This window comes from Melospiza melodia, chromosome 1 (assembly GCF_035770615.1).
Source record: "Melospiza melodia melodia isolate bMelMel2 chromosome 1, bMelMel2.pri, whole genome shotgun sequence".
In the NCBI taxonomy this organism is placed as follows: domain Eukaryota; kingdom Metazoa; phylum Chordata; class Aves; order Passeriformes; family Passerellidae; genus Melospiza; species Melospiza melodia.
The window spans coordinates 123,756,639-123,828,301 of record NC_086194.1 but is presented as its reverse complement, the minus strand read 5'-3'; the positions used below and the strand labels follow the sequence as shown (position 1 = coordinate 123,828,301).

The window sequence follows — 71,663 nt, the reverse complement described above, 5'->3', positions numbered from 1 at the left end:
TTCTTCTAAGGCTTCTTTCATTAGTTCCTGGGACTCAAAGACTAAGCAAAGACTTTTTTTAGTAGCAAATAAAACAATTTAGAAGTTTAATGGACTGTCACTTGGAAGGAAAATTATCTACATACAGGCAGTAGGTTTCCCTGTAACCATTCCACTCTCAGCTCTTCCCATTACCCTAACCTTCTGTGCTGCAGTTAAAATAAATTAGCAAGAATGTGAACACGGCTAAAGTGAGAATTTAACCTGGCAAGATTCGTGGCTGTGTAAAGTAGATTTTATTAAAAAGTCCTGTTAAGACAGACAGAAGTAATTTAGTTCCATCCTTCCCTGTTGTATTCATCTGGGTCTGAACACCAGCCATTCAATTTGCATAGGAGCTTACATTACCAATAAATAGAACAAAACATGGCATTAACTGCAATTGGAAACTTGACTTCCTTGCCTGTAAAGGGAATGGGCATTTCTTCTCCACTTAAAATACACAGGAGTAATATAGGAAATATTCCTCTTATATTGTTGCAAGCAGTGCATGAGAACTAGTGAAGAAAATTTCTGTGTTTACCTTTTCAGAAATCAAATCAGATGTGTGAAATTTAGCAAGAGAATGTTAAAGCTTCATTGTAAATTCAGTATATTTTTAGAAATGTGCTATCTGCTTTAAATACTTTCTAATTTGGATCTGAGCAAACAAAATCTGCTGGCTGAGATAAATACCTATGTAGGATGGAGAAGATTTTGGCTGGGATATATGCAATCAAGCATATTAAAAACCTTTAATAATGCATTGAAAATCTTTGCAATGCTTTATCAACACATAATAAAATACAGGTTTGGGATTCAATTTTCACTTAGGTTTCACAGATCAGAATTAAAAAAAAAAAATATTCCTCCCTTGAAAAATGGTGAATTTGGACATGGATACTACCCACAGTAATGGTCTTCCCCCACAAAATGCAGTGGGGTGTGGAACCCCCCAGCAAGGGCTGAGCAGATGGAGCCCACATGGGCACCTCTGGGCCTGGGCAGCAAACACTGCCCTAAAAATGGAGAAAATGGTTCAAGTGCCTTGTCCTGGATGTCTGGAGTTCACTGGATTTCCCCATGGGTGTCATCCTGAGGCCTTTCCAGCAGAGGATGGGATTCCTGCATGTCAGGACCACATCATGTCTGCCTGCTCGATGCAGACTGTTTGGGCAGCATCAGGCACCTGAAAGGCCTCTGTCCATCTGAGCTTGGGCAGCTGACTCTCATCCTAAGCCCTCTCTACATTCACAGGACCGAGTACCTGAATTTCTTCAAATATCTATCTAGGCCTCAATATTTGGTGGTGGCACCAAATTAGTTATCACCAAACCACAAAACATAAGGACATTCTGACAGCTGTTTCTAAGCCCACTGCAAAAAACTCACCAAATTTGCATATTTTAAGACTGGTTTTGTTAAACTCCAAAGCTCTCTCCCTGACTTTATTGTAATCATTGTAGCTCATATTAAAAGCTGTATGTTTGGCTACAGGAGCACAGCTTCTCTAAGGCTTAAATGCTGGTGCTACAGGTAGGGGAGAGAAAGAGTGGCAGCATTATGTACTTCCATCCATTCAGTCAAATCAATCTGCTGTGTCAAGGGGTAATAAGTGACCCTCCTTTTTCCTTCTTCTCCCAACAGAACCCACTCTCCTGGGCAGCACCTCATTTTCTAAATCACAGCCCTATTGGGTGGGGACCCCCACTTATCTGGTCTCAGGATCATTCCAACTCTTCTGTGATTGCCTAGGGCAAAACAGCCTGTTTTGCCTAGAGCAAACCTTGCCTGTTCTCAGCTACATACCACAGAGCTAAGAAAAGTGGAGTCAGCTTCCTTAAGACCTCCCTTCTGGTTCAATGAATCTTGCCCTGCTGTGAATCACCTCGAATGCTTCCCTCAGGCACCTAGCCTCGAAAGAGGTCAGAGTCCAGCCTTCACTCCTGTATTAATCCTTTCCTTGGCTGGCTGGAAGCAGCTCTTTTTCAGTGAGTGGCCCTAAATCATCTCCCTCGGTCCTTGGATTTCATTGTGGTCAGCATGTGTCTGGAATGAAGAATTGCAGCATCCCAGTTATAAGCACCCCAGGCTTTTATTAGCTATAGTTCTCACAGCCTAATTCCATGGTTTAATCATTAGATAGGCCTTCCTGCTAGAGATCAAACTTCAGTCTTAGGTCAAGTTAATGTTGTTTGTTTAATAAATGTTCCCCCATACCAAACCATGTACTGTCAGACCATTAGAAATCACCCACCACACCGCTTGCCTTCTGCACCTCTTGAGTACATTGGCTTCAGAAAACATCACAGTCAAGAAATGTTTTTTCCATTAGCTAAGATAAAAACTCACATACTAGAAGTGACAAGCCATCAGCAGGATGTAACAAATACCTGAATGAAATTTGTCTCTCTTGTGAATGAAACTCATCTCATTCATGTCAGAAGCAGTGTTGTGGTAGTAACACTATGAGCCTTGTAAAAAGTTTTACATAATTATGATAGTCTTCCACTGTGGGGAGGAATACCAGAGCTCAGTGGTGACAACATTTAATGCACTCCTCTTCTTCTATGTGAGTTTGGGGCATATGGAGGCTCTGTTTTGGGCACAAGAGCCACAGAGAAATCAAGCATTCTTCTAATTTTCTTGAAATGTCAAAATGACAAAAATAAATGTCAACATTTATCCCAATGCTAGGGATAAAGGAATGTTACTATAGGAAAATACGGTCACCTGATATACAAAGATCAGATTTTCAAAAGATATGTGAAGTGACCCAGGAGTGTTGGGAAAACTCTGTCCTTACAGAGTTCAGTCTTGGACTCTTGGCATCCAATATTCCTCACAATAGGAGGGAGATTTGCCAAGGAATTTTGGATCAAGTCTCTTCACTTAGTCGAGACTTTGAAATGTGTTTTGCAACCCATGTAGGAAAAAATAGGGAGAAATTAAGACTGTGACTCAGAACCATCCCTAGAAGGTGTAAATTAAAGGGTTAGAAGACATCTCACTTTTAAATGGTGTTCACATTCAATAGAGAAAAGCACCCCTTGATGTTGCACTGACTTTTTGATTTAGAGCTCAGTAATTAAAAGCAGCTATTTTAAAAATGGCTGTTTGTTAATCCAAGATGCTGTTACTTTGCATTTCATTTCAGGCAGCACTTTTATAAGTTTGCTCATAAAAAAAAAGCCCAACAGGACTAGTTTTAAACCAAAAATCCTGTGAATATTTATCTTCTGGATTTAAGACATGATGAATTTAAGAAGCTTAGGAAAATGCCAGCAAAAGTCCACCAGTGCTTCCTAGCATTGCAACTGATGCAATATAAATTGGAAATTAATTTCTTTCAGAAGAGAGGGCTTGCATTGGAAATAGTACTCCTTCACTGCAGGTCCAAAGGAAGAGAGGGAAAAAGTGGTTCTACTGTGTTGGATCCCTCATGGCTGATCATCCCAGGGGAGGGAACTGGGCATTCTGCATCCCCTGGAGGAAGAACATCCCTAGGACTTAATCTTTTTATCCAACTGGATCAATATGTATGATCATTAAGGTTAGGTTTTAGACTCAATGGTGTTTTTTTCTTACCCAAAGAATACAGTTACAGCTTGGTATTTCAGATCATCTGTGGAAAAGCATCAAGAGGAGAACTATTATAGATTAGCTGCCTTTAACTTTTATCACTAGGGTCTATTCTGTGCAGCTAAAGTTGAGTATGAAAGATTAAGAGTGTCTGATTATAGGATTTTAAAAGATGACTTGATCCTTGTCTTTTGAGAATACTTTGTCTGTTAAGTCTTCATGCCACCTTTTTTTTCTTACTTTACTCCACTTATTTGTAAGTTTAATTTTCTTCTATTCTCACTCCTATTGAATTGAGCTCTAATATTTTGAAGCCTTTCTATTCTATAAAGAAGCTTGAAAATGAGAGTATGTCTTTATTTCTAGTAAAATCCAAGTTGCCAGGCACCTAGATAATGCATCTTGCTCAAAAGTTTGTGGTTACACCTACCTGTAGATCTGGAGTCTGAAGAAAATTTCCACCTTCTCCGAAGCCACCACCAAAGGGGCGTTAGAGATCCATTTTCACAGTATGTGGAGCACAGAATAATTTCTGACCAAAGATGTTCAGAGAGTAAGAAGTTTTCTTTCCTGGACAGGTCTGGAAACACACATGACCCTAGATTTTCTTGGTCTCATAGCAGGTTATTTTGCTGAGTTTGTTACAGACTGCTGAGGAGTTACAGAATGTGAGACATCAAGGGCTGCACTGTCCTCTCTGTCTGAACCTAAAGACTGTACTAAAGATGGCACAGGACAGTGCCCCAGGGCAGGTCCTTCCGTCCTTTTTGATTTGCCAGTGAAGAATCCAAACTTGCTGGTCTTGCAAATTCAAAGTGTTCCAGGGAGAAACCTCTGTGACCAGAGTACGTCAGGCTGGAACTTAAGTGATATTCCTCTGTTTGCCAAAGGCAACAGGAGTGTAGAGGCATCATTACATTTGGCCTGAGATTTTGAGTAAACAAGTATTACTTCATCCAGAAAAATACTTACAGTTTTAATATATCCCTTCTTGTGAGTCTATATCTTGTCAATCTTTGACAAATACCTTATTTTTCAATAAAAATGAGGAAAACGTAAGTTCAGAAGCATGTCAACACCTTCTGTTTTGTCATCAACTGTGATAAGGTTAACCTTGAATATTTTTGAATTTATTTGGTAAAGAAGAAAAATGACATCTGTTTTGTAACCTCACATCATCCTACACTTTCTGACAGTATGCAGCATTTTCTCTGAACTGTAAGGTTTGCTCATGAAAGCTGAGCTAATCAGAGGTGGCTATCCAAAGTTCAGTCAATAAATAGCTTGACTTTCTAGCTTGTAATAATATAAAGGGATCAATAAGAACCATGAAGATTATTTCTCCATTTCCTTCTGCTTCATGTTAAGCTAGCCATGAATGACAGACTACTTCCCTTTCCCTTCTGCCAGTTTTTTGTCTTTAGCTGTTATGCACTATCTGTTCAGGGGATAGAACAAAGTGTATTGTAAATCCTAGCATCTGAACATTTGCATTTAAGTAATACATTCCCAAACAATACCTGTTTATAACCTTTGCATAATTACTATCAAATCAGAATGTGTGATTTTAAAAAGTGTAATTTCAGTCTTTAGGATGCACGTGATTTTTGTTTTTGGTCACTCTTCTTGCAGAACTGGCTCAGCTATAAATATTTAGACCAAATCTCTGTCCTGAAAAATTAGGATCACTACTAAGAGCAAGCTTTTGTTTTGGAAACAAGTACATAATTTCTACCATAACAGCATATAGCACAGCTTCAGTAATGTCAGCCCACATGAAGCTTGTGGAACATCCATTATGTCAGATCACTTTCTGGAAAAGGCTTTAGTAAATGACAATACTGGAACAGTGGGGAAGTGTCCAGTTTGAAATTAATATCAATGTGGAGATTAAACACTGACCAATGTGAACTGAAGGGTATTTCTGAGGCAAAACAGAAAAAGTAAAGCTCAGTAAAAAGAAATAGAATTACACATTGAATATAGATTGTAGAACTTAATATAGAACACTTAATATAAATTGTAGATTATAGATGGAAAAAAAAGGTAAGAAGAAGGATCCAGAAGAACCAAGTCAGTTGTAAATGTTTACATAAAAAACAGTTACCTGTACAACCAGTGGCTTTTACGTTGGGATTTTTTTAAGGGTTAGTGAAAGTGAGTGTGTACTTTGGATCTGTATCTCACCTGCAATTCAGGTTATTTGTGGCCAGACATTTAATGCAATTTTAAGCAGAAGGCTAAGACACAGGCCATAATCTGGAAGAACATATTTAATACTCATAAAGAGTTAAAAGTATTTTAATTGTCAGGATAGCTGAAATTCCAGGAAGGAGTCTAGGGAAATAAGCCAAAGTAATCTTGGAACAATTCTCTTTGAATATTCATTGAGGACAAAGAAGGTCTGAGAACAGGAAAAGTTCAGAATGCATCTCTGAAAAAAATTTGTGGAACAAACCAGAAAGCTTAAAGACTAAAGAAGAACAAATTTGAAGTTTCAAGAAATGCTGGGGCTTTTTTGGTGCTGGTTATTTACCCTCAGTGATGAAGAGATCTATTATTGCAACTGAATGTGATGTTAGCTACAAATTTGGTGTGGTGGGTAACACAGTGCCACAACCCAATCTCTCTGTTAATGAATTCCATCTCAGAGAAGGAACAAAAGCCAATTTGGGGCACCCAGAAAAGGATACCTCAAACTCTACACCTTTGAAAACTACCTGAAGTTTGTAAAATTAATTTCAATGCATCAAATTGCAGGGGAGTGAGAGAGGAAATGAAAAAACCAGAGTATGAACGATGCAGCAAAATACCACCACTATAGAAGCTGCCCTAGCTCATACGGCTGATCCTTAACTACATACGTGCTGATGCTGTGATGTTACTTTAACAAAAACCAAACTAAGTTTCTGTATCCTGTAACCTAAGAATCATATCTAAGTTGTAAGAAGCAGGTTGTTGTTTTTTCCCACATGGTGGGGCCTAGGATCAGTAGTTAAGGCCCAGTGTCCAGTTCTGGAAGCCACCAAGTGCAGACAGAATTCCAAGTAGAGAAAGGACACCCAGAGAAAACCACTTTGAATACCTGGTGTTGAAAGGATGGAGAGATTAGACATAGCTGAGAAAGACAAGAGAGAAGAGACTCTCATAACAGGTAAGGGTTTTGCAATATGGATGTTAATCAGCAAACATTCTGCACGCTTTTTTGACTATGACAGGAAAGAATAAGCTCTGATGTTTAGCATTTTCCAAGGATGGAGTCTGCTCAGACCTCCTGGGCAGCTTGCTCCAGAGTTTAACCACTGGGATTTACAATGGCTGCAGCACATCCTGTTGCCCTGTCACTGCTAAATCTATATCCCCACCTCCACTGTAAACACCCTCATGGGCAGTTGTAGACAGCAATTTAATCTCTTTGCCCTTTCCATTTTAGGGTTGAAAAATCCAGTTCCTTCTCCTCTCCTATGTCTTGTGCTCCAGACACCTTTGTGACATTCTCCAGCACATCCATGTATTTCTTTGTGCTGGGGAGACCGAAACTGGTCACAGCTCTCCAGATGTGGTCTCACAAGTGCCAAGAGGAAAGGAAGAAGCACATGCTCTCCCAATGCATGTGTGTAGATGGCTCCCACTGCCATAACAGCATGTGGCTGACTCATGTTAAGCTTGTCTGTCAGGATTTCCTGGTCCCATCCAGCAGAGCTGCTCCACAGCCAGTCAGCCCCAATGCACGTGATGGATTATCCCAGATACATCCTAGATACAAGACTCCATGCTTGTTTTTATTGAGCATCATGAGGGTGCTATATCTTGTAGAAGGTCCTCAGCTTGCAGAAGGTCCTCAGAGTCCTGCCTTTCAGTCCTTCAGCTACTTCACCCCAAATTTTGTATCACCCATCAATTTGCTAAAAGCACACTTCATCCTCTCATCCAAGATAATTATTGCCTTTTGCTCAACCTGGAAATGAAATTTGAGATAATTTTAGTAAAGAGGTAACAGAGAAGACGATCCTTATTTGAAGGCCTCCAGAGGCAGTTATGGAAAGATGTTCACAAAAGCCCACCCCACCAGGGTGAGTACATTTTTATAGGTTTTAGAAAATTAGCATAATTGATAAAAGAACCAATTAGGAGAACAAGTGGTGATGCAATTCCCCCCCAAGTCTAGCCCCTTCTCTGGAGTCCCCCCTTCAGCACTAGTTGTACTTTGCCCAAGAGAATGTGTCTCCAAGAGCTGTTCTCAGCCTTGGCTCCCAGGAAGAACCAACACTGGGGCCTTGTACATCCTGGGGCTCGGAGCTCTGGAATTTTTGTCTTTCTGCTTAGAGAAAGGCCATGGGAAAGTACTGGGAAAACTAGCTACTAACACAATAGGTGACAGAGTTACAAGTACACGTGTGAGGAATACAGACAACATGTAAAAGAAAAAAAAGGCAAAACCCAAATGGCATCATAACCAATGGAGGTACAGTGTGATACCTGAGAAATACTACTTGTATGTGGCTGCCCAGCCTTTCAGTGACTCACATTACTGTGTTAATTGAGAAAGCCCAGCCAAGTTTTTGTCTACCTTGCAGTGAACTTGCCTACAAGTTTAGTATGGAAGAACCGTCAAAATAAAAGCCGAAGACATGCAACATCCACTATTCTCTTTTTGCAACGAGGGTGTAACTGGCCTTTTAGGTCAGAGTCCGGCTAGCTGAGGTTAAGGCCAACACCCAGCTGCCTCCTGCCAGCACCCCTCGGCATCGTAAGGCCTCAGGCTGTGCTGGCTGCGGACTGGATCGCTGCTAAATGACGAGAAGGAAGAAGATAGACACTCACTGGGGGCGAAACAGGTTTATTGGAAAACCCACGATGCCAACCAGAGAGTAGCCCCCTGATGTACCAGCCAATGAAAAGGAACAAAAAGTGCATCAGAATTTTAAAGGAAAGGGGTGGATCCGGGAGGGGTTTACAGAAGACCAATGGGGGGAGAAGAGGGGATGAGCTTAACACAAATGACATAGTGGAGAGCCCAATAGGTACCAGGTATGGGAGGGGTCCCGGGACCACAGCCAACCACAACCCCCAAAGGGAGAAGCTTCTGGAATGCTAGGTGGAGTGGGGGGGGTGATTGACTTGGCCCAGGGAGGAGAAAAAGCATACATACAAGGGAAAAAGGGGAGGAGGAATTATATAACCTAACAGATTGACAACGGAACTGGCAGGGCTGTGGCGGGAAAACTGAGGAGGGCAGAACCATTTTACACAAAATGGGGGGGAGCAGATACATAAAATGGGGGAGGAATTAAATGAACTTAACGAACACACTACAACATCTTTTCATTGACAGAGCCCCACATTTTTGCTTCAGAATGCAATCAGGTCAATCAGTTTCCATTTGCTCATGATAAATCTGTGTTAGTTGTTTCCAAAAACTTTCAGTTTGTCACATACTTGGACAGGGCTTCTGTGAGGACTTGCTTTGTAATGTGCTTACTGATGTGAGGCTGGCCAGGCTGTAATTCTTTCTTCATTGCTTTTGCTTTTTCTTTTTTGAAAATGGAAATAAGATTCCTCTTTTCACAGCAATAAGAAACCTCTCCCGAACACTGAGAGCAATTTTTGCATGACATGGACCAGGTCCTTCAGCTCCATCCTTGAATTCAATTCTCCCCTATCACAGTGGGGACACGTATGTTCATTTCACCTCCTTCAATTTTCTAAGTGCTGCTACTAAGAGCAGGAATTGTGAGGTCCAAGATCAAACCTTACTAATAAAGAGCAATGAGAAGAGGACCTTGATAATCAAACCCTTGTCAATGCCCTTTGCCATTAGTTTGTCTGCCCCTAGACAGCAGTAAGTACCATATTCCTTGGCATTCCTTTTGCTGCTGAGGTACTTACAGAAGGTTGTCTTCTTAGCTTTCCTATCTGTGTGGTGTCAAATCCAGTTGTACTTTGCTTTCCAAATGTTCTCCCTGAAACAATTCACAGAATTCACAGAATGACCAAGTTGGAAGAGACCTTCAAGATCATTGAGTCCAACCCATGCCCTAACACCTCAACTAAACTATGGCACTGAGTGCCAAATCCAATCTTTTTTTAAACACATCCAGGGATGGTGACTCCTGGGCAGGCCATTCCAGAACTTTATCACTCTTTCCTTGAAAAACCTTTTCCTAATAGCCAACCTATATTTCCCTTGACACAGCTTGAGACTGTGTCCTCTCATTCCGATAGTTGTTGCCTGGAGAAAGAGACCAACCCCCATCTGGCTACATCCACCTTTCAGGAAGTTCAGAGAGTGATGAGGTCACCTCTGAGTTTCCTTTTCTTCAGGCTAAATGCTCCCAGCTCCCTCAGCCAGCCTTGTTGCCCTCCTCTGGATGCACTCACTCATCTCAACTTCCTTCCCAAACTGAGGGCCCGGAACTGGACACAGCACTCAAGGTGCAGCCTCACCAGTGCCGAGCATAGGGGAAGAATGACCTCCCTGCTCCTACTTGCCACACTATTCCTGATACAGGAATACTGGGTGGTTACTCTACATTGTCAGTGGATTGTCTGTCCCTGCTTCCGCCTCTTGTGGCTTGTGCTCGTTGGGAGTTACACACTCAGCTGAGATGGCATCCTGACACACGTTCATTTTCCTGAGCACAGAAACACAGCTTCCCTACCCTTTAAGAAGATTGCTTAGGAAGGTCAATCAGCTCTTTTAAGCTCCTCTGCCTTTCAGGGCAGTATCCCCTGGGGCTCTGAGGCTTCCTTCAGGCACCCAGTTTTGCTCAGTTGCTGTACTTGATCAAATCCAGCAGCAATGTGGAGGTCCATACCCAGTCTGGGTGACTGTAACCAGGCTGGATGGAAACCACTGTTGACATTTACTTGGAATTTCTCTGAAAAAAAACATTAAGTTACAAAGGCCTGTCTTTGGCCATGCCGAGACAGGAAAAGCAATTCAAGCTGTAGCAGGAAACATGGAAGGGGCACTCAGGGAAATCCAGAACAAGTATCCAGTGAAGCCAGAAAAACATTTTCTAAGATTCTCCATCTTCGTCTTGATGCAAAATCCCCAAATAAATATTTCCCAAACTAGTTTGACATCCACTTGCCATTAATGAGTGTGATGAGTTCCTGTCTGCAGCAGAAAGACTTGCAATCTGCACGTTATGGTACACAGTGTGATGAGCAATATTAAGTGCACCCTTTTGTATGGTGCAGTCAACCTGATAAAAATAGAACCAGACCAAAGCCTAAGGAAGGATTTCTTATTCTCCTACCATCAGATGAAACTCTTCAGACCCATAATTTAAATGTTTTTCTCATTGTAGAGGTGCTAAAAAATGTGTCAAAAGACTTCAGCTAGTTAGTCTGCAATTTAGCTTGAAAAGTTTGTTTCTTCCCATTCTTCCTAGTATTTGAATAAAGAGATGCGGGAAAACGCCGGCTTGCCATGGTAGGTACATGAGCTATAATTTGCAATGAAATATCATGGACTGTGTCATACTACAGAAGCTTTAATTAGAGTAATTAAAACACATTGTAACTTACCAGTGATTTTGCATTCAGTATATTTTAAACAGCTGAGCCCTGAAAAAAATGCAGTGATTTGCTCACTACCACACATCAATGGGTTTCTGCAGCTGTGGAATCACACTCAAATTGAGCTTGCACAGGCAGCCAAATTATTCTTTAGGAGCTGGAGAAAATCAGAGAATGATATTCCTAGAGACAGATCATTAAAGAAAAATTAACTATTAGATCTCCTATGTGATTTTTGGCTCTTAGTACCCAGATGGCAGACTCCAAGGATCTTCTATATTTCATATATATATGTATATGAATATATGAAGGTTTCCCTCCAGTTAGCAAAAGCAAAGAACTATGCTCCAAGAAAATATGCTGTTAAGGGTACTGTGAGCATGGACTCACAGTAGAAAGGAAAATATACTAGGTATTACTGGCTGGCAGTTTCAATCCAGCTGCTTCTTAAAGGATAATCTCACAAAAGTGTAATTAAGAAATGAATATGCTTTTGAGTGAAGGAATGAGGGCTAGGAATTTTTTTCCTAACTGTTTCTTGGCAATTATATTAGCTTTGTATACATCCCCTGTGTATTTCATTGTGTAGGCCTTTACCACTTCTAGAAGCTAAAACATATGTAAAAATTCTGTCCTTCCTTGCAGAGATGCTTAAATGAAGACCAGCTATAGGTAGGAGACGTCTAATTTGATTACACTTTTACACATCCTGCACAAGTGCTTGGTGGGAAAATACGTGGGAGATTCAGCATCAACATCCCCATCCCTGCAACGTGCTCCATAGGACACACTGAAATGGCTGATTCATGCTGTGCACCTGGTGCAGCCCAAAGTCCAGGTCTGTGCCCAAAACCACATGTTCTGCCCACAGAAATCCCTCAGCTTAGGCCACCAAGCATGTCCTGCCCTGTGTCTGCTGGTGGAGAGCAATCAAGCCTACCCCCAGTACAGAGCAATGCTGTGACTGGTGAGTCCCAGAAAACTGCCCATGTACCATTAGGTCATTGTCAGGAATGAGATGAGTAGTTGGGGATCACCTAAGTAAAGTTCTGATAATCATCCTAGCCAGAACCCATCAGAGGCTGATTTGGACAGAAAAATGCCAGCTCAGGCACCAGATGAGTAAAAACCTTGAGATTTCCTTTGAGGAGGAACCAGTGTGTAAACAGAAGATTTTCACACTTCAAAATTTAGTAAGGTTAACATCCCTGAGATTAAATGTACACCACAGCATCTGTAAATGGTAGAGAAGGGTATAAAATCTTTAAAGGTCATGCAATCTCCACACAAAAGGAAGTGATTCCTATCAAAACAGTCTCTCCGGGCAAGGATTGTTCTGATATTTTCAAGACAGCACAACAAAACAGCTAATAATTATAGTTTTCTGGAGGACACCTGCATAGTTAATTTAAACTAAACTACCGAGAAACAGAAGCACTTTATTCCAATACTGTTCCTTTTTTTAAAACTACCTTTCTGAAAATGTAATTGAGTCAGCTTCAGCTGTTCAAGTGGCAGCATTGACAACAGAGAAAGGATGAGTCTTCAGTGAGTGATTAAAATCTGAAGCAACCCATTTAGATAACCATAAAAATATCTTATTGCAGATTTAGTCCAAAATGAAGTTTGACTATTATTTTTTTATTGACTTTGTAGACAAATGAGTATTTATAGCAAGCAAAAATTCATATCTGCCTCTCGTCACAGCTCTGCTAATTTGTTGTCATAGGACAAAAAGAGAAGAACAAAATAAAAATAACAATTCATACAAGCCTTTTGAATATGTTTTTTCTTTCTTGGGAGCATTTGAAAATTGTTGGCTATTTCTGATACAGAAATTTGTCACAGGACATCACTGCCTCTTGCTGCCCACCAGGCTGTCCCTTCTTGCCCCTTGAAACAGTGAGTGCCTTCTGCCCATGCAGCAGGCACCAAATTTCATCAGTGTGCTTCTACAGGAGACTATTTAGCAGGGCTGTGATGAGAGGCAGATATGAACTTTTGTTTGCTCCAAATACTCATTTGTCTACAAAGTCAATAAAAAAAATAATAGTCAAACTTCACAAAGCAATAACACTAAAGAAAATACCTATCTGAATAACCCTGGATAGCACTGACAAGAAGTGATGCTTCTCACTTACACAATGAACCATTACAGCTACATCTCCTCATATATGGCCCCAGGGTGGTGAAGGTCCCCCAGTCTGCCCCAAGAGGAACCAGGAGAAGATGCTGTGGCTTAGGACAGTGGTAGGGATAAGGTCATACCAGCCACACGCCAAACAGCAGGAGCTTCATCTCAGGTCCAGCAATGACGGTCCAGCGTTCCCTTGCATGAGGAACTACTCCCATAAAATTTACTTCACCATGTAGGGTTTATACAGCCAGTCCCTGGGCTGAACATTACACGGGTCATCCAGTCTTTATCTGGTCTCTGGCAAGGAGTAGGGTGCTGTGGGATGCAGCAGACTTCTCCACAACCACAGTGGTGAAGGGATCAGGATGACAAGAAAACAACCCAGCTCTGACCTGCATAAATCACCTGGGTCCACAAATACAGATAAATTCTGTCAGTAACCGGACTTCCTTAGGAAAAGAAAATAGCCTCATTTTCTGGATATTGTGTAAGAAGATTTCAGGATTTTCCTGTTTTACTGGTCATTCCATCTTTCAGTTGACCCATAGCTAACCTTGAATGACATATTTTTTCACAAAATACTTGTCAGCACTGTGTAAAGACATCAGTTATTGCGATCCAATGACATGCAATGTAATTTTTTATGATTAAAAAATACAGAGGTCCTAACATAATCAGGAGAGAGTTAGCAATGGAGATTTTAGTACAGGACTCAGTAGAGTCTGCAGTGTAATCTGCATTCTCCCTTTGAAGCATGATTTGAGAAAAGTATGTTTGGTAGTACCAGCAAGTTGTGTAACAGCTGCTTTAGCTTTCTTGTCTTCCCAAAGGTCAGACTATTCTTCTAAGAATTTTTTATTGAAACACTCACAGCTCATCTAATTATATTGCTTGCTTAGGGGCACATATTGAATAGTAGTCAATTTATTAATTTAAAAATGCTGGAAATGTCTCAGCTCAAGAAAGTTCGATCCTTTCCTTTAAAAGCAACATACTAAAGAAGCCACATTGCCTACAAAGCTTTACCACACGCACCTTAACTTAACTACATCTCTAAATGCCACCAAGAGTGTATTCTGAGCCAATTTCAAAGCCCATGCAGAGCAATGACAAAGAAGGAAGAAAGCACAGTAAAGGAGAAGCTTTTTTTAAGTAGGTCACAACCAGCCCTAGTAATTTATTCACTAACAATTACCTGAAAGTGTCCAAGAGCATCAGATTTTTTGTGTAAGAAAACAGGCCAAAGCAGTAAATCTATTGAAGAAATATTGGGTACTTCTGCTGTATCAATGTTTGCTCTGCTGCCTTCCCAATTCTCTCTGATAAGCAGTAACTTGTAGCAAGTAGCTCAGCTTCAGCTTAAAGCACTTTATTCATCACAGGTGCAGATGAGTCACACTCATGAGAAAGCCTCAGTCATGTGAATTGGATTTGGTATAAAACCCCATCCCAGTGCTCTCTCTCCCTTCTATCTATAGGTAGTGAAAGTTTTAGTTAAAAGGTTTGTGTCTGGTGTTATAATTGTTGCTGACCAAAGCACTTTGAGGGGCTTCCATGTAAGCTGATGGTATTGTTTTGAGCAGGTAGGTAAATTAATGGATGGTTAAATTTTACTTCATAACTGTTTTCATGGTTATAGTGTTGCAGTTTGAAGAGGTGTATTTGGTTAAGCAAATGTGCTGTGAGCAGAGAAATGGCGAGTTAGACCTTCTGCTGATGTTCTTGAAAATAGTTAAGGGTCATAGGACTTTGTGTGTTGGGAGAGAGGAGAGGGGATGGTGTGGTCTGAACTAATTTGATATTAGTGAGGACAAGAATGCAGCTATTATAGGCAGAAAAATCTAATTGCTCAGCATGTTTGCTTTGTGGCTTTTTATTATGGTTCTGTACTGTACCTTATGACCCTGTTTTTACTTCTAAAGGGATCTCCCTTTGAAATGAGTTCCTTGAGGTATAAAATTATTGTAGTGCTGTCCATTAGTGCTGGCTTATGTAGCAGGAGGTAGCAGTCTGCCATGAATTTGAGTTATGAATTGTTTATACAGATCCTATTTTAAATCTCTGTTCTCAGATTTTTTTTTTGGCTGTGTCTATTTGTGATGCTAAAGTGATTGGAAAACTAAAGAAGAGCAAATTGAGTGATTCTGGTATTGCCCTTAATAGGCCTTCAAAGACATGCAGCTTGAATAATAACCTAAATCCAAGGTAGTTACCAAGTGTCTATAGGCCTAATCATCTGCCACCACTGGGAATAGTTAATGACAAAAGTGTCCCACTTCTTTGCAACTTGTGTATATTATTTTTTTTTATGTTTCAGTGTTTGCTGTCATGATGCTCTTCAGAGAAACAGGACAGTAAAGTTTCTTTCAGCTTTAAGGTGGTCTGGCATGTGATTTTGATAACCGCTTGGATAGGAACCTGGTGTTTATTGGAACAATGCCAGGTCAGCAGCTTTGAAGTGTAAATCTTCTGTTTTGTTTGCCCAAGAAGTGCTGATGAGTCCTGGTAATGCAGGTCTACCTTGCCCTGGGAGTGCTTAGTAGTGTGCCTGAGGGATGGTAGCCTGAGCTGAGAGCGTTCCATCACCTAGGGAGGGATGTCTTGTGGCTCTACACAGCATTGCTGAGGGGCTGGGGAGCTCTGCTTGGGTAAGATGCAGTGAAAAGGGGTGATCACTTTGCCCTTGTCCCCTGCTGGCTGCCCCAGTGCCTCTCTGTGGCTGGTGCTCCTTTTCACCTATGCAGTAACTGTCTTAAATCCAATTTGCCTTTCTTCCACTTACCTATGCAGCAAGTCTGCTATGACTTTCTTCAGGCTTTTTAACTGCTTTAATAAAAGCATGGCCTTGGGAGATATCTTAATCTGGGAAGCCAAAAGGGCGATATTGTGAGGGGAAAATTGCTTCCTTAAGGTGCTTGCTCTGATCTGCAGAGTGGATTTGTGGATCCTCTGCGGACTGCTAACAGCGATAAATCCTTGCTGTTCTATGTTAGATAATCTGTCCTTGCTTTTTGGGATCCTTTTAGTGCTGAAAGGAACTTATGGGTTTGCAGTGTAAAGGGCATTCACAGTTAAGGAGGGAGTGATCTGATTTATACTCTTATGGTGACGCATGTCAGTAGCCAGTATAAGTAAGATGCATGTTTAGGTTACAAAAAATGTATGTATATATACACACATACAGTGTCTGTATATCTATGTATACAAGCTGTAACTAAAGATTCTTGTTGCCATAGTGTCTAATTCTAAAAAAACCAGCCCTCTTCCAATCCAGAGTGTTTTTTTCAGAGCTCTTTTATTAATCATTAGTTTTTTGTGTCTTTTATTCTTTTTATTGATGTTGCATCTAATGGTGTCAGTCTGCCTTGAGATGTTAAGACAGACCATCAAAAGATAAATTTTCTGCAAGACTTAATTCAAAGAGATGTATTATTCCTGCAGCTCTCTTCCATGTTTCCAAATATGATCTCATGAATTTAAATAGATCAACTACAGTTGATGTCTCTTCTTGATCTATTTGAATTGCTTCTGAAGCTACTGATCAGATGCTTTTGTCTCCTTCATGCTGGTGGCACAGCTGTCTGCTCATTCAAGGCCCAGCTTCTGAGGTTCTGGGCTTATTCTATGCCTCTAAACCAGCTCTCAAACTGCTAGCTCTTATAAGTAATCAATGCTAGCTCATTCTTGGCAAGGGTTTAATCCACACCAGGGTTTTGATGGAATGGTTCAATTACTCTTTCTCTTAAACTTGATAGTCAGATGCAAAAGGAATAAAGGAGATGGGACAGTTTCCATAACTCTTAAAGATATTGTGCTCTACTCTGCAATTAATAGTATTTATAGCTTTGTGTACTCTCTCTTCTGCCTCCTTCTTGATACAGAAAAGTGAATTACTGCTTCCTAAAAATCCATAATAAAGACAAAATAACTCCTGCAAATACCTTCTTTATAGATCGTTTGAGCAGTTAATTAAGTAAAGCATGGTTTCTCTTTTCAGTGACTGAACAAAACTCAAAGCAGTTTCTAAAGAAGGTGTGAGCCTAAATATATGCTGAAGGTGTATTCCACAAATATATTACAATTACTTATTATTTAGCATTAGGTAATATTTTCTTTTCCTGTGAATGCTTCTAAGTTATGGCCTTGTTGGAACTGCTACAGAAACAAGCTTGACATTTTGAAAATGCCCATTTATTTGTTCCCTGGAGTATCTCATCTAGTAAGTGCTCTGCCTTTCCTTTTCTGCTCCTGCTATTCTCTTGTGTGTTGGCATCACATCTGAAGTGCAGATAGCTGACCTGCAAAAAAACTGCCTCTTCTTTGAGCATCTCTGACCTGCTTGAAATGGCACAAGAGCACTTCAGCCATAGAAAATTACAATAGCTGTAAGATGTTTGTGCCATGTTAATTTTGTTTGAATATGAGGGTAGCAATTGCTTAGAATAATTCTGACATGCAAACATTATTTCCAAGCCACAGCATGGAAATAATGTTTGCATAATACATACCTAGAGCTGCTGTTCCTCCCCAAGAGGATCCTAACAAATTAAGATGAAAAAGTTATCTTTCAAGATTGCCTTTTCTTTGAAGACTCAACAACAATCACAAAATATATCAAAGCAGTTAATTTGTTCCTGCTGTACTCAAGTGCCTGCATGTGTCTTAATAGCTTCTTAATGGATGCTTAAGAAATTCTGTCTGTGTCCAACAAACAGAGAGCTCAACATTTCATGGCTGGTAATTACCCATGAGTTTACTTAATAGGGTTAATAGGCTGCAGTGAGAGCTTGGCTTTTTGCTGTCACATTTAGGAACTCATTGTCAAGGACTTGTTACCTGGGATGTCCCAATATGTTCCTTCAAAAAAAAAAATCTTGAGGGATGGAAGGGAGAAAAGTTCTGCTTTTACTAACCTTCAGCAGCAGCAGATCACATTAAGCTGGATAATTAAGCAGAGACTCAAGTTCTGTCCAAAATAATATTAGATCTATAACTTGTAAGTCTGGGCAGATTGCAAAGTTTAATAGAACTTTGTGCAGTACCAGATGAAATTTGTGCAGCAAACTTTCATTTCCTTGTGGCAGCTTGTTGGGGGGCAGTCAGAGGTAACATTCTGCCCTGTCCTGCTGCAAACTCTAACCCATCCCAAGACTACTGATGCTAAAAGAGAAACCAGGATGAAATATGTTTTGCCTTTCTTTTTTTTTTAAGTGATAAGTGGGAGTATGTTGCTCTCAGCTCTTTTGTTGCCATTGAAGGAAATGACTTTTTTTTTTGCCCTCTGGGCAAAAAGGCATAAGCACCACAGGGAGGGTTTGGTAGAAGCAGGTTACATTATGTGTTTTGTGGCATAGGAGCAGTAGTTCTTGACTCTCTTCATTGGGCATATTGCAGTAATTCAGGTGAAAATGTCCTGTTACATTACCCTGCACACACCTTTCCCACCCCACCAAAAAAACCCTAAACAAACAAAAAAGAGAAAATCCTCAATCCCTCTCAAAAAAAAAAAAAAAAAAAAAAACAAAACAAAAAACAACAAACCACAAACCAAAAAAAACAAACCCCAGAAAGAAAAAAATGAAATTAGCCCCCAAACAACCACCCTCTCCCACCCCCCTAAAACAAACCCTAAACCAAGACAGACTAAAAAACAGGAAAAACTTTGAGAACTTTGACTAGAGTGAATACAGCAAGATGCTCCAGGGATAAGTTTTCTTTGTCCTCAACAATTATTTTTCAATTTCAGAAGAACATTTCTTGATGACAGTCAAGTATCACTAAGACTTGTTGCTCTGCTCATTTCCCAGGACACAAAGGCAATGTATAAATATGAGATGACAATTCATACTTGCATGATGGTGTAATAGTAATGTGTGGTGTGGTTTCACTACAGTCCAGTGTGTCACTGTCTGGCTTGAATACAAAATTCAGATGAGCAATGTGGGATTATTGTGCTGCACAGGGCTATGTCTATAATAGCATGTGCTTCTTTGGAGAATGCTGGAAACAGCCTCTCTTCTGGTGCTGGAGTATTAGATACTGTCTTTGTGTCTAAATGTGGTGAGCATATGAATGTGAAATGTAAGAGGAGATTTGCCAACTGCTGATATCTTTCTGATTTCTCTGCCTCCATATGTCTTTCCACTGGCTGCCTCTTACGTCACAGCTTCCATCCCCCTGCTCAGATGCTTCTATATCATTTTTGGAAGAGGGATCTGTGTTCATCTGGCAGAAGGCATGCATAATGTGAGCTACTTATTGAAATAGAAGCAGTTTCTTGGACCCTGCATATATACTGATTTTCCTGAGTTCTCCTTTGAGGGTATAGGTAGGGAGGCAGGGAAAAGAGAAACCCAAAACACATTACCTTTTCATGTCTGACTTGATCTGCAGTCCCTCAGAGCAGGGTGAACTCCAAGAGAAGCATGACTCTGCAGAAGTGTTCTTACATGGCAGAAAAAAATCATCCCAGTTTGACTCAATGCTTCATTCTGTTTGCATACACCAATAAACAAGATCTTTTTTATTTATTTAACAGGCTTAAAAATTTCCTAAGGAGGGGTGTGTGTAATACAGGTTGTTATTGAAAAATATTCAGGTTTGCAGTTAGGTACATAATGTTTCTTGAACAGAAAAGTGGAAAGCACAGTTTGAAACACTTCAATAAAGTGAAAGATATTTCTTTACAAGTTAACTATGTAAGCTATCAACTTAAATCTCTTGTTTAAATACCAAAAGTGCAATTTTCACAATAATTTGAATTCTGCACAAGTGAAATAAACAATTTTCCAGCTAATGTTTCTGTTTACACTATAGGTACAAACCTATTTATATTGTAGCATAATATATGTATTGTATCAAAACCAGTGTCTTACTAGTTCCTTTGGGCAGTTTTAGGTCTAGCAACTAAGATAAAAATAATTCTTTAATCTTTATATAAAGGGCAGACATTTTTAAAAGGATATTTGCAGTTTTGCTTCTCTAAAATGACCTCCAGTCTCCGAGAAAGTAAAAAGAAAAAAATGAAGGTGTTTTGTTTTTTAATGGTCTTGAGAGATACTTTCTGTGGTCCTTCAGGTATGCTCCTCTGGAGAGGAACATGCTGCCCTTTAGCAGCTCTGTGCCTGCCTCTTGCCCTGCTTGCAGCCCAGGCTGCTGTGGGTGAAGGGGGACTGGGTGCTCTGTGCTGGTCAGATATTCTGTTGCAGCACTTTCTGCACAGCTGACAGGTACCCAGGCTGCAGTGTTTTCTGCCTGTGTCCTTTGGTACTAAAGAATGTCTGTCTTTGAGTCCTTTCACTCTTTTAGTCAGAACAGTGCTTGTGTAATTGTCTGATTAGCAAGGCTTTAGGCAGATGTGAACTAAGGCTCTGACAGTGAGTGGCTTGGATGCTCAGGCAGGGTTTGGAAATATGTCTATAAATTAAAACTTGTGAGGGCTTAGCTGTTCAGATACAGTATTCTTTCTCTCCAAGGTTGGACAGTCAGTCACTTAAGATGGAGACTTCTTGTGTGCTTGCAGAATAAATTTTTTAAAGGAACAAATAATCCATATTTGCTTTTCTAAGTGGATATGAGATACTTAAGAAGAGCCATTAATTTACTGAGTAAATCCTTTAGACTGCAGACAGTCACTCTGGCTGGATACTGCGGGAGACCATCATAAGCAGAAGCTGAGGTGATGTAATGCACTGTATTTTGGATTAAAGGTTATCTCCTGAATTGATAGCTGGAAAGTGGACACTTAAACTATTCTGATTGTGAAATATAGCTGAGATAATGGAATCTGTGTAAAGTGCCATGAGAAATTGTGATAGAGTAAGGGGCAATACCTGGACTATGCTGTCACAAAGCCACAGCAGTAGGCTTTGTGACTCTGGTAGTGTCAACCCCCACCTTTGCGCACAAAAAGTGCTTTCCAATAAAGACATAAGCACTCTTGCAAGAGATGTCCCTCCTGTGTGGTGTTCACTTGGTCCATGGGTGCCTCAGAGGTGCTGGTGCCAAAGGGTGATGGGGGTGCCAGGTTTGGCTGAGCTGGTGGCAGCTCAGGGTCTCCAGGTGTGGAGGACTTGACCTGAAGATTCTGCCTGGGGGAGGGGTTACCAGAACAGGGTTTTTATAAATCAATCTCGAGTTTAGCCCTCTCACCTGTGAGTTTAATGGGGATTCTGGTGCTGCCTTTATGAAGGAGTAATGAAGTCAGGACACCCCTGCCATGTATGCTAGAGCAGCTAATTGTTTGTAACATCATCCTTTTTAATTATAACTTCAGTCTCGGTATTTTAGTTCCTCATGTATCAGAAGTGATGAATCTTACCTTTTTGAAGAATGTTTTCTTGCATAAATGATATGCCTACCAAAAATCAAAGTAATCTCAAGTGTGTGCTGATTATCTTATGCAAATAATTTTATCTTGGGTAACATACTTGTTTCATTTTAGGGAGCATAAAGATACACTTTGAAATGCAGACTAACTTGGCCAGATGAAATATACCTTAGCTGAGTTCTGCTTTGCTTGGGGCTGAGGGGAAGAGGGGCAGCAGGAATTACAATTGAACCAGCTGACAATGTACAGAATATCTGCCTCTGTTACACCTAAAAGATTAGTACAGCATCCAAGATAATTACTGTTTAATAGCTGCTCAGAGATCCTCATAAAGAAAAGCAATGGCTGGGACACATTTTATGGATGTATTGGGTTTTTTTTGCTGCAATGTGAAAGTGGCACAATGATTGTATGGTTCTAGTCACTGTAAAGAAACCTCCACAAAACCTCTTTAACACCATGTATAATGATTATAACTCGCAGGGGAGCATGTAGTATTTGAAGGAGGATGGTTTATCTTGCATATCTAACACTTTTTCTAATTATAGTGCTTTAAACAATGGCTAATAAAGCAAGCTACACACTTTCATTGGAAAGCTAATAACTGCATTCCTCTTCAGAGGAATGGTGGTGTCAGCTTTCCCTCTCCACCAGGCAGTGGTGGTCTCTGGGACACCACAGTCACTATTCTATGCATCCTCATGCTAAATGCTGAAACTCCATCCACTTACAGTTAGGGTAATGGTGGATCATTAAGTATAAGTCAAGCTTTTCTAATCTTTCATCTGGACTCTGGGAACCATTCATTGTGGTCTGACAAAAATCTGAATGAGCCACTAAGGAAAAAGCAGATTTGTCAAGTATGTGTTGCTCCTATGAAGGGTGCTGTTTCTGCCTCTAATGTCTTTCCACCAAACATAAATATTGTTCATTTCAGAGCTCCCATTTCTCCTATTTTCACCCTCCACCCATTTTCGTTGGCTTCCTCTCTGTAGGTAAACAAATCTTTTAAATTTAGCCTTGGTAAGGAATTAGTGGCCTACTGCTAAATAGCAGATTTTGGAATGCTCATTGGTTACTTTGGTGGGTAATCAGAGAAAAATAGGCATCATCAAATATGGTATCAGTTTTGAGAGGTGTGAGTTGCTTGATCTTACCACTTTTATACTGGGGAAAATAGAGCTAATAAATTAATATGTCAAGAAACTCTGGATCTTCTGTGCCTCTTGATTAACAGCTAATGTTACACACAAATAAGGCAATTGAAGGATTTACTTTGGTCTAAAATATTTGGTCTAGACAGAAGAAGCCTGTAGGTACAGACCATGGAACACTGGTGTTTTTTGCCACTTGCTTGCTATTGTGGGTTAATTAACTGTGGCTCTCCCTCCCACCTTCACCCTTCCTCCTAACCCTGTATTAAACCTCTAGCAAAAGGGCCAAGTACATCTCAGTAAAAGTTCTCTAGCTGAAGCCATATTTTACAGATAATCTCTAATTGTACTTAATATTATTTTCTCTCTTCTTGCTACCATTTCTCATCAACTGCAACAAAATTTCAACTTATGAAGGTCCAATAAACTGGTAAAAGGGAGAAACTTGGGCCCAATAATTTCTATTTGCTTTCTTTTGATCTGACTTAATTTAGTTTTGATTGATAGGGAATAAAATGAAGGGAGATTGTGGCATCCTGTGATGACTTAAAGGATGAAACTTCATATAGAATTGATGTTTCTAAGAGTATTTGTGGTGCCTGTTTCTTCCTCTCCTCTAACATTGTGATAGCTGAATGCTGAAAAGGCATCTTAGCAGGAAAAACTGGTCTCTGGGATGTCCAGTCTGCAAAGCACGCAATTATTTTTGTGGGGATGGGAGAGAGAGAAATAAGGCCTGGTGACCTTATAAATATATCACAAGACTGAGGAAAGGAACTTGTGTAATTGTAAGGTGAGGTGGATGTTTTAGGCATGGCTTGCCAGAGGGCAGTATTGCTTAGAGAAAAGACCTGGGTGCTGCAGGAATGGTTGCTTGCTTCAAATGCCTTTTGCTTCATGTACATCAGATTACTTCAGTAAATTGTTAGCTTTATCAGGAAGAGGAGCAGGGGGAGAACAGAAAGCCCAGGAAGCCATTCAGATCTCAGGCAAAACACAAGAAGTGAATTAGTCTAGTAGGTGTGTGTCTATGCTTGACCAGGACCTGGTAAATCTTCCCTTAATCTCCAGCATTTTAAATATTCTCTCAGGACCTGAGATTCAAGTCTGCTCCTCAGCTACTGAACTGCATCTGCATTCTGCTCCCCTGCAACTGAGTAACAAGGGAGAGACTTTTGCAGAAAGCAAGGCCTATAAACAGACTTTTTTGGGCTTCCCAGACCAGTGCCAGCAAACTTGCATGCCACTGTCACAGCTGAGGAGTTTCTGACCTATCTGATGAAGGAAGACTATGTAAAAGCCGCTCTCATGGCTTATTTTCTGTGCAGAGAGGCTTTTTTGCATGCACCACAGTGGCTGTGAGCAGACTAAATCATCCTTCAGAGACACCGAGGCAGTGTTAGCCAGTCAGCAGTTTTCCAGCACTTCTATGGAGCACAAAATCTATTTCCAGGTAGAAGTGAATGTTGCCTGGCTTCCAGAATGTCTCTATGGTATGGACATCTAATATTGGCATATTGCTTTGGAAATGAGACATTCCATAGCCTTTGCTATGGAGTTGCTTTGCACTACAATTAAAATGCAGAGTAGCAGAGTTGAATTTTCTATTGCCATCATGTTGGGTGTTTGATTTTTCTGAGGTTGAGGAGGTGGGAAGTATCAGACTGAGGTCTGAAGCAGCAAAGACAGATCTTTGGGCAAATGCTGCCTGCGTCTTCATTGGACAGGTCAGCTTTCCTTCTGGGTATTCCTGGAGCCTTTTGATCAAGGGTTAGGCACAGTTGCTATCTGTCCCCAGCCTTTGGCATGGGACTGAGGGTGGGGGAAGCTTCCCTTTGGAGCTTGTGCATTTGTTGTTTCAGAGCTGCTGGCTGAGATACAAGGGTCTGCATGAGCTCTGTCTGTCAAAAGGCTGGAAATGGAACAAACTATTTATTTGAAGAAAGAGCTTTCTTCGTGGTTTAAATGTTCTGGATGCAGGTGGGTGGTCTTCCTGCCATTTTCAGGACCTCCTAAGGTCATATTTCTGTGCTACAGGGGCAGGAACCTTTCCTATTTGTATGGACTGCAGTCTTCAGCTCTTGGCTGCCCAACTTGCACTGGACCTTGCTGTGGGTGGACAAGTATTTGGTGTTGTCACCTGGCCTAAATGGCTTGGCAGGGCTCAGAATAAGAGTTAGAAGGGGGACTTGGCAGAAGCCTGGGGCTCTCTGGGATGCTTCTACTCAGGATCTCCAGCAACTTTTTATTGTACACAGGTGCCCAAGTGTTTTAAAGACCAAGATGTTGCCACCTCATTAACCTCTGAGTTTCGGTTGTACTAAGTCAAGGCATTAAAAACCTGAGTCCTTAATTCTCAACTTACTGACAGCCACAAAATAGTTATAAGGACTTGCAAAGGTGTAGGGATGGCTGGGTAACAGATGCATCTCTAGCTCTTTTTAGGTGGTGGCATTGTCTAATGAAAGTTTTGGGGGAGATGTGGACATATGAAGCAATACAGGCTGAAGAGCAAAATAAGAGTGTAGGGAAGGAACTGTGTAATATTGATGCGACTGCCTTGATGCTACATGTTGGAAACCATAAAAATAGTCTTGTGAAAGACACTGAGGCTGCTTTCTATGTGATTCTTCTATATTCAACCTGAGCTGTTGCATTGTCTTTGCTAAGTTGATGACAGTCTGTGAAATCCCTACTGAAAGTTACTGTGCAGGCACAAATGTGAGAGAGACAATATGGTTGTAAGTGTAACTTAAGGGGAGGAAGCCTAACAAAGCCAACAACAAATGTCCACCACCAGGGCATCTTGTTACAAGTTTTTACCTGTTTTAATGATTTTTCATGGAGAAGCTTAGGCTGAGTGCAAGAGAGGGCTTTTTTTAAACTTCTGTTATGCCTCAGCTGCACACTGCTAGTAAAACAAAGATTTCAGTGGGGTTTATGATGTTTCAGTGGCATAAATCCTGTCACTGTAGGTGCATTAAACTTTGACTCACCTATGTGCATCTAAATACTTGTTTACAGAGAATTTAGATGCTGCATTCTCCGAAGCTGACTGAACTATTCTTACAGGTACTTACCAAGGCTTGCACTGGTTTGAGGCTTAATTTACATAATGGCTTCTGAGAGAGGAGAAAAAAGGCTTTCTTTCTCAAGTACCATGACTGTGAGGAAGGCAGAGGAGTTTAATGGTGTCTCAGGAGCTGCTGTGCCATTATAAGTACCTAAAAAATGAACAAGTGTTTTACAGCAGTTACATGGGTGAAAGGGCTTCTCTGGGAGACTTAATATTGTTCTTTTCTTCTAGTTCCTCACTTGGACATTGAAGACAAGAAAACAAGGGCAGAGCTTGTTTTTGTCAAAACTGTCAGTGAAATGTTTGAAAGTAAGTTTTGTGCTGCTTCAGGATGAAATCAGTACTATGTTAGATTGTGTCTTTATTAAGGATCATTGAGCTGATCAGGGATTCTTCATATCCCTCACTAAACACTCTTCCAGAGGACAAAATCTTCTTTTGGAGTCCAGGCCCAAATATCATGGGTAACAGCTGATTTTACAGCTAGTTTATGTCCACAGTGCTTTGCCTCCAGAGATAAGATTTGTCTACTTTCATTAGCACTTTGCCTCTCGCATCTAAAAAATCTTTAGTAGTTTCTTTAAGTCTTTAGATTTGATATACAGTCAGAAAAATTCTTAAAGCATAGTAGAATATAAGTAATGTAGCTATCTGATGAGTGAAATTACATGTGAAATATATGCAAACATTCAAATATCCTTTTAAAAACTAGTCCACTCTATGGAATAAAGCTCCAACATCTGAATTCTGGAAAGACCGTATAATAGCCTTCATATGAATTCAATAAGAGTTTCTTAAGCTTTTCATCTTTAGCCCACTACAAAAATAAGGGGTTTTTTTGGGTGGGGGTTGTTTTTGTTTTTTTAATAAGGAGAAAACTACTACCTCTGCCTTGGATTGCCCAACATTAAAGCATGTAGGTTGTGTGTCAATTTTTTTACACTTTTTCTATTTAGTTTTGACTTTTTTCATGGTTGTGGGTTTTGTGGAGGTGGAAAGGGATCGAGTTTTCCTGTGAAATTTGAACAAACATTTTGGTTGTCTTGGAGAGCAGATTTATAAAAAATATCTGCCTACCTCTTATATCTTCAGGGGGAAAAAACTCTCAGTGTTGCCATGACTTGGAAGGACTTAGTCAAGGCCAGTCGTAACCTGCGGTGTGAAATATTTTTCTCATACAGATGAATCCTGTTTGGTCTGTAGAATTTATTTGCTTAGATATTTTCTTTAGCAAGTGCTGTTTCTGTTGAGTGCAATTGAGCTGCATTGCCCAATTAAGAAATATTCTTGGGTTTTTGGGCTTCTGTGGAATTAACCTCTGAATTGAGGAGGAAGAAAAATTCCTTTTTCTCTTTCAGTGCCTTCACTACTTTTATCTTAACAGTATGGGTGGGAAAAGCATCTTCCTTTGCAGCTTCACAGAAGAGGAAAAGGGAATGACACAGGGTGAATGGGAGGCATTAAGACAAATGAGGACATGGCAGCAGTTTGCTGTAGAAAAAAACTGTAATATATCCACAGGAAAGAAAAAAGTCGAGTGTGCAGGTCTGATTAGATGGCAACATGCTGCAGTTAGAGGAGACCAGAGCTTCACAGGCAATCTGGTTTCTGTATGAATTCAGCCTCTGAGTCTGGCTCAGGCTATTCTCAGTCTCTGTGAGTAACCACCTCTAGGCAACACACCTGCAGTCCTTTGATAAGGCCTCTGTCTCTGTGGCGCTGCATGCTGTGAAATGGTGTTCTCATGCTTTAAAGCATGGGAGACCTAATCAGGGCAGGAGCAGAAGTCAAGACCACAGTACAGTGACTAGAAGCAGCAGTTCAATCTTCTGTCAGGCTCTCCAGAGGTTTTTAGACTGGGCTGTTTGACCGGGTTAAAGCTCCCCCATAGTGAGTCCAATTGCAGAACTGAACCCAGACTCAACTACTGCGAGAAATACTTTTTAAAAAATAACTGTTAGGCTCTTTTCTTTTCTTTTCCCCCAGTTCCTTTAAAAAAGTACTTCAAACCCCAAAGAAAGAGGAGGAGGATCTTGGAGAACCCCCAGCCTAGGAGAAGAAATCTTTGGTGTTATAGGATGAAGGTGATAAAACGGGAACTGTGCAGGAGCTGGCATCGCGAGATGGTTCAGGTAGATGGGAGTCCAGAGGGAGCTCAGCCTCAAGAAGTGGTTCAGGAACCCATTCAGGTGGATGAAAGCCCAGAAGGAACTCAGCAAATCTCACCAGTACAGCAGGAGCAAGAAGACCATTCCTCAGCAGCGCAGCTACTGCCCTCTGCTCAAGAGCCTCAAGGAGGGAATGATATCCATGTGCACCCACAGAGGCGGCCAGGGCAAGGAGGCACGGCCCCAGACATGGGACCACAACCAACAGAGTCAGCCTGGGAGTTCCCAAAAGTGACTGTCAAGGTGCAGCCCCAGAACATGAGCCAGGGGTGGGACTGCCCGGAGGTGACAGTGCAGGTGCAGCCTCAGAGGCCAAGCCCAGGATGGGAAGCCCCATCAGTGACTGTGCAGGTGCAGCTCCAGCAGCAGGGCCCAGGGCCATCTCTCCCACAAGTAACTGTACAGCTACAGCCCCAGGAGTGGGGACAAGGCACTGCTGGCATCAAGGTCACTGTGCAGCTGCAGTTGGGCTGTGACCCAGAAGAGGTAACCTTCCTCCAGAACCAAGGTGAGGAAGTGTTAGATAATGGAGAACAGTGGACCCTCCCAAAAAATCAGGGAGGGATGATGACAAGATCTGAAGGTGAGAGAGAGCTTGCTGTGGTGGAGCTGGTGCCACAGAGGGTTCTGAGCCAAAAACAGGATCAAGGAGAAGTGGAAAAACCCCAGCAGGATCAGTGCCAAGCGGAAAGAGCAGAACTGGTGAAGGTGCATGACATGCAGGCTGGAGACAAAGCAGACCTGAATGGGATGGTGACAGAGGAACAGCTGCGGGACCAGAGCCAAGAGCAGGAACAGCTAAAAGCAGACCAGCCTCTGCAAAAGGAAGACCAAAGACATACTGTGATGAGACAGGAGCAAGGTAATATCCAAGAAGGGCCCAGGGGGATTGTAGAAGACCAGAAGGAAGACCTAGCACGAGAACAGTCTAAGAAACGTCCGAGAGAGTCTCCAAATTATTTTGTTGCTATTCCAATAACAGATGATCAGGTACTTTGAATTAGGTGTTTTATTAAAAAACTTAACTTTAAACTTAGGCTTAATTTCCTGTCTTAATTGCAAGGGTGCTTAACAAGCCAAGAGAAATCAAATTCTGCCTGCTTACCACAAGTGGTTTGCTGGGTCTGGGATAGAGTTAACTTCCTCATAGCAACCCTTAGGTACTGTGCCTTGTTTTTGTAGGTAGAGCTGTGATTATACACATCCATGTTTCAACTACTGCTAGGAAAGAAAAAAAATAAATATCACTTCCATGATTGTCACTGCCCTTTCTATAGGGTCTGAGGTGGGGTCTCTCATCACCAGTATTTTCTGTTCTGTAATCTTTTTTAAAAAAAAAGACCTGGCTTTCATCTTGTGTTGTCCCATCCTACATTTTCTTAGGGCTGTATTTAGTGCAAGGATATTGATTTGTTTGTTCATAGTCTTTTCCACCAAAGTTCACAGTGGACAATGAGAATTCCCTTCTCTTCTGCAGAAGATTATAGAGAATTGATCTGTTTTTTCTTCTCCATCTTTTATCCAATAAACTTGCCCTGAGATCCTAGATAGATGGTTAATTTCAAGAATCCATGAGTGCAGTCTCTATGCTCATACTTCAAGGTGTGCTGTATTCCGTGACTCCCATGTTTAAGCAGTGTTAGAAAAAGCAACAGATCATTTCACCTCCATAATGTTAAACCAAAGTGCAGCAAACAGTGGAAATACAAATAGACATATTCTCTTCTAGAGGCTTTGTGGGAGACCTAAAGTGTTCCAGTCACCACAGTAAATGCTGCTTTTGAAATAAGTCATACAGTCCTGCTGGGCTTGGCTGCTACAAGCCCTGTTTTATGATCCATGGAAGTAAATTCCAAAAATGATACAATGGCTGGAGAGAGAGATTTCACACTTTATTTACTAGTTAGGGACTTCAAATGAATCTTAGATAACTTCTGCACAAGTCCTTGTACTTGTAAAGAAAGTGGGAAGATACTGGCTCATGTTGAATTACTTATTCCCATTCTGCTGCTGTGAATTTTAAAACTCATTCCAAGCTTTGTGAAAGAAGACCATGAAATGTCTCATTTCCAAAGCAGCACTGCAAAGCCTTTATGGACAGTTTTTTTTTAACCTTTAGCCTTTCACAGACCACTGTTATCTGCAGATGGCAATGGGTTTTTTTTTTTGCAGCTGCTCAAGGTAAGCAAAAGCAGAGACAGGTCTCACTTTGTCCCAGTATCTGCTGTTATCCCAAGGGAGCTTGGATGGGATTCTGTTCCAGCATTGTGGAACAGCAGCACTGTGAGGTGGGTGCCCCATGGCCTTTATGTAGCAGCAGCAGATGACTGTGCACTCAAATGTTGTATGAAGAGAAATTGTAGCCTTGAAATGCCAAGACAATGAGCAGACTATTCCACCTGAGGGAGACAGGCAGGGGAAAAATCTTAATTTGAATCAGAAAATTCTGTGCTCAGCTAGCATTGGCAGAATGGAGAAACAGGATACAAAATCTGTAAATTATTAATATTTTTATTATATATATGTATCTTGGTGTCTTTTCCTATAAAAATGTTCAGACAAGTTAATATTCAGGTTTTGTCTTTTACAGAGTGAAAATAGACCATTCTACTTATCAGTGTCCACTACTAGTTTATGGTGTGTTTCCCAATGAACAAAATAGATGTTTTTTGTTGCAGTATATAACTTGGTTCCTTTTTTTTTTTTTTTCCCCTAGCTTAAGCTTTCATGCAGTATCTGGCATGACTATTTATGCTGCTTAAAGGCAATAATTAAGTAAGAATGATGTATCTGTTGCACAGAATTGTTCCTTTTTTTTTTTTCTCCAGTGTGATAAGCAGTTGCAGCACAGTAGCTTGCTTTGGCAGGTTTCTGAGTTTTTGTTTTTCCCTAAGTTAAGTGTAAAAACACTTATGCATGTGTTAGAGGGAGGCGTCAAAGGTGCCTTCCTCTTGGTAGGCAATTATTTGCTCTGGCTTTGTCTTGGGCAGAAAATGATCTTTGAAGGTTATCTGGAGGATGGCCTCATATAACTTTTGTGATTCCTACATATGACTGGCTTTTGAGAGGTGAACAAAAGTGCAGAGCACATCAGGAAGATAAATGCCAGGAAGGGAAAGTGACTGTGTAAGGTGAAGACAATGTTGGCAGATGAACAAATGGGTATGAAGTGGGCAAAGAATAAATCTAAGCTAGAAACTGGAAACTTTCCTGCCATCTGAGGAATGAGATCATGGAACAGCTTGAAGGGTCATGAATGCTTAACTTATTCTGCTATTATAATGAGATTTGGGTGTTCTTAATATATGGCCTGGGACCACATCTTGCACAGCCCAATGAATGTCTTTCACCTCTTTTTCATTATCTTTTCTCTCTCTCTTTTTTCCTTTTCCTTTCTTTTTCTCAAATTCTACTCTTACAGATGTCCCTGCATTCACACGAGCTCTGGTAGTCTGGCAGCTCTGGCATCCCTGTTTGGAGGCTCTGCCCAAGATATTCCAAGTTTGTGTTCCTCTGAAGTGCTACCCTTACGGGTGTCAGTGACCTGACTCTGTCCTGTGTGAGGCCTTGAAAGAAGCACTGAAGAGTGCAGTACTGTAGAGCTGACATATGTACATAGTGTGGGTAAAGAAATCATAGAATAGTTTGAGTTGGAAGGGATCTAGTTTCAACCCCCCTGCCATAGGCAAAGACACCTTTGACTAGACCAAGTTGCTCAGAGCTCCATTCAACCTGTCTGTGAGAATTTCCAGCAATGGGGTATCTACAACCTCTGGGCAACCTGTTCCAGTACCTTACCACCCTCACAATCAATAATTCTTTCCTAATATCTCATCTAAACCTACTCTCTTCCAGTTTGAATCTCCTTTTTCCTTGTCCTGTCACTCCATGCTCTTGTAAGAAGTCCCTCTCTATCTGTCTTTTGGTCTTACTTTAGCTCCTGAAAGGCAGCAATGAGGTTACTTTGAAGCACTTCCTTTTCCAGGAGGAACAGAACAGAAACAAACAGAATTGTCTCAGCCTTTCCCCAGAGGTGAGGTGCTTCATCCATCTAGTAATCTTGGTGTAACTCCTCTGGACTCATCCCAACAAGTCTCTCCTGTGCTGGGGCCCCCAGATCTCAATGCAGCACCACAGGTGGGGTCTCCCCAAATGCAGTGGAGGTGGAGGGGTGGCAGCACCTCCCTCGACCTGCTGGCCAAATGTCTGTGTATATACACAACACATGTGCGTGCACATGTAATAGTGTTTTGACAATTTTAGATGCTCTTACCTCTAAAGCAGAGGTTCCTGACCTCACTGACCATACAATTTGGTTTTCTGCTGCTCTGTAGACCTTGCCTATTACAGGAGGGTTTTAAAGATGTTTTTAGTGTTTGGAAAGAATTAATTTGCCTTAATTATTTAAGAGAGCTCTACAAGTGGCAGGACTTAGGGCTGTCAACATATTTCTCCCTTTCAAGAGTAGAAAGGAAAAGCCCTGTTCCAGTCTTGGTGGGTGCACTGTTCTTTGGTCTTTGTGTCTGAGCAGGGCTCTGGGAGGCTGCACACCAGGCTTGTACTGGATTGAATCTAAGAATGTTATGGTCTCAGGCTTTCAGTACTCCATTTTAAGTGCTTCCTTCCTGCTCTGCACTTCCCAAAAAACCCCCAGCTATCCCATCAATTATACAGCATTTACAGAAAAGTGCTAAAGATTGATGCACCAAAAAATAAAAAAAGTGTAGTGATAGGGTAGACTGTTCCCATGGGAGTAGGAGCAGGAAGTTGTGAAGATAAGAAGAGATAAGAAAAGACATTAACACTGCTCTGTAATAGTTAAATATCTGTGTGAGAGAATTTCACTCAAATTCAGCTTCCCAGATGCCTGAGCCTCAAACTGAAATGCAAAAGGATCTTCTTTCTTATTTGAAGTATGTTCTTGGAAAGAGTGGGGAAGGGAGAACAACAGGAGGCTCTTTTGTAGAATTACTGTTAATACTTAGCCTAGTCTGTTGAGGCAAAGGTTGTTGTTTGTGTGGTCAGACAGCTTGATGGCTTGATTCCTGCTCAATGTTTTCACAATCTAAACATATGCTGTAAATTGCAGGCTGAAATAAATTGTGCTTCAGTTGCAGTAGGAATTAACTTAATGTACAGTCAGTGAAAAATGTACCGTAAGGGTTGGTGAATTCAGGGAGTTTGTATCTTCAATTGGTTATTTTGATTGTGTGAGGCTTTTATCCTCGTGTTTATTGGGAACTTTTTATGCTAATCTACTCTGATGTGCAGGTTGTGGGACTATTTACTAGGCTGCACAATGGCTGCTAGGCTTTATGGAGAAAGATTGCAAAACAAAAGCTTATTGACCCAGCTGTTTCGATCTGTGTAAGGATAAAGGGCAGCTCTAACATGTGTGAGCACCTAGGCATGTAAGGCAGAGTTTTCTCACTGAAATAACCTGAAAATCTATAAATTATTGCTTTGTAACTTGGGATTCCACCAGATACTTAGTAGCTGCATAAATTAATTTTTCTCTCTCCTGCCTGTTCCCATGGCTGGCTTATAAACCTTAACAGCACATATTGAAAAAAGAAAAATCTTTGGAGTCAATTGTGTAAAGGCATAGATAGATCCACAAGAGCCAGAAATTGGCCACAGTTCTGAGAAACACTGGCTCAGAAAACAGCAGGTTTACCCAGCCTTTTCTTACTTCGTTTGCTGTTACATTTTTCTTTTGGGAAGAGATATCAGTTTAATCTGTGATCAAACTTGTAATCAGAAAATGGCATAAGATTAATTATGGAAATGCCATTTAATTTCCACAGTCTATTAACAAGTGACAACTGCATGAAGATCCCATTAATATTTACACAGTGCTGTGAGTTTTATCTAACATTCTTAGGGTCAGATTCACACCTACTTCAAGATCTGGGGCTTCTGGTTCACAGGAGAGCTATGAATTGAGCCTGTAGGCTTTTAAAAAGGAAAATAGATAAATCAATTCCTGAAAAATCAAGTATGAAACTGAAAGTTGCTGCATGATAAATCTGGGATGGGGAGGAGAGGAAGGTGGCTTTGTGGGTTCCTGACTTAAACACTGAGTTGCATTTCTGGTTGTGTAAATCTTTGGCATTCTGAATTTTTCCAGTAATGTGTAGGCATTTCAAAATGAAAATTTCTTTCTTTCTTCTATTCACTCCACTGCAGATTTTGGACAGAATTGAAGATGTTCAAGAACTCATATTCTCTAAAGAACCTGACCTGTCAAGAGCTCTTCTCCCTGTTCAAACTATGCACCTTACTATAATAGTAACTCATCTGGGAACAGAAGAAGAAGTGAAAAAGTAAGAATCCTGCCAAATTCAAAAGCAGCTAATTTTTCTGTAAATGTGGTAACCTTACTGCTGCTATTGTGAATCATTATGTTTTATTAGAGCCTACACACAATTCCTCTTAAACTTTTTATCAGTGTCTGGCTGGCTTTCAGTACCTGTGGGGAAAGATCTTTACAAAAGCTAGCTGTGATGCATCAGAGATGGAAATTTTCTTATCTGCCACGGGGTGAAGAGATAAAGTAGTGTGGCTGTAAATAGTATTACTGCTTTCTTACTGTGTTACTACCACAAATTAGCTCAACAGATGTAAGCTTCCCTGAGCAGCTTTCTTTTGAGAAACCATAGCTTTTCAACTCAGCCATACTTTTATCAGCTGGAAAATGTTAGCTGTGAAGATACATTGCATCAAGAAAACAACAAAAAGTCTGCCTAGTTCCTTCCCAAGCTGCTCTCCTGTTGAATTTGAGCAGTGGGCTGTTGCTGGGGCCCTGTGAATTAAGATGGAGCTATTGACAGATTACTGAGGAAACCTACCCTGTGGTCAGGAAGGCTGGAATTGAAAGAAAGGTCCAGGAAATAATGCCAGTCTGCTGCAGTTTTTTCTCTAAGCCTTATCTTACTGTACCACACTGGGAAACCTGGAACTCCTTGACATGAGGAGGCAGAAAGGAAAGGCCTTTATGTGCCTGGGAAGGCATCATGTGGTAGAGGTGGGAACCTGGTGAGAACAGCCCTTTCTCCAGGGACCCTGGCACCTATCAGCACGGGAATGAAAAACAGGCCTCAACACCATATGAGTGTCACACAGGATCTGCTGGGGTGTAAAACAGAATGCCTAGCTGGAAAGGTGTCAAAAAACCCAATATGACTAGGAAAGAACCTCTCCTGCCCATACAGGCAGCACCAGTTAAGCATGATTAAGATGCATATGACAGGCTTATATGTGCCTTATTTTAAAGTTACCTGCTTTATTTTTTCAGTCTAGAGTCTTCTTTTTTTAGGGTATGAAGGAAAAAATTAGGAGAGTTATATGGGCTAAGGAGACACGCAGAATACAGTGTACAGTAATTCAGTAATAAAACCCTGTGCCAGTGCTGCTGACTGGGCAGGCTGATGTCCAAGAGGATAGGAAGCTAGTTGAGAGCAGCAATCAAAATGGGAATCAATTGGTTAGGGAGGTGAGTGGAGCTAAGTAGTGTTAATGAACTTAGGAGTGGATGTGTGTCTGTAATGTAAAAATAATGGACATACCTAATGAAAAGCAGACCTGCCTTGCCAAACGTTTTTCATCCTGTATCTTTTACCTGCCTCCATAGCTCCTCTAAACGAGGCTGTAGTTCAGTGGCCACTGCTCTGTGCTGTCATATGAAAGACTGCCTTGAGCTTAACTGCTTCTTGCTTTTTAAATTGGTGCTGATACAGCTGGCCCAGCCCCTCACAGGGGGAGGGAGGCATCTTCAAATCTAAGGGCAGGAGCTGGAGCAAAACTTTTTACATTGACATAGGACAAGGGGGAATGGCTTCAAGCTGGAAAAAGGCAGGTTTAGATTAGATACTGATAAGAAATTCTTTACTACAGCGAGGCCTTGAACAGAGAGATGTTGTGGAATATTCAAGCAGTCTGGATGAGGCTTTAGGTAACCTGATCTCCTGGAGGGTGTTCTGACCCATGGCAGGAAGGTTGGAAGTAGTTGATATTTAAGGTCCCTTGCAACAGATAGCATTTGATGGAAGAAGTTGTCTTAGTAGTATTTAATTTTTGCTTAGACATTATGAACTTAAATGAAGGTCTAGGTCAGCCATGCTTATTAAGGTGGAAAACTCAAAATCCTCTGCAAAGAATTCACTCTTTGCAACTTCAGTCCTGTCCTTGCTATATCTTTGTCACTGGGTTCCCATGAGTCTTGGAAAGAAGCTGCTCTTATACCATTATAGCTGAAGTAACTCCAGTGTAGTGGTGAGGGCTGTTCACAATGCTGGGTGAAGTGGCCTTTGTATGCATTAAAGAGGCTTTCCAAAGGGCATTAGTATGTACTGTGTGGGTTTTACTGTCTGGATTTCTATTTGTATGTTACACAGGTCCAAGATTTTTAAAGAGTGGAATGAATGCACTCAAAACTTGTTTTAGGTGTAATGATAAAGTTAATGTGGCTGCAGAAGGCCCAGGAAGCTACAAGATGGTATCCTGCCATCCTTAATCATGCTGCAGTTTGTTAGAAGCATGAAACCTTAGTAGAAGGCTTCTGGTCAAACTCAGTTTGAAGACTGACAGGATTCCCCTTCCTGAGACACCAGGGTAAAACTTCAGCAGGTGTTAAGTTGTTGGAATTCTTGGTATCTATATTTAGAAATTTAATTATATTTTTTCTGTGTCTTTAAGAAAAATATTTTAATTTACAGTATTAATGCCTTTGGATAACTCACTTTTTTGAGGTTTCTGTGCACAGCAAGGTGCATATTTAAGCTTTATTAACATGGGATGCAGAGCTGAGAACATAACCATCAATCTGATACTTTTTACCTAGACGGAAATAGGAGGATATAATGGAGAAAAATTCTAATTCTGTTTCAGATGGGAGAGTGAATTTGTTTTAGTTCAAGAATAAAATTAGTCAACCAGTTGAAAATGACAGTGATAAAGTTTTAAACTATATACCACAAATACAAGTTCCATTTTATCCTTTTTGACTCTTCAGTAGCATATATTCATAGTTCTTCTGGAATGTTAATATTTTGAATGTTCACTTCACTAACAAAACTTACTTCTAATACATAAGCTAAGGTTGAAGTGAAAGATGTAATTTATTTGAAATCTTCTAACTGTTACAAAAGAATTAGCATTAAATTAAATACAAGTGTGCCTGTGATACCTTGCATAGTGCTGCAGAGTGGTCAAAATCAGGTATATTGGCTAGCAATAAAAATAAAACAATATTTAAATATGTAAGCAACCTATTAACTTTCAGCATTTATCTATTGATTACTTTTAAGGGCTGTTCTGGCACTGAAGCAAAGCAAGACTAAAGTGGAAGACATCTTGCAGGGTAAAGACCTTAATTTGACATTCCATGGGATTGGAGAGTTTAATAACCAAGTGCTATATGTGAAAATGCTGGAGGAAGACCAGAAAATGCTTAGCAGAATTGCAGGTAAGTACAAAACCTCATTCTTTAGCACTTGTAATAAACCAGTTTGTAGAGTCCAGCAGCTCCTGTCAGCACTGGCCCAAGCTGTTGTGCACGGCTGTGATGTGCTGCCTTTCCTCTCATTTCCTCTCTTTCTTACTTGTTAAATATGAAGCCAACAACTGGGTTCCTGCAGAACGATAGGCCTAAAATAAGGTTATCTGTTCTAGTATGGAACAAGTGAGATGCACAGACGTTCATGTGGAGATCACACAGCAAATCTAACTTAACCTGCTCTGCAGCTGGAATCTCACAGGCCCGAGGTGTGCACAGTGTTCAAAGTGACACCTCTAGCTGAGGCTCTGCTCATTCAATAATATGAAAGCTTATTAAGTGTTGGCCCCAGCTGATTATACAAGAACTTCCTTTAAACTGGAATATGCATGAAATCATAAGTACCTCTGGGGTAGGAGGTGACAGAAATCAGTATTTGTCTGCATATGTGTGTATAGCGCCAGCAATCAGTCTTTTCCTTCCACTGTAGAAGATGAGACAGAAGTGTAAGAATAGCTTGTCCTCTGCTCTAATTTCCCAAAGCACTGAAGGGTTTATGAGATGTTCTGGATTTTTGATCTGCCTGCCTGCATCTGAGTAAAGTTTCAGAAGGGCTTGATACTCTCTTCTTTCTCCCTACCCAGTTCTGCTTTTAGGACCTGCTTTAGCCTGCAATGCAGAACCTAATCTGTGTCCTGGGCTTCCATCCCAACAGAACAGAAATAATCAATATACATTATGTTTCCTTGCTATTTTCATACTAAGCAAAAAGGAAGTATAGTTCAACTATTGTTTCTCAGAGAGTCATGCAATACAAAGACACTGTGTAAACTTGAAAGAATATGGTTATTGGAGCTGTCTGTTTTTCCTTTTGTTAATGCTGTTTCTGACCTCCTCCAGTTCTCAGCTTTGGTATTATAGTTCTTATCCTCCTGTTTATTTTACCTCTTAAGTAGTCAGTGATATAATTAGACAAATGTCTTTTATGAACAGCTTCTTTGCCTCAGCTATATAAAATTTGCCACTTGATTATCCATTACTTCTTGCTTGACTCTGGCCTTCACTTCTCTTATTGTTCCATGCATCCCAAAGCTAATTTTGACTCAAAGCAGCTGTGCTTTTCTGATGTTGTCCCTAATTATTAGGATTACAACCTCAACAAACTTGCCCATGCACAAACTGCTTCTTCTCAAGGCTTTAACTGGAAATAATCTTGACTGGAAGTTAACAAAGAAGGCAGATGATGCAATTTCCTGTAAGATCATATTTGGTACATGCCTGTCTACAATATATATTCAATTCAGTGCCATTGAAATAAGGGGCTGATTGATTCTTTTGATGCCTGGTTTGACTGTTTTGACAGCACTGCCTTGGCTCTTTGCTCACTCCTGAAAGATACAGAAATGAATACCTCATCTGAAAGTGACTGGTTTTCCCTGGACTCATTGTCTTGCTTAACTGAGAATTTTGTTCCCAATGAGTCATACCATACAAGGTCCATCTTTATCATGCTATTTTATCACCATCAGAAGTGTTTAATTTTGGTTCTGCAGCATGTATGCTATGATGCTCTTTAAATATCATCTTGGACCTGCATTAGCTCTAAAAGCCTTTGCAATAGTGGGTGGCAGATCCTTCATCTTCTCTGCCTGTATAACCTGCATCTTCAGGGTTTGGGAAACCTAGTATCTATCTTCTGATCTGAACCCCTTAATTAGATAGAGGAGAAAAAATTTGATTGCAAGCCCTGGGAATATTCTGCCAGTACTTGTGTTTTTAATGCAATATGATTGTTCACTGATTGCCTGAAATAATTCCTTGACTGGGAGACAAGCTGCCAGTTTTCAAGCTGTTAACTCTGTTAACAATGATTTTGCTATTCAGAGAGTTGTAGCTTCCAGTGTTGTTCTATTCTGCATAACTTCTGACCATTTCAAGAACTTAATGAGTCTGGGAATTATGCAAATATGTATCAAAGTCTGTCCTTTCAATGACATCTGCAAAGATATGGGGTTTTGTCTCCCCTTCTCTCAGCAAAGCAATTGAATTAATTGTTATACAATGAAGAGGGATTTTTTTTCCTTACCTTTTAGTCAATATTTTTTGTTGTCATGAGCTAGGTGTGAATTTTAAATGCTGGTTTTTTGAGCAGCATGATGGGCCAGTGATTTGGCTGGCAAAGGTCAAGACACTCCTGTCAGCTGTCTCCGCCTCATCATGTCCTTATTGATGGTTTGTCAGCAAGTTTAAGGGTTCTGCCTGCTCTAATGAAATCTTTTAGCCTCTGAAGTGTTCCTGGCATTGGCCAGGTGACTGGCCCTCCATCTGCTTTTGGTACTGCATCATGGACTTCAGTTTAAAGTGGAGAGTTAACCTATCTCTAGATCAATTAACTGCAATTAATTGGTAAATTCTGAGTGCTCCTGGGTTTAACTTGCTGCTAGTGGCCTCAACCACTTTGAAGAAAAGATACTGCTTGCTTAGGATGTCTTGGGACTTTTGTAGGATATTTTTCATACAGCTAGAGAAGACAGTGTCTGGAGAATTGAGTGCCAGCCTGGCATGGACAGGGCACACCAGCCTGGAGCCTTGTCACCATACCTACTTTTTAAAGATGATTTCTGGCCTTGACCTTTCTTCCATCATCTGCTTTTCTGATGAAAATCTGCTCATGGCAGTAAGACCTTCACCTTCTATTAAGAACCCCTTCCAGCTGTTCTGGAGGCTGGGTGGCAACCAAGAGGAGATGCTATTCTCAGACTTTTTCTTAGGTTAATATCTACCTGGTTCCTTTTTATGCAGCTAGGTGAGGTTGCGTGCTGTGGATGATGCATGGGGAAAGGCTTTTTGCTTTAGAAGGAGCTTAGACACTCTTCTGTGGTGTTTTTTCTCTGGGGCTTGCTGTGCTTTGACCAACTGACATGGGAACAAAAAGACTTAATATACAGAAATTCTTCATGTTAATGTGTACTTTTTGACAAAGTAGCAGGGGCACTTTAGGTTGTTTGATACCTAACCATAATCACCTAGGACCATTTTCAGATGCCCAAAGGTATTTGCAGCACTCACAGCAGACCTACAGCCTGGCTGTACCTTCTGCAGCAGCAGCTGGAGGCCAGGTGGACATCCTGTAGGGCACCTAAAAGGACATTAGATGCTTGTTTGGATAACTGGATCCTATTCCTTGTGTTTTCCAGATGGAAAATATAAAAAGCAGTTGCCTTGGCAAAGTGATCAGACAGCCCCAGCTGCTGTTCCCTCATAAATACTCTGAGAAGAAACATTTTAAACTATTAATTAGCTGAACTTCAAGCCAGAGACCTGGCCTTGATACAAATGCATATGACAAACTAGTGAAGACACATGTAGTGAAACTTCCTGATAGGTGGAAAAATGAAATGGAAGCAGGGGGATTTCAAAAAAGGCACTCATCTGCTATGTAATATGCTATTTTTTACACAGTTTCAACATTGAACCTCCTTCTTTCAGTGCCTAAGCAATTAAGCAGTAACAGAAATGGATGTCAAGATCGGGGGGATCTGACTGGAAGAGCTACAAATGCTGCAGGTTTCCATAAAATGCTAAATTCCCCTCTCCCCCCTCCCCCCCCACTATTTTATCTGCTTTATACAATCAAGGTATAGAAGTGCTCCAGCCTTAGCCAAGGCTTTAATTGTAATTTTGGAATTACTTCTCATTGTTTAAGCTTAACTGTTGAGCAAAACATCTAGTTTTTGCCAGACTTGTAGGGATCTGCCTCATGCAAACCTTACCTTGCTATACTTGAGACTCTGCATCCCCAAAATCCATGAAAACCAAGAACAGTCCAGCTTGGTTTGACTTGTCATTAAAATCCTTAGCTGAATGGCCTTGAAGAATATAAATCCTGGAGTTCCATGTATTTTTTTCTATGAAGGGTAAAACCTTATGGATTTATAAATACGTGACTGAAGTTTTTAAGCCAGTGACATCATAAACACCTGGTATCACAATTGTGTCTGGGGAAGGAGTATTATGTTTGTGTGGTGTTCCCCCCTGAATGGCTTTAAGTGCTGTGGTGTTGTAGTAGTTTTGGGAATCTAGCCACTCTTTTTTTTTTTTTTTTTTTTTTTCTGGAAGCTCTTTGCTTCTTGCATTGCTGTTTGCAGTAACTGGGGAGAATCTGTTGTGCCACAGACCCCAGCTGTGGCCACTGGTGGTGGCTGCATCTTGCTCCTGGCAGGGCTGCCATGGACAGATGCTTTCTTGAGCTCACCATTTGGTAGGGGATTTATGAATTCAGAAGAATTGTGTTGCAAACACAGAAGTTTGGATCCAGTCTCAGGTTTACAGCTTATGTCGGTATGTTATGCAGAACTTTGGTTTTGAGTACTTTTCTCAAATTTTTCTGTAGCCTGTGATAGTGCAGCAACTGGTTACTGGGGTGTGTTTTAACCATCTTGCTCAAGACAGGGATAGTGGCTTTTTGTCTAACCCCCCTGTAAATATTTTTCTCTACCTCCCCACTATTACTTATTCCTTTCTTGTATTTTCCTTTTCCAGAAGCTGTGGAAGAATGCTTTATTGAAATGAATCTTGACATTTCAGGAAGTAAGGACTTCAAACCACATCTGACTTTCCTGAAACTCTCTAAAGCATCAAGGTTGAGAAGAAGGGTAAGTAACTGGGTGTAAGAATTTTTTTCCTGGGATCAGTTCTAGTGATTACTTTTCCTTCAATGAGATCCTTGGGAGCTAAGCAATAATCATTGCAACTGGAGAACAACAACTTCTCTTATTTAACAAAGCTTGTATATAGGCTGCTCAACACATTTGTGTTTGTTCATATCTGACTGAAAGAAATGAGGTCTGTTGTTAATACTCTGTATGACTCTCTTGTAGAGTACAGATTGCTTCCCTTCCATTGTGGCTGGTCAAATCTGCACAAAAACAATGTCAAGCTGATTCCACAGGGCAGGATGGCTTCTGAGCAATATTTGTCTTCTGACTAATATTTACCTCAGAACAAGATTAATGTCATGTTGGAAGTCAGGCTGCCTTGATTTATACTAGAAGTGTGTGATGTGCTTTTCTAACCTTTGCTGCACCATTGTATGGGTTTTATCACAAACAATTAAAGTAAAAAACAACTCTGATTAGATTGCTCATTTCCCAGTGGAATACTGTCCTGCTTGTTTCCAGGAATAATACTTGTATTTATGAGGTCAATATATTGCAAACCTGAAACACTAGAGGAGCATGCAGAAAGGAAAACAGAAAAAGCTATAATAGCTGAAGAAAATGACCTTGTTCAAGTACTTTGTATTGACTTGATATTAGCCTTTTGTATACATGATAAAATCAAAGTTGGCTAGGACTGATAGTTCTGTGCTGGAGGCTCTTTCTTTTATACTGCCTATAGGGATTTTCATGAGCAGAGGCATCTGCAATGTCTAATGCAAAAGAAACCGCACAGTAGGCATGTAGGAATTACTGTTGACTCTTGTCTGGAGTATTTTCACACTTCCTCTTACTATGAAATTTAAAATTAAAAAATAGAATTGTAATTTCCTGCATGCTCTCCTCTTTTGATATCTAGCACTAAATATAGCCTAATCTCTCATAACATGATTTATGTATGCTGTCTCATTGCGTACATATATATAAATATGTAAGTGTATAGGTCTTTGAATGTTAGAATATCGAGTGGTATGCCCAGAAGTGGATGCAGTGTTCCTGGTGTGGCCTCACCAGTGCTGAGCAGAGGGGAATTATCTCTGTCAATATGCTGGCAACATTCCTCCTAATGCAGCCCAGGACACCACTGGCTGCCTTTGTTGCAAGGATATGCTAGTGGCTCATGGTCAGCCTGGTGTCCACCAGAACCTCTAGGTCCTTTTTCTGCAAAGCTTCTTCACAGTCAGCTGTCAGCCTGTACTCGTGCCTGGTTCACTCCTCCCCTGTGGCTGACCTTTGTGTTTTTGTTCAGCCTCATGAAGTACCTGTCAGTTCATTTCTCCAGCCCACTGAGATACCTCTGGTTGGCAGTACCCTCCAGTGATCTGGCACTTCTCCCAGCTTGTTAATAGTGGTGTTGCTGAGGGTGCACTCTGCCCCAATATCTAGATGTTTAATGAAGATGCTAAACAGTTCTGGACCCAGTATTGGCCCCTCGTGTACATCTCTAGTTACCAGCCTCCAAGTAGACTTTGTGCCACCAATCACTGCCATAGGGAACTGGCTGTTCAGCCAATTTTCAGTCCACCTCACTGTTTAGCCAGCTAATAATTCATCAGCTTTCTCTATGGAGATCTCACAGGAAACAATATCAAAAATTTCCTGGACTTCAGCTAGACAATATTCACTGCTCTTCCCTTGTTTACAAAGCATTACTTGTTTCTGTGCGAATTTGTTTTCACAATGAAAATATTGCTCCTAAAATATTATTTTACAGACTAGGGCTATGAAACTGGAGTAAGACCATATATTGAGTTGATTATTGGGGGCATGTGAACTCTGTAAGTTCATGTACAAATCTCCCTGAGGTTTGTAAGGCTCAAACCTAGACATAAACTCGAAGACCACTTACTGCATTTCTTTGAAAATACAGGGCAAATAAAAAGAAGGAAACAGATTACTTTTATAATATCCCATTCCTAAACAGTGCAGAAGAGAAATCAGCCTTCCCAAACACTAGAAGATGCCAAAGTATGAATAAGGCAAAATATCACTTAAGTTATTATGATGCCATCTACTGGCTGTAATTACTTTCTTTATACCATAAATAACTGTTTCCTCATAGAAAGTGTGCTGTTTAAGTATTTCACACAGTTGAAGTGCTTCTTAAATGAAGCTTAAGAGGTAATTTCTAAGGCAGTTTATATTTTATCTCTCAAGCACATTTGTTAATGAGAGGTATGTGATGATACTGTGATGTAGCTGCAGACCTTGTTCTCATTTGTGGGGAAAGAGCAGCTGGTTCTCTTTAAAACTGATACAGCTGTAAACTTTCACCTTGAGAAGCTTTTTTTTTTTGGCTTTTTTGTGTGTCTAAATATCTCAAGAGGCTGGAGAGATCTTGGATTGTGTGCTTTTTATTCTGAATAGTTACCGAAGGAGCAGTATGTGCTGTTTGAAGATCAGGTTCAAAATGGGCAGTGTGACCCTGGCATAAATAAAAAATATGGGCTCTTCAGGTGTTTTGATCTCTGCCTTTTCAATGAGCCAAAAGGAAACAGTTCACCTCTTAAGAGAATCCACTTCATTACTTGTAGTAACAGCCTTCTCCAGCACACAGGCAACACAGTGTGGGCTGTTAGCCTTTAGTGCTGGGCACTGCCTGCTCTCCCCTCTGCCAGAGCAAAGTGGTGGATCAAGTGCCTCTGTGCTAAAGTGGAAAATGTTTGCTTGTTCCCTTTTATGCTGTTCTAAGTAGATTCACTTGGTGCAGGTGTAGAATTGGCTGTGGACTACCCTGGGTTGTGAGAGAATATGCTCTTTAACAAATATTAACAAGTCACATACTTGTATTAAAATATTGGCTGCTTTTTAATGGAAGGGCAGTCCTAATCCTGCCCTCTTCTGGCTGCTTGATAAGTTATCTTCAATGATGTGACCTTACTCAGGTTTCCATTATCCTCCTGGATTACCCAGAAGACAGCCCATGCGCAGTGTGTCTCTGCATTTCAGCAGAACTTGAACCTCATGGCATTTGGGTGACAGCAGCTCCTGGCTCCTGAGCAGCCTGCCTCTGACTGACACATGGGTGTCTCTGGGGCACAGAAAAAGTGTGCTGTTGGTTTATTTAAACTTTCAAGTGTTTTAGTCACCTCAGGCAGCAGTGCCTGATGGTTTGATGTGTTTGGTTATGAAGCTATTTATATCTGCTTCTACCCAGGTGACACTGGCTGTTCTGGCTGTCCTCCCACAATCTCCATGCTGTGAACTGTACATATCCCCCTGCTAATAAGTCTGTCATTATGAGGAAGAAATCTTGTAAAAAATGCTCTTTTTTTTTCTTCCCCTGGTGTTTGGAAGCAGGTCTGAACAAACTGGTTGAGAATTCTTTGAGGCAATGTGCTGCAAGGAGCTCCTTGGAGCCTTGTTAGCTCATGTACTCATTAGGTTAGGAGAGGTGGAGACTATTCTCTGTTTAATGATTCATCTGTCCTTCATTATATCTCCATATGTCCCCCTAGCATATGTGGTTTGCTATAGGCTAAATGCTTTGTGGGAGCCCCTTTTATAAACTGGCAGCCTGTTGCTGTCTGAATTAAAGACCTGGGAACCATGGAATTGTTGGGTTTCTCATCCATCCCCAGTGACACCTGTACAGGGCAGCTAGTGCTGCTGTGCACAAACTTGTTGAGGGGGAGAAAAGCAAAGAAATCACTCTGTGGAGCTGCTGATTTTTGGTCTTGACAGTCATACGATTTCTAAGCATGTGCTTTGATATGGCAATAGAAGTGACTTTCCTTAGGCTGAAAAGAAGTGTCAGTGTTTAAAAACACATCTCTAGGAGTGTACCCTTTCAGTTGTGTGTCAACTGTTGTAGCATTTGGCAATTGAGATACTGACAGTGCTTGGTAGCTATCTAAGAGCTGCTGAGGTTTTCTTTTTCCTTTCTGCCTTGCTGGGACGTTTTCCCAGTTAGTCATCAAGTTAAATTTCTTTTGAGTATTTCTTCACAGGGATGAAGGTGCATGAACTCTATTTCTAACCTGTCTTTAGCAAACATTTTAATTACTGTTGTGGAGAGTGAGCACCAAGGAGAAGGGTTAATTTTTCAGTCTGCTAAGACAGCTTTAAGATGAAATTGAGTAAGGTGAACTCTAGCTGAAATCAAGCAATCCCTCCTAAAGGCAATTCAGAATAATTATATAAGGTAGCTGTGAACTTGCCTGAAGTATCTAAAATTAAGTGGTCGCATTTAAATAACAGTAGGTTAAATTGATCTGATTTTGTATATTTGGCATGTTTTTTATTCTTGAGGAGGGTAGAGTAGATGGAGGATTGGGCAAAAGCCAAGCTTCCCATAACTTTAATTTGTAATGGTTGGCTTTTCTCAGCATCAACTTAAATACTACCACATGAAGTTGATGCCGTTATCCTAATTAGGTGTGAGGTGGGTGAGGTGGTGTTTTCTTTGCTGGGTTTTGTTAAGATAATACTTGACACACCTTCCTAAAGTGCATGAATATTTGTGCAACTATATTATACACATAATGTCATCTTGCTCTTTGAATAAATAGGGCTTCAGGAAAATTTGTGCAGACCTGTATAAGGAATATGAAGACAGCCACTTTGGCACAGAGCTCTTCAGTCGGATTGATCTCTGTGCCATGCGTAAGAAGAAGCAGGAATCTGGTTATTATTACTGTGAGTGCTCAATCAATGTGGGCTCCAGTAGTAGGGAAGAGAGTAAAGAGCAAGAAATGCAGACAGAAGATGTGGGAGAAGCAAGCAGTGAAGACCTCACAAAAAATGTAGCAAAAGCTGAAATAGGAGAAGATACTGCAAGCTGTAAGCTTGCCTCAACAGCAGTAGCTGATGATAAACCATCTGAAAATGCTGCTGAGGCCTCAATTGCAACTAAAGAAAAGGAAATCAATGAGGCAAAGGGACAGCCTGAAGCTGCAGATGGGACTTTTCCTACAGCTGGAGATATCTGCTCAAAGTCAGCACTTGGTCTGCTGCCAGTAAGTTCAGATGTGTTGAAAAGCTTGGAAATGGAACAAGAAAAAGCAAAGATAACAGATGGTAGTTTGCAAAAAACTGAAGCAACAGAATATGCTGAACCTGGTCAGACAAGTTTGAGATAAAGTTGTTGCAATCCTTGGTGAACTTGGTGAGGATGGAGAAGACAAACAGGTACAGTGGGGCTGAGGTCAGAGGAGTGGGTATGGTGAGTTCATTTTTTGCAGGAAACAATCTTATTCAGAGTCTGATGAAAAAAAGTAGAGCAAAATCTGAGGGGAACATCACTAAATATTGTAATGGTGAAATGCCTGGCTCAAAACCTGTACCATCAGTGTGTGTGAGCATGTGTACTGCAAAGACAAGTGAGCTGTGGTTTATAGAATCAGACCCTTCAGCAGCCACAAACGCTGTTGCCAGACACATTTGGTGCCCAAATGCACACTGCTGCCTTGGCTGAGCTTCCTTCTGCCCTGCTTCACCCCCTGCCCCGGGCCTGCACCCTCAGCTTTTCTCCTTTGCCTGCCTGCCTTCTCCTCTCTGATTGCTGCCTAAAGACCCCTCTCTTGCTTAACCCCTAGAGCCTCTCTCATTTGTGACTCAAGCCTCGATTGCACAGGGTCCTTCAGTGCGTGTCTGTAACAGGTAGATGGTGTCAGCTGTTAACACACCGCTGTGAAGTACATGGTTCCCTCTGACCTAGTAGATACTTAACGAGAAAATTATTTTGCCCAACCTATGGAAATTGCCTTTTTGGAAGAAAACGAGGTACAGCACTAAATACATTCTTTTGTTTTCATCTTCCTCTCCTTTTCTTTACCTAACGAATTGTCTTCACAAAATGCCCTGAGGAGGACACAAGGGCGCTTTTCTAAAGCGGAGTTTTGGCCGGGGCTGACGTTTCCTGGCCTTGCCCTTCGCTGGCCGAGGCCGAGCGGAGCTGTGCCCGCTGCCCTGCCGGCTCGGGGCGGCGCTCCCGGCGGAGCCCGGCGGCAGCAGCGCCAGCAGAGGGCACCGCTGGAGAGCCAGATGCGCCGGGAAGGGACCGCGCATCCAGGGGCAGCGCGACGGGAGCCGGCGGGCACCTGGGAAACGTCTGTCTTTATGTGCTCCAATTGAAAAGAGATACTTAAGAGATGTTGAAATACAAAGCATTTTTTTTTTCCGGGTGGGGGAAAATAAGTGTGCAGTTCAAATTTTAAAAAAAGTGTGTGATCAAGGATCAAGAAGTAGCTCCTCCTCCCCCCCCTCCCCCCCAAAACAAACTGTTGAAGCATCAAGCCTATTTTGCTTCCCTGCGAGGTGGGAATACACGTTTAGGCAAAATGCACTCAGGATGCACTCTGTTAAATTAACATCAGGCTGGTTTAAAACTTGTTACCAAACTTTTGAAAAAAGAAAAAAAAAAAAAACCAAACCAAAACCACAAAACAAAGAGCTGTATTTGTACAATTTTCACAGGGAGTGGAGGGAAACAGCCCTCCCCAGCCAGCCACTGTGCAGGAGGAAAGGGAAGGCTCTGCATTTAATGAACCTGCTTTGTACTCACTCCGGGGTCTGTCAGATCCCTTGTGTTGCAGGGCTTGGCAGAGCATTTATTTTCATGTCCCTCCACTGAAGGTCGTGGACTTTGAAAAGGCTGTCCCCAAATGGTCTTCTAAATAGAAATTCCAGAGTAGCTATTCCCAGCTTCTCTGGGGTCTTCAAAAGGCAGCTAAATTGTTAGAGGAAGCCTACAAGGTTATTTTGGGAGAGTACTTAAGAGTTGACACATCAGGGACCATCTCTATATCAAGGCCTTCTGGATTATTTTTTTTTTTCAGGAACTCTTGCTTCAAATGTACACTAAGGACACAATGTTCCTTAGTTTTGGGTTGTTTTTTTTTTTTTTTTTTCCCCCAATTCAGAAAAGGATTAGCAGCATCATTCATTGTAAGAACTGAAGTGGGTTCAATGGCCTAGGACCAAACACACTTTACAACATGCTGTATTTCTTCTTATTGAAAATGTTAATTATCTTTTTATAGACAGATGGCACTGGAGTGTAGCAAATGCATGGTGAACCTGCACTCGTAAACATTTGGGGGTTTAGTGTGTACAGGTTCCAATTAAGTTTAATTCTGTTTTAGGGTTAGTATAATGATAGTACGGTAATTAATTTCACTTATCTTGGGAGCAGAGTAACTTGTTTTGGGACATTAAGTTAAAAAATATACTTAAGTTGTATCATTGTGATTAATCTTGACAAATCAGAATAGTGCTTGAAACCATATATCTACCAAATTCATCTATTTAGTCTCTAATGACAACCAAGCCAAAATAAGCTTCTGTAATTCTGTTCAAATAATAACATATTTTCAGCTTTATGGTGGAGAATATAAAAGAAGTAATAAATAAGTCTTAAATTTTGTTGCTGTTCTGCTTTAGCCAAGAGTTTTTGCTGCCTGTTATTTTTTTATTCAAATTAATTGAAATAGATTTGATTATTAGACACTTATGATGTAAAACAAGAGGGAGAGAGTTTCTGAAAAGAAAATCTTTATAGGGCTGAAGAAGATTAATTGTCCTTCTTTACGACTACTGTAGGAAAATTACACTCTGCAATTCAGATCCAGAAGGCAGTTTGATTCACTCTTTATGATTCCTGTATTTGCTGTTCTTTCCTATGATTTTCTCTTTTTAGTCTCTAACTTGCCTGGGTATTTTTTTCCCTTTGAGTAATTTTCTTTACAAGCACTAGTTGTTAATGTAGAAATGCAATCTACTACTTTATTGTAATTGAATTTATTTGAATGTAACTTGAATTATTGAAATAATGGCACAACATTGGCATTGGAGAGAGCTTGCAATAAATACTATCCACTGTGACTTTTTGTGTAAGTATTCAATGATGAATTTCACTGCAATGATAAGTACTTTCCAAGCAAGTTGGGAGGAGGCTGGTTATACCTGGATGTTAGTTAAACTAGCTATTCTAATAAATAGGATGACAAAGCCAATGGAAATAATGTTCTGTAAATACCTCATCATGAATACCATGGTCACTGTTAGGCACTAAACATTAGATGGGCCAGTTCTTTCCTGGATGTTCCATATTTTGGAGGTCAGATGCAACTAAACAAGAGCTGTGTTAAAACAAATGAAAATTATATTGGTTACTTCAGCTGGCTTTCCCCTTCCATACTCTTGTACTTTCTACATATGCAGAAGAAAGCAGAGACACCTCCTTGTTTCCCTACATTCCATGTCAGGAAGGTGCCAGCCTCTTCAGCTGGCACTGCAGAGCCAGTGGAAAGGTGACAGCTTCAGGCAGGATCCCTACACCCATCCTGACTGATCCTTTAACTAGGAGCAGGAACTTGCAGGGGGGTGAGTGGTAAACTGACCTTCTTGAGGCATTTTATTTCCATTTGATTTTTTTTCTGCTGTTGTTAGCCACAGTTTCTATGGTGTAGTGTACTACCAAGGCAGAGTCCTACCCTGTTTCCTTGCATGCAGGTAGAAGGAATAATCCCTCATTTTAAAACATTTAGCAACACTTGCTGTTGTTCCTCAAAAATGCTTATGTAAAAAACAAACACAAACAACAACAATAAAAAGGCAAAAAACTTGAAGTTTTTTGCACATTCCCACACTCCTTGCAATGTCGGCATGACCCCGTCTGAAAAGCTGCAGGCTTAACCAGGAGAGAAGCTTTTTTATGGCACTCTGGAGATCAGAGAAAACTCTGGATTTCTCTCTGTTAGGAAATTTTCCCTTCTTTTCTCATCATCATTATATTGTCTTGGAATTCAAAGTAGTTGTTGGAATGAAAGATAAGTTTAATAAGTATTCCTGTTGAAAAAGCCATGTCCTGAGGAATATTTAAATGTTGGTAAATACTTTCTTTGTGGAAGTGGCTATTCAGAGTTAGAACCAGAAGAACACATCTGGAGCCCCATAAATCCTAAGCAAGTTAGTATAGTTGTATTCTACAGTTTTATTCTCAAAACCATTCCCAGATGGGCTTAAATCCAAGCTCTGTGTAAGTTTAACACCTCTGAAGCTGGCTTCCAACCATGGGTTTTGGCCACTGACCTCTGCAGCCAAAACCTGAAGCGAATCTTATAAAAAGAGTCCAAAAGAAACTGTTAAATGAGAGCCTACTTTTCTTGCTCAAGAAAGAAAAATTAATTTCTAAAAAATAATTTTTTTTTTTAAGTATTGAATGCCCACCCAGGGCTTTTTTTTTCCCACTGTGACATTTGATTTTCTAATAAGAAAAGTGCTTTTTAAGTTCAGCTGAAAAATGAACAGATTCTTTAAATAAAATTTCTAAAAGTTTTTTTTATCTGCGTTGCAAGATGTGGGGTGTCAGTGCTTATATCAGAGGTGGAAAAACAGATCCTGTTTTTAAACTGGACATAGCACTTAGATAATTCCATCTTTGAAATGAAAAAAACCCTTGTAAACTGCTGCCTGGCTGTTTGCTACCCTTTGACCCTTCAGTTTCTTAATGTAAAAAAGAGAAATGAACATCTGTATGAGATAGTAGTTTATATCCCTCTTTGCCAGAAATCCAGCATTTATTATCTGCTGATGGATGCCTAGTTCAGCTTTCATGCTGTTGAGTAAGAAAAAAATATACTGAATAAGCATTAAATAGTGGCAAGTAAATATGTTGGAGAGAGCTGAGCTTCTAATGCACTTGTAAAGTTTATGGGATGTTTCACTTTTCCTTAGACAAAGAATCTGCTCAACTGCTTGTCAATGGTGAACTGGAATCAAAGACCTGTTAAAGGTTTTTCTTTTGATAAATCCCCTTTAGGTGGAGGGCTGAGCTTAGGATGCTCTGTGGTTCATAGGTGTTTTTCAGCATTAAGCTGACTTGAGGTTAAATCCTGCTCAGACTGAAGTGGAGGCAGTTCCATCAGTGACACTGGGCTCTTATCTAATTCTGCTGAGACCAAATCAAATCCCCAATTTTCTGCATGATAAAGGCTGTTATTGAGAGCTGCTGGGAGTTCTGAATATTTTTGCTAAAATAAATTTGATAGAGAAATGCAGAGATTCTTCTGCCTGATCTTTTTAAGGCTTTGCTTCCAAATACAGTATCCTAATGTGAGCGTGTTTCTTCACAGAATAATAATTCTCTTATCTGTATAAAATCTATGGGCCTGATTCTTGATTCGTATCCCAGTGGGGCACTATCTGCTTGTGTTAGGTGACCTGATGTAAATCCAACCTGGACAGATACCTTGGCCAGACAAGAAGGAGGCTGAGAGGGCTATGGGAGACTTGGCAGCTCTGCTGACAAAAAGAGTTTCTTCTCTTACCTTTAACTTTGTGGAAAAGACCTTTTTGGTCTTGGTTTACTCTACTTAAACCCACTAATTAGTCTCTGAGGCTGATACTGAAATTATTCTATCTACTAATTTCACACATAAAGCACCCAGAAATGATTATTTCCAGAAATAATCAAATTATATTGAAACATGTAAAACATAATTAAAATAAAATTATATTGAAGCAATATAATTTCAGCCTGGATAATTGAAACCATTTAGGTACTGTTATGAAACCCTTAACAAAATGTGTTATAAATAAATACACTATAATGGTAATGTATTATCAGTCAAAACCCAAATGAATCTTGAGTTTTGCTTAAAGTTATATTTTAAGATATGTTCCAGGGCATTTTAACTGCTGCTGGCACCAGAAAAACTTTAAATGTGTAAGAAATGATATAAATATAATATTTCAGGAGCTTAATCTTTGAGGAAAAAAAAAAACTGAAAAGAGATGGACACCCTTGTGGCAGTATTTGTTTTACTTTTTTATTTCCTTCTCCATGTTTTGCTCTCCACTGAGGAAAAGAGCCAGGTATCTATTCCTCAGCATATCTGCACATCTTATCTCTTAACTTGTCCTATGCACCAGCCCCACTCCTGTGCTGTCACCCATTTTAGCAGTGGCAGGACTTGCAGTGACACTGTTCTGTTTTTTTAAAGCAGAAAAGGAGAACCTTTGCTTAACTGATCACTATTTATGTGATAGAAAGCAAGCAGTAATGCCTGCGAAGGCAGTCCATAAAATCAGGTTTCCCTCAACCTTTAATAGCCAGGAGAAGTACTTATACATTCAAATCTGCCTCTCAAAGACTTAAAGTACACTTCTCTTCTGATTGTCAGGAGCATGGCTTTGTAGAATTCACTAAACTGATTCACTGCCCCATCACTAGACCACCTGTTAACACTGCCTTTCCTATTGCTGTTTATTTTTTCTGCTACTCTTAGTTTATTCTTCCTCCTATCCATTCATCCAGTTAGGCATGAGGCCATACACTTCTAAGTCTTCCATGATGCTTCTGCACTTGACTGCATTTCCCAGCTGGAATGTTTTGTTCGGTTTATTGGTGCAGAGCAGGATGCCCGATGCCACCCCTTTGAGCTGCTAAGGGCTCTGGGCTGGCTCTCTTTGGCAGCTGTTAGTCTGCTGCTTGTATGCCCCTTTTGTTCTGGTTTGCAAGAGCCCCTGTGGCAGTGGGGGCACTGAGCCATCCTGAAGTCTCTGAGCTGCTGTAATCCTCCATGGAATAACCGAGGAAGTGTACTGTAAATAGAAAGTGGGGCCAGCACAAAATGGAATTGCAGTAAATGTAGCAGCAAGTGTACACCAGGGTCTCACAGAGCAGCACTTACACTTTCCTTTGCAGATGCTGGTTGTTTAAGAGCAGACAGAAGGGGCACAAGTTCTCCCTGTAGTCTCCAATTTACTCAGATGACTCAGAGAAGCAGCAGCAAATTGCAGGGTTTAGTGTCAGGGGCTGTCCTGTGTCAGGCTGGCTCCAGCCTTGGACATGTGAGCATATCAGCCATCGCTTGTCCATGCCCCATCCCTGGAAGTGTCCAATGCCAAGGTGGATGGGACCCCCAGCAACCTGGTCAAGTGGAAGGTGTCCCTGCCCATGGCAAAAGGGTTGAAACTGGATGTTCTTGAAAGTCCCTTCCTTAAATCATTTAACCCTTTAACTCAAACTATTATATTCTTATGAAATGCTCCTGTTCTTCCTGGGCTCCTCTGCAGGGTGAGCTGCCATGCTGAGGCTGCTGCTGTCACCTCTGTCCTGTGGGTCAGAGGGTCTCTGTGCTGCAGCCTGCAGTTGTAGGAAATGCTCCACCAGTCCCTAGAGGGGACTGGTGGAGCATTTCCTACATCCACTAGGGACACACCACTCATAGTGGTGTGGGGCCTGGAAACGGCACGTTGGCACTAAGCATGTCCTTCCTTGGGAATAACTCCTGCCTTGAGTTGGGCCCTTTCCCATGTGTTTGACTTGAGATGCAGTACTGATGGGAAGAATTCCTCTCTCCTTTGGGAACTCTCTCACAGCTTCCATGGGCTGCAGGTGAGCTTCTTGGCATTGCCTTCAGTTACTACTTGGGCTTTCTTCTTCTATTTTTTTTCTTTTTAAATTATTTTTTGGCAACTTGTATCAGGTTCAATCTAACCTCCCATTTCAAGCAGCTCTGATTACCAGGTCTGTGGTTTTAAATCCTCCTCCACTGAAATCAGCTATTATTTACTCATTGCCATCCCCATCTATGACACCTGTTTTAGTCTGAGTGCATATGTTGCCCCATGTGTTGCACCAGAACTTCAGATTTCAGCATTTGGCTGCTCTTTGGGCTATGCAGAAGTAATGTCTTTTCAATCAGCACAACCATGCTGATTTATTTACGTCATGTTGATGCAGATTCAAGCATGTGTAACAATTGCTTACACTCCCTACCATAACAGAATTATTCAATTAAACAAAAGCTGATTAAGTTGTAGCCCTTGACAGATGAGAAACAGAACAATTCTCAGGACTCTTCATAGAAGGAGACTTGCTAATGCTTCTATATTTTAAGACCATAAAACCAGTGTATTATTTACTATTTCAAAGTCATTAAAACGACACACTCCCATGGCTGATAAACCACAGATATTTCAAGAGAAGGCTCCAAACTGGATATTGCTTCCATTTACTATGAGTTATACAAATAGTCTATCATCTCATGTGGTTGGAAGGAAAACAAAAGAGATTAAGCAATCCAGCATCATAGTATGGATTATTTATCAGCATGTGTTTTAAATGAATATATTACTCACTTTGAATCTCCTACTAACAAAAATCTTCTCAATCCCCCACATTGCCACATGTATTCTGTTTTTATGTAAAAAAAAAAGAAATGCCTTGTGAACATCTAAAGATATTTAGGGAACAATCTTTATTTTCTCTGCACTCTATAAGTATTCCAACTGCTCATGGGAAACCACAACTCATTTTAAAATAATTTGAATAACTTATGCTATAATTTCCTAATGTTTTGACATCTTGAATTTACAGAAGTATCTTGGAATGTATGAACTGATGGTGTGAGAATTTCATTTCTAACAAGAAACTGAATTTTAGGATGGCAATTCTAAATAAAGGATTTGTTGTCAATCTAAAGCTGATTCTTGTCTCCCACCATTTCTTCAGGCTGGGATTAAACCAAACACTTGTGTTCACTTTATCAATTTTGCTGAAAAACATATGTCTGTTATTTTTATAGTGGCAGAATTACCTGAGTATATTTGCCTAAATTGCAAGAGAGATTTATCTAGAGGTCTAAACTAAGCCAAGACATTCTGCAGAACATTTTGTGAGGTACTTAGTTGCTGGCAGGTGTTGAACCATGACAGATATATACCTCATCTCTTTGCCAGAAAACATTGCTGTTGAGATATCTGTTGCCTATGTGAGAATTCAACCTTTTGGTGACTCATTAGACAGCCTAAAATGTTTATTTTAGTAGAGGACTGCATTTCAATTTGCCAGTGAAATGCAGAGGGCTCTTGTGGAGGGTGTCATGAGTGAAACCACAGGCAGCCATAGGTGAAAGCAGCCAAGAGCTACTCACCAGTCCTGGTAGAACTGCAGCATTTTGTGGTTCCCTGTTTTTGCCCACATTTGACAGCCCAAAACTACAACGACAAGTACAACAGAAACTCAGTGACTTGTTTCTTTGCTTTCCATCTTTGATAGTGCCTTCTTGGCATCAGAAATGATGCAACCTGCACTTTTGTTGGCTTTTTTTGCTCTTTAGGTAACTCCTGGGGCTTGTTAGGTGCCATGCTGGTGGCTGACATACAAACAAGTGATGCCTAAAAGCTGCTGACCTTCCATACTCATCACGTAACCCTTTTCTTTCTTCCCAGATTGTCAGTGACACACATGTACCAGCCAAATGGCTACTGAGACACAACACTGCTGCAGCATTAGGAGCTCACTGATCCCAGAACCATGCTACAGCTTCTGTTCAGGTTTTCCTGTCTGTGTGCCAGAGGGGAGCCAGTATATCCCAGCAGAGAACATTGCTGGGAAGACATCCCCACCTTTCCTTTCCATACTGGACCCAAGCAGTACTGTAAAGAGTGCAAGTGCTTCATTGAGGTACCTGCAGCAACTCTGGTTTAATGGTCTAAAAGAAACAACTTCCTTCCACAGCTTGCTCGTGGTAAGAGATGATGAGAGATGCAGCCTCAGCACTCGTCCTTGTTTCAGTGCTGCTGCTCCAGACGCTGTGCACATTGCAAAGACAGACACAAGGACAGGAACTGTTCTGCTTGCATTTTCAAGCCTCGAGGTGGCCTGTAGTGTGAATTACGTTAGCAGTGCCAGCAGACGGTTTTAAGTTTCCAAAACCCAAGGAGCTGCTACTATCATCATCTTATGCTGTGTTACCACAATAAGGTAATAAGCAGTGCCAGACTTTGCTTGTTCTCATTTTAAGTTTCTCATTTCAAATAGAATGTTATCACCTGTCTAGTGGTACTTGTCTCCTTAAATATACTGCAGGGAGGTCTTGCTGAGTTATTTTGTGTAATATTGGGTGCGATGAGTCTAAAAGACAGTGAACTAAATTAGCACTTCAGTGCCTTACATGCAGAAAGAGGCTCTGTTGAGTTGAAGGATGGATCTCCTGTTGGAGGACAAGTGTTCATGGCTCAGTTCCACAGCAGGCTACTTGCATGGTTTGGAAACATCACTCAGAGGCAGATACTTGCATGCTGTCCTCACTTAATACTGGTGCCTATACTCTTCTCCATTTAAAGAAAATAAAAATCTGGTCTTTGCACACTTTGTCTGTGGCTGTAACTCTGTCTTGTTTTCACAGAGGAAGATAGTTGTGCTCTGTACCCAAGATATGAGAGAGAAAAGTACATTAAGAGGTCATCTGATACTAATTTAATGGGGAGTCTGAAAGCATTTTAAATAGTAGTTTCTATTAGGCTCTGAGAACAAATTGCATTTCTTTAAAATGAGTTTTGACTGTAAAGTCATGTGAATTAAAAACCTGCTGTACTCCTTAGAGAAACCTTAAGTATACTTCAGGAATGAGGGAGGAAGGCTAGTCTATGGTGTTGCAAAAGTATCATATTATCCCATTAGGAATTTATCCTTATGGAGCTGACTCTGGTGGCTTTTATGTGCCTTGCAGGCAGTTTTGTGTGAGACCTTGCCACAGGTTTCTGTGCTGCTCCGAGGAGTGAAGGCAGCTGCACTGCACCCTGTACAAAACCACCTTCCTGCAAAGTCTTTAAGAGCTTCAAGTCTTGCCAGAACTGACAGTCATGTTCTGCGTTCCTGCTCCTTAGGAGGCTGATTTAGCTTTTGGCAACAAAATGGGAGCTGTATGGTACCGCCAGCCTGCTCTCAAGCAGGTCAGGCAGGATCATGCCAAATCTTATGAGTGATGAACAAAATGCAGTCTGAGGCTGTGTGCTGATATTAAATCATCTGATGTGATGGTAAAACTTGATTGCTGAACATTCCCTTTTTACTTGCTATTCTTTACGTCAGCTATGAAGTTTAGCATGGAACAGGCTGCTTATTTAAAACCAAACCATCTCTACCCATTTTTGCCTTCCAGGCTGAGAGTATCAGCTATGTGTCCTTGGTAGAACCAAACTTGCCACATAGTCAGGTAACTCTGCTACCATGAAAATAATAGAACTGTCTTTCAGCAAAATTGATAAATAAAGTGAACACAAGTGTTTTTTGTAATCCTAGCCTGGAGAATTAGTGGAACACATGAAGGGAAAAAAAATTAATACTCAGAAATCACAGATTAAAACTTCTTTGTGCAGAGAAAGGTGAAGGAAACCTCACAGACTAAGCTATTAACAGTGATTTTTGACATCTGTTCAGTTTGTATCTCTTTACATACTCTCCCCAAATAAGTTTTCCATCTCATTGCAATGTAATTTAAAAAGAATAACAATGTATAGGAACTCCTTTAAAAGTAGTATTTTGGCTTCACTACCTCTCTCTAACTAAAATGTAGATAAAAGACTAACTAGTTGAAACACACATGCCATGTTCCTCTATTTCCTGAACTGTCCTGAAATCCAGTCAGATCCTTTCTAGCAGCCTAGGTCCCACTCCAAACTTCACTGCCATTTTACCTGATTGCGTGTGCTTTTGTCAGATCTTTAGGGTTTCCCTCTGTCTCCATGTTTAGAGTGAAAGCTCAGTGGTAGAAAATAATTTCTACAGTGTTCACTTAGACTTTTCTGTTTTGTTGCTTCTAGAAATGATAAACAGAAATTCTGGCTTCTAAAATGAAACAAGAACAGTATACTCTTCCATGAAAGAATTTTTTCCTGTGGCTGTGATAGTTTATTTATCCTCTCAGATTGTGCCTGCCCATGCTGTGCATCTTGTTCACTGTTTGCAAGCCCAAACTTAAAACCAGTGAGTGGCCTGGCAAGTGATAGAGAAAACCTCTATTTTTTGTTCCCTAGAGTTGAAAAATGCCCTCCCAAATCTATACTTTTATTCACTACTAAGATTTGACTAGTCAGCCAGCAGTGAGCATTGTATTTTATGTGGGTTTTGTTTAGAAAGAAAAACTGTTAAGCATTACCAAAGGCTGTTCTTCCAACTGAAATCCAATAAGATTTATCATTCTGTCACCTCCTTTACTTGTAACAAAAACTGTGGTTTAATTGAAGTCATATTGCTACTTCTGTGCAAACTGTTTTGGCTGTTATGAAAATTGCAACAATCCATAAGATCTGTATTTCAGACTGCAGACCCAAAATTATGTCAACAGTTACCTAATTCAATGTTTCTAAGTGCACTATTGCTCACTGTTGGACAGCATCAGACCTTGAAAAGGCTCTAAAAAATGCACTAAAAAATACAGGTTAATAAATCTGGGCTATAGTCTTTTGCAGTAGGTCAGCTGATATGTCAACAGTTAGGGACTTCAGTAAATCAGTCCAGCCAAGCAAGCCAGGTTAATGCAAGGATTCTAAATACTTTGCTAGTCACTGAAAACTGAGCCAGAACTGGGTTACAGTTTGATCACGTCAGCAGCTTCTCCAGAGTCCTGAGGATTTTGTAACAAACAGCAGCCCGACTGAAGTACAATTAGGGCATTTGTCTGTCCTCAGACTGTCCAAACATCATCTACACTCATAATGAGCATACACAGCCTCCCTCCTACATAAGGGAGTATTCTGAAGGTTCAGGCAGAAATTAACTTTCCTGTGGAAATTTTATATAAATATCATAGCACTTCTATGCTGAAAAATGCAAATCAAACCAAAGCACACCTTTCTAAACCAAAATCTGAATTTTCTATAGCAAAACTGTGTGGCTAAGTATGCCATCTGAACATATCTTCAGGAACATTACTTCTCAAATACAGGGATTAATCATTATTTCTTAATAAACATTAACATTTTTTCTAAATTAGCTGATTTGAATTAATGAAATACTTCTTAATAAACACGTGTGACAGCCTATCTCTTCCTGAAACATGCAGGAAGCTGTATACTGGCAAGTAGAGGCAGTTCCTGGTGCCTGTCAAGGGCTGTGGAGGAAGCACTAGGTGGCAGGACACCAGAGAGGAAGGCTAGAAGGAAGAGACTGGGTTGGAGGAAAATGCACAAGCATCCTGTGGCAGGATGTGCAAATGATGGCCAAGAGGCAGCTGGCAGTGCTGAGAAGCAGTCAGGGCCAGCTCAGAGATACTCCAGAGCCAGTCAAAGCACAAACCCCATCACCCCCATCACCAGTGGGTCACACCAGGAAAGGCTCAGCTCTTTACCAGCTGCTTGTGCTAACATCAGTCCCAGGGGGTGCACAGGGATTGAATCTCTCAGTCCTTGTCCAACATCAGGGTGTTGGAATAGTTTGCCCCGCTTGAATTTTAAACAAAGCTTTCTGACTCCAATTCCATCCCTGCACAAATTGCTCAACAAATAGTTTTAAGTAATAAATCTGCAAAAATAATGACTTGCAAAGACAGAGAGGCAGCTTTCTCTGCTTAGTAATTTATATGCTAGAAAATCACTTCTTGCTGCTGTTATTAAAAAATCCAGCTCAACTGATGAAAGTTCATGTTTCACATCTTTTTTTGACAACAGAGGAACAAGCTATAATTTTACTTATTAAACACAAACTGGTACAATTTTGTCATTCAAAAGACTTTGCAGTAAATTGATCATCAGAATAATTACTGGCCTGCTTTGATTTAAATCAATCTAAGGAGTAACCAAAAGCTTTTTAAAGCTGGGGTTTTTTTGGTGTTTTTTTTTTCAGAGCACACTTCAGATGACAGAAGAAATATTTACTGAGAATATTTTAAAAAGCATGTTTCCCCCTCTCAGAATTAAACAAACTCCTGTCACATCTTCATGAGGATTCCACGCCCTGGTAAGTAGCACACAGCTTGTCTTTTCCCTTCACCTCCATGGAAGGTTTTAGTGTGAGAAATAAACAGGATGTCTTCAGCTCTGTCAATAACTAGTCTGCATCAGTACCAGGTATCTTAGGTATCTCTGCTCACATGTATCTCATAAATCTTGCTGGACGTCACAGGAGAAGGAGCAGAAGCACATGCCCATGGAGAACTGACAGGAGAGATCCATGCATACGCCAGCACCAGCTGAGCCACCTGCTCACCACCTCCTGTGGTGCCTAATCCAACCCCATGCCAACCCAGGCAGTTTTACAATGGATTTTTGCCAGCTGTGTGCTAGCAGTTTAGCAGCAAAAAACGCCACACTGACGTTCATACTGTCAGTGCACTGGTTACCACTGACAGGAGGAAAGATATTGCCACCTGGATGTCTCTCCTGATCAAGAGAACAAGGACAAGCACCTTCTGCTTCTCCCGTTTCAAGAATCTTACATGGCAAATTATTCTTTCTTTTCTTCTTTTCTTTTAAATTAGTCTTATTTATTACAGAATTTTGCAGGCTTATTAAATGCAATTGTGTTTAGTGATAGTTCTAGTCCATCTTGCAATCTACTGTAATGTAAGTAAATATGTAGCTAAGCACTTTAAAACATGGAACCACATGAAAAATTTTAATTGCAACAGAAAGACTTCTGTCTGCCTACACATTGTGTTTGTTTAATGTTGATTTCTCTTCCCATAGTAGAGAAATGCCACATCCATATTTAAAATCAGAAGTATCTCCTGAGTGCATAAAGCTGTTTTGACAAAACATGAGTGGCTGCCATGCTGCAGCTAGGAAAATGAAAACAGCTCATCAATTTACCAAAACTCTTCCTACAGGCAAAGTATTCTCCAGGCTTCAGGAAACCTGATGCTCTTCTCATGCAGGAAGAAATCCTCATCATGCTGAACTCAGTGAGAAACTGCTGCTGACTTCAGCACAGCCAGCTGCTACGAGACTGACAGGGTTATCATTATGCCTTAATTTTAAGCTTATGCACACGCATTCACGAATAGGAACCGCAACAGCAGAAAGGCTTAATGCAACAGTTATAAGGGAACTGAAAAATCCAGAAGGAAGATGATGCAGTTCAAGATTAATCTCACAAAAAACCCTAATATGAATAGAAGATCAAACGTTTAATTTTTTTTTCCCCTTAGAATGTCAAGATGTCACATTTCTTAGGCCGTCTGTCACAGAGCACTGTCAGAAATGGAGACAGAATCTGCTGGTTGAATTACAGTGTGGTTTCTCAAGGATTGAATCAGTATTTATTTGAAAATTACACATAAATTATTAATTACCTCCTTAAAAGTATAAAGCAAGCCTTTGGCTTCATAGCTTTTCTATAATCTTTCACAGTATAAAACGAAAGAGTTTGTGATATCTGTAATTACTTACCAAAATAAAGAAATTTTTTTTGTAGGTTTTGTTTGTAAATATTTTATTAAAAAACATCTTTTAATGCTATTAGTCAATACATGTGTAATAATACTTTGATAAAGAATCATGTATTAATATGTATTTTGGATTCAGGAATGTAATGGTTTTAACTAAATCTTCAGAGCTCAGTTCTGCTCCAGTCTCTTCTAAACTGTCATTTTTTTCCAGAATTTAAACAAACTCATTCTTTGTCAAGGTACATCATCCTTAAGGCCTTGCAAACGTTTTACTAATTGAACCAAAACAAAGAGAGAGCTCGGCTTTCTTTCTGAAGACCACGTTGCTTTTGAGCTTAAAAAGGTGCCTGCAGCTTTCAAGCAGTTAGTGGCAAATCAGCAAGAAAGAAATCAGAGGAGAAGAAGGGGCACTTAAAAATCAAAACAGTAAAGTGCACAGCTATACCATCCAAAATTGTATTAACCTGATCCGAAGAACTTGCTGGACTGTGGATATTTAATACAATTTGGCTTGCATGAAACATACAATCACGAAAAGACAGAAAGGATTTTCTTTTTTCTTCCTGAAGTCATCTACAGGATCTATGGAATTCAATTTTCAAGGGTAACATAGTGCAGCTCTTTGGATATTGATTGTTTTCCTAGTCCACAAGGAGATGAAGAAGCGGGGAAGGTGTGGAGGGATGCAAGGTGTCCTCTTGCTGTCTCTGTTTTATTTAGATGCCCGTACTCTCCAGTTCCCCATCCTCCAGCCCTAATGCAGCATGTGACCTAGAAATCATAAAGAGTTTCTCTTTATTTGTGTACTGTCTTTGAGTTTGCTGGGATTGCTCCCCTGTTTGTTCTCTGCTGGTAGCCTTGAGGGGGTCCATCTGATCAACTGGTTCCTCCTCACAGTCCTGAATTTTACTGGCTGTGGTGTTGGCAACTGACTCCAAGGAGGTGCCTGCCTCCTCCAAGTGGCTGTAGCCCTTATTGCTGCTGGAAGGCTCAGACTGGGAGCTCTGGGAGTCTGTCCTGGTGATGGCAGGAGGAGCTGAAGGGGGCGATCCTCCCAGATCTAGAGATTCAGAGTAGCTAGGAGACGCCTTTACCAAGAGGCTGGATTCCAGGACCCTCCTGACAGCTGGTGACCGAGGTGGCTCAGGGGAAAGGGGACACCTGGCATCGGGCAAGCAGCTGGTGCTCTGCCGCCTGACAACCAGCTTGTGCCTCCTTGTGCCACAGCCTCCCTTGATGGGGCTGCTGCTGAGGTCAGTCAGGCTCAGTTCAAACTCCCCCCGTGGGATCTCCTGGGCTCCCCGCTCCCCAGGCGGTCTGTGCCAGCCTCCCCCTCCGCTGCTCGGCCCCAAGGGCAGGAGGGTGAAGGTGCTCAGCGAAGAGCCGACGATGGAGCTGGCTGTGCTGCAGCGCCCACAGCTGCCCGCGGGGCTGCAGGGTGGGCTGGTGACGGGGCGGCCAGCGAGGGCGGCGCGCTCCCGGCAGACGCTGTACACAGCCTCAGCCAGGCTGGGTGGCTGCGGGGGGCTGCAGAAGGAGGAACGCTGCGGTGAGGACACCAGATCCGGTGGGGAAAGGGAGACACCCAGTCCTGGTGGCCACGAGCTCTTGGCCAGCATGGCTGCAGCACCCAGGCCTTCCCCGCCGGGCTTCAGCTCCAGGCCCCGGGCCTGCATGTAGTTGACAAAGCCATTGAGAGGGGCTGAGGCCGGGGTGCCTCCATCCTTCGCCCGCAGGCTGTGGGCATCGATGACGGTGGAGTAGAGGTCACGCAGGTTGATGATCTTGGTCTTCTTGTCACGGTTTTCATGCAGCACCGCATTGGCGCAGATGAAGAGGAAGATGCCGATACCCATGATCAGAGGGCCCAGCACCTTCAGCTTGTCTGAATGCAAGTAGCTCGAGAAAAGATGAAAAAGGAAACCCGCTGAGGCCTGGGGGGATGAGGAAGTAGGGGCAGACCCACCAGGGGTAGCAGTGGTGGAGGTGTTGGCTCCAGGGGGTGACTCCAGGTGGATCCCTGCTTGCAGCCTTCCCTGGCTCTGGGAGCGGTTCGTGTGGGTGCCGCCCTGTGGTGCTGGGTGCCGGCCCTTGCCAAAGCTGCTTTCCCTGTACACCTGGCTGGGCTTTGGCCAGTAGCCCACCACAGCCAAGGCGATGCCCACCAGCAGCACCAGGATGCCACAGAGGGCGATGAAGCCCGAGAGGGAGCACAGCTTGAGCTTGCCTTTCACCACCACCACGTCATTCTTGCGCTTCTTTTTGGCCTTGCGTTTGCGTTTGGGGAGCTGGCTCTGGGGTTTCAAGGGATCCTGTTTCCTGGCCGAGATCCTCAGAAGGCCTCCAGTGGCAATCATGGCTGGCTACCAGCGCACTGCCCCCCACGGCCACTCCAGCTCCTGCAGTGAAAGGGAGAAGAGAAGATGATGAGAACCAAGGACAGACCTGCAGCACAAGAGATGTGTCTGCTTGCCTTTCCTCCTTCAAAGTCCTGGAAACTAAAATCCTGAACAAGTGGGAAGGAGGCTGACACCAACAGGCAGAACAGCAGCATCAAAGCGGCTGCGTGTCCCACTATACTCCTGCCAAATAGCTAAATGATTACTTTATACTCCAGGTAAATGACAAACCCAGTAGTATCTACTAGAGTGAACAAAAAAAGATCTCACTCATTTCAGAAGGAGCCTGCAAAGCACCAGAGCTCAGAGGACGCCAAGCCCCATTCCCTGATATGTTCTGGGGTTACAGTGCACACTAACTGTGGTTAGTGATGTCATGCAGGATTTGCGGGGATGGGAGAAATAAAAGCAGGAAGGCAGTGTATTTGATCTATAGATACCATTTGTTTCATTACTCTACTTACACATTACTGTAGGGAGGGTTAAGCATATGACGTGTCTTGCTTAAATGAGTGGGAAAGGAATTACTGTGAAATGCACAAAGGAAACATTTAAACACTGGAAAGTGGTGCCTTGTGAAAAGTTTTTTTCGGAGCCATTTGCACTTGATCTGCAATATTAGAAATTCATCTCTTGCCTGCGGTCCAGAGGCATCCCTAGTTTGGGAATATGTGCAATGTTCCAGGTAACTGTTATGTAACACTGACAAATTCAACCCCCTCCTCCCTGCCCTCAGAAAGGGGAGATGGCTCGCAGGTAAGAGATGGAAGGTCAAATCCTATTAGAGAAGTGAAACTCCATGAGTCACCTGGGGAAAGCACCTAAAAAGTGCTTGCAGGGAAACTGGCAGAGGACAAAACACTGAGCATTTGTGGCTTTTGTCTTACTGGACCATCAGAACTCATCTCTCTGTTCCCGTGATCTGAGCTAAACCACACAGTGTGTAGGAGCATTTCTGCACTGTGCAATTCTTTTTGGAACCTATTTCTTCATTATACCGAGAAGCAGGATTCCCTCCCCCTTTTCTCTTTCTGAGCATCCTATTATTTTTTTTCTTTGACGGGGCAAAAGATGACATCACTGAATATAATACGACTCACAAAGTTCAATTAATTGCACTGAAAGGCAATTAAGTAAGCACCTAAAAAAAAAGCCCCTTGCCCCTCTATGACTGTTCAACCTTTAAATACCATGTCTTTTCTGTTCTAATGCCAGAATTGCCACATATGCAGCAATATTGTGTCCCATTTATTCTGTTTGTATTTTCCCCAGGAAAAAAAAAAAAAAAAGATGGGTGTTGTCAGCAAGGACGTTGTTAAATTACTCTCCGAGGTACTGCACGCTCAAAACAAAGGGCAGAGATTTCTCTTTCCTATGGCTGAACTATTATTTCTATTAAAAATAGGGAAAAAAAAGAAAAGAGAGCACATTTTGTGGATGCAAAAGTGTAATTTTCGGGGCATGCTTTGCTGTAACTGCCGATTCTTTGATCTCATTTTCTGCCGCCCCACTAGCCAGCTGCCCGTCTCCTCTCCACGGTGATAACAGATGGTCATCAGCTCCAAGGAACGCTCCCAGTCCGGCATCGCCTGGCACTTACTTTCGGCGATGGCGAGAGCAGCGCTCGGCAGGCGAAGGAGGGCACGGCCGCGCCTCCGGCCATGGCCAGCGGCCGCAGTGCCGTGAAACCGCCCGGACGGGAGCGGCGGGGGCTGGAGCCGCATCCCGCACGAACGGACCGAGACCCCCGATCCACGCCGGCAGCCGGACCCGCACGCACCACGACTCTGCCCGGCGAAGCCCAAACACCGCTGTAACACCACTAACAGCACCCGCCTTAACTGCTTCCCCGGGCTCGCCCGCGGCACTCACCGGGCTCCGGCCGGCGGGACGCCCGGCACCGGCCGCTGGGGCGCCGCTGGCTCCGGCCGCTGGCTCCCGCCGCCGCCGCGGCACAGCGCCGAGCTCCGCCGCTCGGGAGCCGCCGGCGCACGGACGGAGCCCCCGCTCAGGACGGGGGTGCGCGGTCACTTACCGGGGAGGGCCGGGGAGAAGTCCGGGCGGGAAGCGGGCGAGCCGCCGTGGGGAAGAAACTTTCCAGCCCGAGCGAGCATCCCCGCCCCGCCGCCGCTCACAGCCCCTCACGGCGGACGGGCGGCGGGGCTGGGCCGAGCGCCGGGCGCCCCCTCGGCCCCGCCGCGGCCGGGCGCCTCCTCAGGCAGCTCCGCGGGAGCGCTGCCCCCTGGCCACGCCGCATCCTCCCCGCCGCGGGGCCGCCCCCCGCAGCAGCGCGCCCGCCCCCCTGGCGGAGCCTGAGCCGGGGCCGGGGCCGGTGCCGCCGCTGCGGGCGGAGCGCGGCTCCGCGGCTGGCGGCCGGACCCGGCGCCGTTGCCAAGCGACGGGAGCCGTGACACAGGGAAATTGCGGCAGGGCGGCCGCCGCCCCCGCCACCTGCGCACCTGCGCCCGCCCCGATCGCCGCCGCGCCCCGCAGCACCGCGGCACCGCCCGCTCAGGGCCCGCCCCGAGCGCCGCGACAGCCCCCGGACTGCTTTCCGCCACTCCCGTGCTGGCAGCCTCATCTTCAGACTCCTCACTTTTGCGTTTCCCTCCCCCCCCCCCAGGTTTGCCAGAATACTTATGGAGAAAGTCAAGAAGCAGGTGAAAAGATGAAGCAAGAGGTTGAAGAAGAAAGCGGCAGTTGTGATCCGTTAGCGGTGTCACCCCGAATATCTCAATTTCAGCAGAGAATGGGAAACAATGTTCTCTTTTGAGCTACTTTCTGAAAAGTGATTAAATTGAAGCTATCACCTTAGTGAGGCGTAATCCAACACGTCCCGTCACAGTGCTGCACTTATTCTTGGGAGGAGATGGCTGCTGATTGCTTCAGTCAAGTCTTGTTAGAGATTCACCATGATCTAGAAAAGCAAATCTCGGGCAGGTTTTTCAGTAAATACAGAAAGTTCATCCTGTGGCTTAGGGTTGCTCCTGAATGTACATAGGAGTGTTTGCTGGGGTGGGTAGACTGAAAACTTGGTGTTTTGTACAGTAGCCTTAGAATTCTTTTGAAGCTGGAGTTTTACCTAGCCTGAGCAAAACTAGCTTTCTTCTACCTCTACATGACCTCTTGTGTCGAAGACTGTGGATAAAACAGCCTGGCAGAAAGCAAAGGGCAATAATGAAAATATTTGTCAAATGATGTCTTTAAAAATAAGACTTCCAACACAGACTGGGAAAATTGTCAGAGAGGTTATGCATATTAAATTAAATTGTATGTATTCCAGCCTCAACAATTCTGCAATTCTATGTTCACCCAGACCATGCCATTTTGCATCTTTCACTCCAACCATCAGTTCCTGGTTTGAGACCAAACAAATCCTAAAGCTGCACATATGCATTTTAATGTCATTTGCAGTTTGTCTCAGCAAAACCATTTGGGACACATTTTTTTAGTACATATATAACTTTTGGTTATGCAACAGGCTTGAAATTTAAGATTTATTATTTAAGAACTTCTTTTAAATATGTGCTTTGAACCCAAGTCTTCTGACACTCAGTAATTTGCTTTGTGTTCAGCCCAGGCTATCAGAGGAAACCAAACATATCACATCTGTTTCCACAGGAGACCTGTATCACATCAATAATGCAGCATCACCAGACTCTCCCTGAAATACTCCTGTGTAAGAGAGAGAGGAAGAACAGGACTGATTTTTTAAAGGGCAAAGAACTCTTTTCCCTTTCTGAGTCATATTTTCTATTTCTGTCAAACTAAACCATTCTATTTAGCTATCTTCTTTATACAACAGCTCTTTTTTTGCCATATTTTCATTGCTTAAGTTTTGAGTGATTGGGCTATCATCACATTCACAGTTTTCAAATAACTCTTAGCAAAATGTGTTGTAGGTGAGGCCAAATCCTGGAAAACAAGAAACATGTTGTTGGATGAGAACCTTCTGAAGGTGGTGTTCTGTGGCAGCTATCAATGTACTCTTAATTTGCTCTATGTGTTAAGAACCCGTTGTACGATGGCAGGCTGAATCCCTCACAGCAAACTACTTGGCCAAGTTATGTATCCCTACCTATCCTACAGATTCTTCTTGTTGGAAAAAAGCTTTTGGGGCTTTAATGAAGCATTTATTTTATTTTTAGTTTATATGTTTTTTTTATGTTCCCAGAAGTGGAGTGGTTGCAAAAGGCAGGTTCCCTAATGGTTTGGTTTACTGGCTGCCCAAGAGAATTTGTAACTCTGTGTTTGCATTGACTACTGAGCACTGCTGGAAGGCTCTGCTCCTACCTTACTTGTATAACTTTCTACATGATGCTGTGCACTTATCCTTCTGCTGGTGCTACTGGTGGTGAAAATAAATAATTTTTAGGACTTGCAAAGAGTGTATTTGAGCTATGTTGTTTTTCTCCTTTCCCTCTTCTCATTTCTCATTTTTCTTTCCCTATCTCCTTCTACCTTTTCCATCTCCTTTACTATTTTCCGTTTCCTTTTCTTTTTCCCTGCTTAAAACCTCTCCTCTCCTCTCCTCTCCTCTCCTCTCCTCTCCTCTCCTCTCCTCTCCTCTCCTCTCCTCTCCTCTCCTCTCCTCTCCTCTCCTCTCCTCTCCTCTCCTCTCCTCTCCTCTCCTCTCCTCTCCTCTCCTCTCCTCTCCTCTCCTCTCCTCTCCTCTCCTCTCCTCTCCTCTCCTCTCCTCTCCTCTCCTCTCCTCTCCTCATTTTAAAGCACACACTTGATTTCATAGGTTGTTTGCGCATAAGCTGATAACCTTTATTTGGTCCTTGTCAGACCATGCTTTGGTACATCAGTACTGCCATCAGTTTTAGTTTATCCATTTGAATACGTTCCATCCCAGGCTGGCTGGGCACCCAGGAGATGTGTAGCCAAGTTAATATATCTCAGCCCTCAGCAGGCTCAAGGTCCAAAAGCAATTCAAAAGACAACCTAAAGTACTTGGTGTACTTCTCTGAAATACTGTGACATCTCTGGGTTCCAAACACAGACCTGCAGTTCTCAGTGTAGAGATCCAACAAAACAAAGTCAGAGAGAAGGCCCTCGCTTGTTATAAGTGCAATCTGAATACCAGATAAAAAGAATAAATATGGAAAGGATTCTTAGCATAGTATAAAAAATATGAGGCATTTTGCATAGGTTTCAGGAACTTTTCTTTACAATTTCTCAGGCACAGAGTAACAGAAGTACAGAATGGTCATTGCTATCTTAACTTACACCCTGCTAGCAGAACTAGTTCCAGTCAAAACAGTAGCTCTAGTCTGAAAGTCCATTTTTAAGCTACAAATAATAGCTTATTTAGCTATTTTTAATTAGCTAATTTATTACATTGATAAAAACAAGAGCTGATATGAATTTTCTACATATGCTCCAGAGTATATTATACTAAATGCCAAGGTTTCCTGCGTCTTTATTGCTTGAATTGGAATTCATAGCTTCATCTTATTTAATAGCAGGGAAAGTTTTAAGAGCATCACTCCAAGTCTGGCCACTGGTCACAGAGGGGTGAGTGGTTGGGGTGGGTTTTTTTCCTAATCTTAGCCTCATATACTTTGTTTGTTTGCTTGTTTCCCATGGCAGTAGCAATTCTGATATGATTAATGGTGGAGGCTCTGGTATAGTTAATGATGATTTGATAACAAATGCAGAGGAAAAGAGCAACATTGAGAAAGAACCATGAAAAATTATCCTTACAGAGGAAATATATGTTTTAATTCCTTACAAACCTACATCAAACACAGGTAATCTACATTGTGTATTACAGTCATCCAGCTTATTTGACATTTTGGTACAATCAGAGGCAACTTTGTCTTTCATTGTGTAGCAAGTCTGGGTCTAGATAATCCACTGAGAGTGAATGGCAATTTGCATGTCTGCTCTTCTTTCAAAATTAATTATAGCAGACATACACATTGCTGGGAACATTTGCCTGAGTAAAGTAACACACAGCCATGAAATCTGGTGATTGAAAGGTAAAGGGAATTCATGTTTTCATATGAACAAGCTTTTTCACAAAAAAAGGGAAAAACAATAATGAAAGGAACTACTAGTTTATCTTACTCCAGTTCTTACTGTCACTCCCAATTCAACGATTTTTTTTTAATTATTTTTGAGGCATTAATTACACTAACCACTGTATAAATATATGTATTTTTAACTGACATCTGGTGAAACCCTTAAAACTAGAGGAGACAGAATGTGAATCGCTCCCGGGTCAGTTGTGACAGATTGCAGGAAGCCTGTGACGGTCACACCCGGAGGTTATGAACCACGCTCAGGGGCAGATGTCACTCACTTTCTTTTAGATGTTCTGTGCTTGTCTTCTCAGATGGTTTAAAAAGAAGCAGGAGCTATTCAGCCATGTTATTTACCTTCACTTTTGATTTGCTGATACAAGACAACTGCAAGTAACTGCAAAAAAGTGTGTCTGTTATTTGTGGACAAAACCACATAGAAGCCAATCAGGAAAATTTCCCAAACTATCTTTCTGGAAGGGAAGAGCAGTGCAGTATTTCCCCCAAATAAATGAAGTTACTTCTTTTTTTTTTTAATTTATTTTTTCAAGGTGTTCTTCTTCCACTTCTCTTGGTGCTGTATGATATAAGTTCTTTCAGATGGAGACCATCCCAAAGATGCTTGACCCTAGCTCCAATGAGATATGTATGTACAGTTGTTTCATACTTAGAATCTTCTTATTTTTTGAACATATTTTGTTGCTTCATTGAAAATCCAGAGTAAATTATGTGAGTGTGTATCTTGTTAGGCAAGTTCATCAAATAGCTTGTATTATCTTTTAGCCTTCAAAGCAGTATTTGGAGTCACTGGGAGAGCACTAGCCTATGAGAAATAATGCCAAAGCATATTGAACTGGGTTTTGAAAATTTATTTTGTTACATACTACATTAAAAGTACACTACATACATG

The 71,663-nt window shown here is 41.6% G+C and overlaps 2 protein-coding genes across 2 annotated transcripts; one reads left to right on the top strand and one right to left on the bottom strand.

Moving 5' to 3' along the window:
* Positions 1-27,822: 27,822 nt before the first annotated feature.
* Positions 27,823-61,876, top strand: LOC134423488 (cyclic nucleotide-gated cation channel beta-1-like). Its single transcript, XM_063166458.1, has 6 exons — positions 27,823-28,981; positions 34,181-34,317; positions 37,300-37,457; positions 42,030-42,142; positions 60,783-60,896; positions 61,765-61,876. Exons 1-5 carry the CDS (start codon positions 27,902-27,904, stop codon positions 60,879-60,881), a joined length of 1,587 nt encoding a protein of 528 aa, XP_063022528.1. The 5' UTR covers positions 27,823-27,901; the 3' UTR covers positions 60,882-60,896; positions 61,765-61,876.
* A 476-nt stretch (positions 61,877-62,352) lies between these two features.
* On the bottom strand, positions 62,353-66,896 carry TMEM200C (transmembrane protein 200C). The gene is made up of 2 exons (XM_063166448.1): positions 66,760-66,896; positions 62,353-64,724 (listed from the first exon to the last, which is right to left on the bottom strand). The coding sequence occupies exon 2, from the start codon at positions 64,680-64,682 to the stop codon at positions 63,042-63,044; it is 1,641 nt and encodes a 546-aa protein (XP_063022518.1). The 5' UTR covers positions 64,683-64,724; positions 66,760-66,896; the 3' UTR covers positions 62,353-63,041.
* Between the last annotated feature and the right edge of the window lie 4,767 nt (positions 66,897-71,663).

Bases quoted from the DNA above. Each gene is read 5' to 3' on its own strand.
- TMEM200C (XM_063166448.1), bottom strand. From the start codon at position 64,682: ATGATTGCCACTGGAGGCCTTCTGAGGATCTCGGCCAGGAAACAGGAT.
- LOC134423488 (XM_063166458.1), top strand. From the start codon at position 27,902: ATGAAGGTGATAAAACGGGAACTGTGCAGGAGCTGGCATCGCGAGATG. The intron at 34,318-37,299 runs GTAAGAATCCTG...ATTACTTTTAAG, and splicing joins ACAGAAGAAGAAGTGAAAAA to GGCTGTTCTGGCACTGAAGC. The intron at 37,458-42,029 runs GTAAGTACAAAA...TTCCTTTTCCAG, and splicing joins AATGCTTAGCAGAATTGCAG to AAGCTGTGGAAGAATGCTTT.